Source organism: Diplotaxodon limnothrissa, linkage group LG4 (genome assembly GCF_057381915.1).
Source record: "Diplotaxodon limnothrissa isolate DT_005_m linkage group LG4, D_limnothrissa_male_GT1.1, whole genome shotgun sequence".
Lineage (NCBI taxonomy): Eukaryota > Metazoa > Chordata > Actinopteri > Cichliformes > Cichlidae > Diplotaxodon > Diplotaxodon limnothrissa.
The window spans coordinates 17,208,506-17,280,594 of NC_140599.1; the positions used below are offsets into that span (position 1 = coordinate 17,208,506).

General features: G+C 41.6%; 1 protein-coding gene across 1 annotated transcript; it reads right to left on the minus strand.

Moving 5' to 3' along the window:
• Positions 1-32,971: 32,971 nt before the first annotated feature.
• On the minus strand, positions 32,972-35,910 carry LOC146633547 (protein Tob1-like). Its single transcript, XM_085351532.1, has 2 exons — positions 35,631-35,910; positions 32,972-34,345 (listed from the first exon to the last, which is right to left on the minus strand). The coding sequence occupies exon 2, from the start codon at positions 34,113-34,115 to the stop codon at positions 33,096-33,098; it is 1,020 nt and encodes a 339-aa protein (XP_085207658.1). The 5' UTR covers positions 34,116-34,345; positions 35,631-35,910; the 3' UTR covers positions 32,972-33,095.
• Between the last annotated feature and the right edge of the window lie 36,179 nt (positions 35,911-72,089).

Genomic DNA, 72,089 nt, shown 5'->3' on the forward strand with positions numbered 1-72,089 from the left:
CAAAATCCGACAACACTCCTCGGTTTTGTAATGATTACAGGAAAGTTAACGCTGTTACCAAACCTGATTCATTTCCTCTTCCTAGAATGGAGGATTGTATTGATAGAGTGGGATCGGCATCGTTTGTAACCAAACTTGATTTGTTAAAAGGTTACTGGCAAGTACCTTTAACTCCCCGAGCCTCTGAAATATCTGCTTTTGTTACACCGGACCATTTTCTCCAGTATACGGTTATGCCGTTTGGGTTGCGTAATGCACCCGCTACTTTCCAGCGCCTTATGGCCAAAGTACTGGCGGGCGTGAATAACTGCGATGCCTACCTGGACGATGTTGTCATTTACTCATCCACCTGGTCTGACCACTTACAAACACTCTCTCTTGTTTTCAGCCGTTTTCAGGAGGCCTCGCTTACGTTGAACCTAGCCAAATGTGAATTTGGCAGAGCCACCGTCACATATCTGGGAAAACAGGTGGGTCAGGGACAGATACTGCCGGTGACCGCGAAAATACAGGCGATCGTTGAGTTTCCAGTCCCACAAACGAGAAGGGCGCTGCGCCGATTTCTAGGAATGTGTGGTTATTATAGAGGGTTTTGTAAGAACTTTGCCACTGTCGTCGTTCCTCTCACCGATTTGATCAGTCCGAAGAAGCCTTTTGTGTGGATGCCTGTTTGTCAGACTGCTTTCGAGTCTGCGAAAGCATTACTGTGCAGTTCCCCTGTTCTTACGGCTCCGAAGTTTATGTCCCCTTTCAAGCTCGAGGTTGACGCTAGTGCGGTTGGTGCAGGAGCTGTCCTTATGCAGGAAGACCATTGCGGCGTGGATCGCCCAATTTGTTACTTCTCAAAAAAATTCAACAAACATCAGATGAATTACAGTACCATTGAAAAGGAAGCCCTTGCCTTGTTGTTAGCCCTACAGCATTTCGAGGTGTATATCGGATCCAGCTCTATCCCTGTTCAAGTGTTCACTGACCATAACCCATTGGTTTTTCTCTCCCAGATGCAGAACTCAAATCAGAGACTTATGCGTTGGTCCCTTCTCTTGCAAGACTTCAACCTGCAGATTAGGCATAAGAAAGGGACGGAAAATGTCATCGCGGACGCCCTGTCGAGAGCAATTTTGTAGTCTAGGATTAAACACTAGAAGGATTGTTTAATTCTTATGGAACACTATTGACGGTGGAGAGGACTCCACGTCGAGTGTTACGAACTTGTATGTCCGTGTGTTTGTTTGTGCAGGTGCTGTGTTTTTGTCTATGTTAATTTAGCTGTGCCAGGGCCCTGTTCCGATTGGTGCGTGGACTTACTGCCCCGGTGTGATTGGATCCAGCTGGAGGACCTGCCCAATAAAAGGAGGCTGGAGTGCTACAGCGGGAGAGGTCCTCGCATTTCTCCTCATCACCCAGCAGTAGTCCTGTGGTAGCCGCTGGCTGCAGTATACGTGCGAAAATTGTGGAAGTGGAGTGGGTAGGGGTGAGCTGCCGTTTATTTTGATCACCCGTTTTCTCCTGTTTTTGAGTTGGTTAAGGAGGTCAGACTCTGTCTTTATTTTGACTTTATTTTGGTGAGGTCAGGGGTGCGGGATTTGTGTAGGTTTGTTTTGTTTATTGTTTTGGCCTTGGCTCACCCTGAAGTGTTGACACTCCCGTTTTGGTTCTCTTTATTCACCTTGTAAATAAATCACTTCACATCTAACGGATTTGTTGCGTGTGACTGCTTGGGTCTTGGGGGGGGAAGCGAGTGCCTCGCTCATGTTATGGCCTGGCCCTAGACGGGTCGTAACATGAATGAAAGGTTTGATAATAGTTGATGCAGAGAATGTAAATGTGTCTTTTCTGATCTCCCAAAGCAAACCCAGGCTGCGCTGCATGGGTGCTGTCTCCCCACTCAAATCCAGATCCTTGATGAGCGGGACACAATCTTCTGGCGGGAAAGCTCCAGTGACTGCTGGACTGTTCGACACAAACTTGTGCAAGCGGAGGTTTGATTCAGCAAGTGAAGCCTGAGTCTGTTGGAGAAGGTTGATTGCTTCTGCTTCAGATGGGAGAGACACCAAGCCATCATCCACGTAAAAGTGCCTTTCCACAAATTTCATTGTGTCGGCACTGTACTTCTGGGCACCTTCAGCAATGGCTCTTCGCAGACCATAGATGGCCACAGCCGGAGATGGTGAGTTGCCAAAGACATGAACCCTCATGCGGTAGTCGATAACTGCCTTGGTGAGGTCGTTGTCCTCATACCACAAAAACCGGAGGTAGTTGCGGTGCCTTTCATGAACCAAAAAGCAGTGAAACATTTGTTGGATGTCGGCGAGGATAGCTACTCTCTCCCTTCGAAAGCGTAGAAGGACGCCCAAGAGAGAATTGTTGAGGTCGGGACCAGTCAGAAGCACGTCATTGAGGGAGACCCCGCAGTACTGAGCGCTGGAATCGAAAACCACCCTGATTTGGTTGGGCTTTTGTGGGTGGTATACCCCGAATGATGGAAGAAACCAGCACTCTTCATCTTCCCTCAAGGGTGGTGCCACCTCTGTGTGACCGTTGGCAATGATCTTCTCCATGAATGCCACATATTGCTTCTGCATCTCAGGTTTCTTCCTGAATTGGCGTTGCAAGGATTCAAACCTCTTAACCGCATGCTCTTTATTATTTGGCAAACGTTGCCGTGGCTCCTTGAACGGCAATGGAGCAACCCAACTACCCGTGTCATCTCTGTGGACATTTGTATCCATGATCTCTAGGAAGAGGATGTCTTCTATTGATGGAGCAGGTTTGTTATCATGTTCAGATTGGTTAAACACTGTGTGTCCTAGCATCCTCTCTGGCATTTTGTTAGACTTGCTGAAGCTTGGCTGTGTTTCTTTGACATGCATGAAACTTGCACAGGGCTGAAATATGGAATGGCGACCGCTGTCTACCACATGGGTCTTGAATGTGTCCACCGTTGGCTTATGCACATTACCTAGGCACACCTCCCCTATCACCACCCAGCCTAGATCGAGACGTTGTGCAAAGGGAGCGTTGTGTGGCCCGTTAACTTGCTGCCTGACCTTGTGTGCTCTAAGCACGTCTCTCCCGAGCAGCAGGAGTATCTCTGCTTCTGGGTCTAGATCGGGGATGTGTTTGGCTATATGGTGGAGATGAGGATGATGCAAAACAGCACCTGGTGTTGGGATTTCAGCTCGATTGTTAGGGATTTCAGGGCACTCAAGGAGTGGTGGAAGAGGTATGAGCACGTTGCCGTTCAACGACTCTATCTGGAATCCTTCTGCCTTTCTGCCATACGTTTCGATGACACCGGAGCATGTTCTGAGATGGTATAAGAGTGGTTCGTTCTCCACACCAAACAGCTCAAAGAACTCTGGCCTGGCTAATGAGCGATTGCTCTGGTCGTCCAGAATTACATAAGCTTTAATGGCTTTGTGTTTTGAATGTTTGGGGTAGACCTTTGCAAGGCAGATCTTAGAGCAAGAATGACCCCACTGGCTGGGGCCACAAACCTCTGTGCAGCTGGTTCTAACATCAGTTACATTAGAGTCATCTTCTCCCTCCCCGCCGTTCTCTTGTGGTGGTGGAGGAGCCTTGGTGAGTTGAGGTTGTGGGCCAGGGTGCATGGCTGCATCATGATAGATGCTTTCACACTCTAAGCATTTCACGGAAAATTTGCAGTCTTTGGCAACATGTGAAGTTGAAGAACAACACTTGAAGCATATTCCTTTCTGTTTTAGAAAGGCCTTCCTGTCATCGATGGGCTTGTTTCTGAATGTCCTGCATTTTTTAAGTGAGTGAGGTTTATTGTGCAATGGGCAGTTCTTGTTAGGGTCGTTGTTGATTGTAGAGACATCTGTTTTGTGAACCGCGATAGACTTGTTGGTGTTAAAGCTCTTCATAGGTAATCTTTCTGGTTTTGTGGGGTTTGCGCCGTTGCTTTGACGAATAAAGCTGGGGTCATTTCGCTTCTTTGCCTCATGACAGACAAAGTTACAAAAGTAACTAAAGGGAGGGAAGCAGCCCTTATTCTCTTCTTTGTACCACGACCCAGATGACACCCACTTCTCCTGGAGCCCATATGGGAGCTTGTCTACTATGGGTCCAATACCTCTGGAAGTGTCTAGATATGACAGCCCAGTGAGGTATCCATCCTCCTTGGCGCCTTGTATCTCCATAAGCAAATCCCCAAGTTCACGTAATCTGATGTGATCTTTGGCTGCAATTTTTGGAAAACTGTCAAGTCTCTGAAACAGTGACTGCTCAATCATCTCAGGGGCACCATAGCAGTCATTCAGCCTCTCCCATGCCTTGCGCAGAGCCAAACCAGCATTATTCACATGCACTGAGCGTATGCATCTTATTTGCTGTCCAGACTCTTTTCCTAACCATTTGGTCATGAGGTCTAATTCTTGTGTTTCTGTAAGTTGAACCTCAGCCACAGCATTAGTGAATGAGGACCGCCATGCACGGAAATTCTCTGGCTTATCATCAAATTGGTACAGTCCTGACGTAACGAGATCACGTCGCGCCAAATATTGTGCCAGAGGGTCTGGTGGTTGTGACACGCTCACTGGAAGCATATGCCGGGGTGTTTGTGATTGAGCACCTATATACGTGCGAGGGTTTGTTCTTTCGACGTCGGTCTTCAATTCAGCTCTGGTCAGTTTAGACAGGTTTGTTGTGGGTGGATGCGTCCCATTATCCACTTCAGGCTTGGGCTTGCTATTGCTATGTTGGAATTCCGCTAAGCTTACAGGTGGATGCCATGTTCTGAAACTGTCTTGTGATTCTGCACGGTCTACAGATTTAACAGGTGGGACAGATACTGGTGCAAAGGTAGACCGATTCTGATCATTTTGAGAGCAAACATATTCACTAGTACGTTGCAATCTAAGCCTGTCTTCTGACTCAGATTTCACATTTTCTACATTTCCATGCATTTCTGCTACATCTTCTAACACCTGTGCTTCAGCGATGGCTGCGTCTGCTTCACGATTTAATGTTAGCACTTCCAGCTCTGTATCAATTCTAGCGGCTTCCAACTGATTTTGAGCTTCTCTAGTTTTCCTTTCTGCTTCTCTAGCAGCCTTTTCCAATTTTAATTTAGCCTCCTGGCTAGCATATGATGCTCGTACCTTAGCAGCTTCTGCTTTAGCTCTGGCGCGAGCCGCACTTACAGATGATGCTGATGTCACGTTGCTCCTGGTATTTGATACCGATGACTTGTTGCTTGCTGCCATCACGAACACGTAGGACCATCGAGTGCCGCCTTTTCACTGTAGTGTTCTGTTGCAGAGTGTAGCAACTCCGATAAAAAAACCAAGCTAAACCTCTGTCAATGAATACACGAGTCCGAGTAGAGTTGACCTTTTACTCAGAATCTTCATTTGACAAGCGGTGAAAAGGCGTTGCCTGAACAATGTTCCCAAGTGGATGGCTGTGGATAAGTCTCAGAGCAAGACCGCATGTCACTCTCCCTCTTAGAGATCCAGGAAGAGGAATTAAACAGGAAATGAAGCAATACAGGTAGCCCACCAGGAAGTGAGGTTATTAGCAAGTTCACCTTCAAAATTAAAGCTTCTTAACATTTTTAACTCTTTTTACTGTTCTTTCTAACTTAAATACATACAAAAGAATTACTTTAAGCAAACATTAAAGATAAATGAAATAAATGCCTTTGAGGCATTACACCTGTGTTTCTTTGTGTCAGTGTCGCGTCGTACTCTCAACTTGCTGTGTGTTTGTAATGTCCTGTCCTCCAGCACCTCGGTTTAGAGGTTTGTTTTTGTAAGTTTTATTTCGTGAATCTTTCCTCCAGCAATAAAGCTGCGTTTTCAGTTTATTCCCATCTCCAAGAGTTCTGCAATTTTGGGTCCACCACTTCTGCTTGCCACACAGCCAACCATGACAGTCTCTTCCATTCAATGGCTCTGATTAAAACCCAAATTAAAATATTTAATAAAAAACATGTGTTTTTTGTGAAATTCATAAACTTTAAACACCACTGCTACATCAGTGAAGAATTTTAGGTTAAAAGAGATTAGGTATGGAGAAAAACACTTTTTTTGCACTACCACACCCACCTGTGTGACTGGGCTTGTAGTGAGAAAGCTCTCTAAGTACTCAAATTAAATAGAAAAGCACTACATAATTGCCAGTCTGTTTACTAGCCTGCTGAAATCCTATCTTTGTTAGAGTAAGTACACAGGGTACATATTGTATTACATGGAAGCGTACTAATGAGAGCATCTGGATTAAGACCCAGTGCTATTTTAATGCTATATAGGTGATTACTAACAGATTACTGGCAGAGAGCTTTCTTATCTTTCTGCCAAATCTGGTTGGAGTCAGTGAAAGTGGGTCAAATAGATGTCATTTCTCTGTATACTTTACCCTGTAATAGCACACTATACGAATGTCGAGACATGGACAGTGAAGATCAAGAACGAGCTATAGTGGCAAAATTTAAAAAAAAAAATCACATAACTTACACAAACCTACATAAACAAGGACAGACGGGTAGAATGGTGAGACACATCTCCCGACCACCGAGACGTGACAGCGACGTGAAAAGTGAGGGTGAACACGGAGAGCCACAGAGTCTGCATGAAAAAAAATGCTATTATGAGCTGCTAACGGGAAAAGAGAGAAAATATCACTTAGGAGCGGTCTGTGGGTGGTTGTGTGTTTAAGAGCATTTTTGTGTGTGCCACCTCTATTTCCTTATTCACTGTGACTTTTCAAAAAATCAGAAGCAAGCCAAACCCTGTCCTGTGTCACTGCGGGTCAATGTTTCTCTCTCTCACAATAAGACAGTGATTTGTGTGTTACTATGAATAGGCCCTGCTGACCTGTCAGTGGCTGGAAACAGAGACCTGAACCAGGAGGGGAGGTTGAGCTACGAGAACGGGTGTGTGTGCATCCTCAGGGTGTGTGGTCTCAGATGAGCTTGACCTGCTTTTAAGAAGATCATTGTGCAATGCCTCATGAAATCTGCTCCAGACTCCAGTTGCTTTCTCAAAGATCAGCAGCAAGACTTTCAGTAAGACTTTAGGAAGAAGAGATCAGATAACAACTCGTATTACATGTTTCAACCAAGCAGAGAATTATCTTAACACTGCAACTTGTACAGCTGTTACAGTCTCCCCATACATGAACACTGCACTGGGGTCATTAACTAAAATTGTATTCAGACTTAGAGTTATACACGGTGACTATTATTGACAGATGGGTGCAGACAGAGGAAGCTGTAGCTGTTACTGTATGCTAAGGCATCATTATCGCTAATTCGCTGAATTTGACCTCTTGCAGTGCGGTTTGGAGCCTTTTTATTGGGTTTATTTGACTAACAGGCTTTCCCAGTCTGTGTCTGGAGTCTGTGCTCCAGTTCCGGTGAGTAAAATTCTATTTCTATGTCACTTAGCACAAATTAGCTAATATCTATGTCCGTTTGATACACTTAAATGGTTTCTAGAGACGGATTGGTAACCAAGCTTGATAGTGTTAACTTAGCACCCCACCATCTTGTCCAAATATGGTCACATCTAGCTCAAAAAACAAAGACGCATTGGCCATGATGCCAAAGTGCAGCCGCATAACGGGACAAACCTTTGAGTAACGTTACGTTAGCTAAGTCCACCTCTTATATAAAGTACATAAAGGTTTAGACACATAGACCGTCCGGCCCTCAAACGCATCATAATAATTAAATAAATATCTCAGCTTGGGGAATTTGTTACTGGAACATCTGAAAATACTGTAAATTCAAATGTTATGGGGGAAAAAATGTAAAACACTAACCAACAGTGACCAACTTCTGTCTCTTCTCCAGCAAAATGTGTCACTGTCAGATGCCTGCCCCTTCATATTGGGAACAGCACTGTTGACTCATGTCCTTATTCTTAGCACTCTGCATCAGATGTCCTCTTTGTATAGTTTGGCTGGGGTACTATCTATTTCAGCCTTCCTCTACAGACAAACATAGTGTTAGTGGTGAGAACGTGAGGCCACCGAGCTGTGGCTTTCTCATGGTCTCGCATTTGTGAGCGTATTCTACTTCTACCAATGGCAGAAAAAAACTGCTTGACTGGAGTTTCCCCGCTCATTTTATATTCAATAAAGGAATAATTTGTCATTTTGAGGAAACATGTATTCAGTGAGAAGATTTAAAGTATCATAACTTACCACAAAGCTCCAACCAGCATCTGGTTACCTTTAGAATAAATACCGGAAAGGGGGTGTTACTCTAGTTCTGTTATCTTGTTAGTTAAATTAGTGCACATGAATGGTAACAGCATATTGTGCCTATGTGACCAGTTATTGGCCAGAAAAAGGGATTTTTAAAAAAGCATAGAAAAAAATATGTTATACCAATGTGCATATCAATGGGTGGATGACACTTGCAAAGTATTTGACTGTTCAAATAGCATAATGGCATTAAAGTAGTCTTCAGGAATAGTTCTTCTTGCTTCTTGAAGGATATTCAAAGCTGTTCTGTTGATGTTGGCTGCCTTTTGCTCTGTTCTCTGTCAAGATGATCCCAGACTGCTTCAATAATGCTGAGGTCTGGGCTCTGGGGAGGCCAATCCATGACTGGTAGTTTCCCAGTATGTATTTTTCTATATAGGTATGCTTTGAGTGCATTGGTAGTGTATTTGTGTTCATTGTCCTGCTGAGAAATGAAGCCGTTGCTAATGAGATGCTTTCTAGATGCAGCCCCAATGACAGAGCCTCCCAGCGTGTTTTACAGATAACTGTAGGCACTCATAGTTGTACCTCTCTCATGACCTGCTCTATACATATTGATAATGATTTGTTCTCCATATTTTGAATTTGGAGTCATCACTCCATAATTCTTAGGTTCTTGTGTAATTTGGCATAGCTCAGCCCTTTCTTCCTGTTTCACTTCCCCGAGAGAAGCTTGTTCACAGCCGCCACTCCTCTTAAACTATTTCTGATGAGGCTTCAGTGAACAGTTGATGGATCAACTGAAGGGCCAGATGCCACGTCTTCCTTTGTCCTCCACTTGTTCAATTTCCAGGTGATCACCTTATTGGTAAAAAAAAAAAAATACAATTTTGTGTTATCTTTGGCATTTTTCACAGATTCAACTAAAAAATGGGAACAAATCCAATGTTTTTGCAACTGTTTTCCAGCAAAAAGTGCCCAAAGATGCAAATTTCTTTGCTTTTTTGTTTGTTCTGTAGATTTTAAAAATTGACAAGAAAATCTGACTTCTTAAGTAAAATATAAAGAAACAACAGCACCACATTTCTGATATAACTATACTTTTTATTTTTATTTTTAATTCATACACAACATGAACCTGAACCCCAAAACAAAAAGAGGGAAAACTGGATACATCAGAAACAGCAGTCACTGAGCCGTAAGAGTGTAAACTCAAAGGATTGATAGTCTACTATAGTCAAACAGAAAATCCATCATCTATAACCAAGATTTATTTTCTCAGAGTGAAACTCTGTCACTCAATGCATCAATCTTCCTTTGTGAACGAAAGCACGAGGCTCTCATATCTGATTACACCAAATAGATCAGCATTTTATCAAGAAGCCTGTCATAGATAGCATTTGCCTGGACACTCCCATGTGGCAGACTTTTGCTGTTCGGGCTGCCGAGCTGACATAGCTGTGAAGATCTTCTGTCATCTTAACCCTTGAAGCATTTCAGTTTCTGTTCTGTTCTATTTGTGTCTCTATTATAGCATGTGGGAATTACTATAAAAATGATTCAAGTTTAATTGCAATAAATACTGCTGTGCTCATCAATCAATTAGGATTATGGCAACAAAAAAAGCTAAAATATTACGATACAGAAAAGTTTAAGCATCCCTGCTGCGCTATTGCAATAGCTGAAACTGTCAACAGCTTCATCAGATGTCAACTTTAAATATCAGTCTGTCAGTGAGAAACCCCATACTGGTGGAAATAAATGGTTCATGCTGAGTTTCAACCATGTGACAGCACTCTCCAGAGCTTCTATTACTGGAACAGGAACTGGATCTGAATGGTTGATGGTAATTTTTTCTCGTCTGGTACGTGTCTAATATAATTTTAGCTCTCAATGGGTTTTCGCTTTTTTCTTTCTTTTTCTTCTTTTTCTCCAGAAAAAGCTGATTTAAAAAACATATATGCTTATTATTGATATGTTTTTTAGTCCCTGAATCCTCTGTTTATCTGCAGAGCTTTCATTTTACATCTTTGGAAATATTTATGGCAAATAGCTATAATAGATAATAAAGCCTTTGAGTCTCAGAGTGCACCTGCATAAACTTTAAATCCATATATATATATGTATATGTATATATATATATATTGTAATTCTACAAAGGAGACTATACAGTTGTGAATAAATTAAAGGCTTTTATCCACAACTGTCCCCTCATCTTAGATGTGCATGCTTCTCTGCTGAAGAAGTGATTTTGTTTGTTTTGTAGAAAGGAAGGATCGCCCTCTGCTCAGTGGGTCTGCTAGTATATGGAAATGCATTAGAAATAAAAACCAGGCTCTTTGTCAAGTTATTTTATTTTTTGCTTATTCTTAAACCGTGTTCAGCCACCCAGATTAAACTCATGGATGTTCATTTTGTGGGTGCTAAGGGAATTGGTTGCAGACAAAATTTCAAAGTGTTCCAATTTTTTAACCTCACAAATTTGATCTTAAAATTGTTCTCTGGTCTCACCCATAAACACATATAAAAGCATATATGCAAACAAGCATCATATAATCAGTGTCTGAAGTTCCCCGTGAAAGGGAAGTCAGGAGTCTAAATGATGATCTTTATGTTGTGGTTCGCTGAAAGCCTGTGGTCTCAGTAAGCCTGTATATGTTTCTGTTTTGTGTGTGTGTGCGTGTGTGTGTGGCGCATGCTGGAATGCACCCACCCATTACTGTGTCTATTGTGTGAGACTGTCAAGCCACCATGAATACAACTGCCGTTTCAATTGCAGGGTGGGAGGAAGAAGCTTACGACCTAAGGATGACATTATATGTTCATCTCTGGCTTAACGACCCTGGTTACATTCTCAAAGGTTACAGTATGAAGGAGAGATGACAGAAAATCCAAATCCCATAATACTGCTCTGTGCTCACTGCAGCTAGAAATGTCTGAGGTTGTCCACTTTGAGTGAACAGGAGGCAATATGCTCTTCTTTACTTTCTTCATTTTCAATTATTTCCATTATATTTAAATTCACCTTGCATGCATCTTTCTTCTTTTACTTGTGTTTTTATCTAAAATGAATATAAATAAAAAGCAATACAGATAACACATTTCCCATCCACCGACTACAGGCTAGTTTGCTTAGGCTAAAGACTAGCTAGCAACCACCTGGCACCCACTGGCCACTAGGGAAAAGTGCATATTTGAAACCAGTTGTGTCTGCATGGTATTTGCTGTGAAATAGATTTCTAAAGCCCCTTCTCCTGGTAACCAATGGTCATTATGGGAAAGTGTGTATTCTGCAACTGGATGGCAAGTGGTTGCTATCGCTGTTGCTTGCATGAATTTGATTATTAGAGCTGGTATACAGTGCTGCAGCTGAAATCTCTCCACAACTGGTTTGGTTGTTTGGAGATAGCCTCAGCCACATGTTGTGCGAAAGAAAGGAGCTGTCAGCAAAAAGTACTCGCCAAGCAGTAATCAATAATTAACAATAGTAATAAGCAGTGTTGGGCAAGTTACTTTGAAAAAGTAATTAATTATAGCTACTAGTTACTTTTTCAAAAAGTAACTGAGTTAGTAACTGAGTTACAAGATTCTAAAAGTAATTCATTACTTGAAAAGTAACTATTGCGTTACTCCAGGGTCCAGGGTATAATTGGCCCTTTTTAACTACTTTTGATGTTTCCTCTACATTACACCTTTAAAAACTATTTACTTTGCCTTGTTTGGTATCATTGTTTTCAGCACAACCTCACGTGTCTGAATTTACAGTTATGTTTTCATTTTGATATACTGCATTAACACAAATGATCTAAAATCAAACAAAAATAAAATAAAATCAGAGTAGAACAAGTTGTATTTTTACTGTAACAACCACAAACCTTAATGAATCATATTTCATAACTTTAAATGCAAATATAAATTGTCAATTTGAAAATGATATGCACAAGTTTTGCAAACAACAAAGTTATTTGCAGCCATTTACCTTTTACCCCCTTTTAAAAAGAAAAAAACATTTCAGACTATTTACATAACAGTCAGCTGTTCTGCATTCAATAAGATGCCACACAAATTATTTGTGCCAGTCCAAATATTTCTGTCCACTATAAAGGAGAACATCACAGCCTGATACCTGCAGGTCTGACAGCAGCAGGTGTATCACTCCTATTTTCTACCTGGAGACAGCAGTCGCCTCATTGTTCTGACACACAACATAAAACTATCTACACACTACTAATGCCGTTAGTAATGCTGTTACTAGTGACACTGTTATTCCCATCACTGGTAATAAGTAATAATATTTGCTAGAATAGATACACTAGCATAAACTGAAAATCATATTTAGCCTAGAGCATATTAATGAATTTGCCAACCCCACTTTTAAGCAATCTTTTAAAGGTCCTCACTGTTATTTGTGATTTAAAAACAGATTTGCTATCTTTGGAATTACACTAGAATTCATATCATTAAGCTCTTTAAAACAAGCTGTGAGATGGAGCCATGTTAAGAAAACTTATGTGTGAGAATGATTTTGAGTTTAAATTTTGAGATGTGAAAAAATGTTTGCTTTTGTTTGTGTAGTATGCAGCAGAGGTGTGTAACATGGAGGAAATGAATGGGTTAGTCAGAATTTCTTGTGTGACGGAGTTGGCTGTCTTTTTAACTGCATAAATCACCACAGTAAAATGACCATGGTGACCTGAACACATAACCTGGTTATAAGGAGGTTATGTTTAGTGTTCCAGTCTAGGGTAGGAATGCAGACTGACCAGTACATCGACAAGTTTGCTTTATGCTCAGCTCTCTCTTCTCAACAACAGATCGGTGCAGCATCCGCATCACTGCGGATACCGCCCCAATCCATTTGTCAATCTCGTGTTCCCCTCACTATTAAACAAGACCCAGAGTAAACAAGACACCACACTTGAACTCTTCTACTTGGGACAGTAACTGCTCCCTGACATCGAGTGGGCACTCCACCCTTTTCCGGCTGACAACGGTTTCCAACTTGGAGTTGCAAATTCTCATTCCTGCTGCTTCACACTCAGCCGCAAACTGCTCCAGTGCGATTGGAGGTCACCACCTCTAAGCCAACATGAGATCATCTGCAAAAAGCAATGCTGAAATCCCGAATTTGCTTCCTGTTTTTTTCCCCTTAACTTGAGCTACCTGTAACAGAGACTTCTGTCCTGTGCTAATAACATCCTTTCTCCCCAGGCAGCCCAACTATTGGCTTCATTAAAGACTGTCTTCCTGCTGGGAACTGAGCTGGCTCATTGTTATCTCTGACTCCGCAGCCTGTCACATACTGTTACAGGGCTGTGCTTTCAGCCCACATCCACCTGTCTGCCTGTTGAGGACGTTCACGTCACTGATTAATTTCTGAAGATTGTGCAAGAGTGTTTGTATTTGACAGGGGTCACTTGGGACAGCACACTGTTACTAAGGTTGCTTGGTTCTTGTGCTTTGAAGTGAACTCTTATCTTAACACTAAGTGGTAGTTAAGTTTGTGCTTTGTGTCCATATAGTATTTTATCATGCCTGTATCTGGTATATGATCAGAGTCATACTTTTTCACCTTTTGTTCATCCCTCCTCTCCATATGCAGCTCCAGCCATCACTCTCTATTTCCCTCCCTCAGTTGCCTTATTTCTCCACCCATCCATGTCCCCGCTAAACTCTTTATCATGTCACCAGCCTATTCTTCATTTCCTACCTTTAGTTCCTCAACCTTTTCCCTCCATCTGCTAACTAACCCCTCACCACCCACACCCTCAAACCCTCATCCCTCTCAGCCGCTGGCCAGGCTGCTGACGTTTGCAGTAGCAGTGGAGCACAGCCAAGAACTGCCTTAAATCAAACTGATTTCCAATGAAATGCACACGCGCGCACATATGTGAACTGAGAAGTGTGCCAGGAATAGAAACAGAAGTATGACTGCCCTTACACACACATATTCACGATTTCACATTTATAAATCATTGATACATTTTCACATAAATTGCAATTGCAAACTGCAATTCAGTTGCTGATGGAATGAATTTCAAATTGGAAACATGTTTGAAAATGTAATGGTCCTTTTTTGATGACAGCATTAACATCAACAATATTCACATAATAATACAGTCCTGGGGAAAAAGTCTTCTTGTTTTATTATATTTTGGTCAGAACATGAAGAAAAGGCTGAAGTACAATCACATTTTTATTCACCATGCAATCCCATCTGGAAAGTCTGATTGACAACAGCTTCATTTTTCAGCATGACAATGATCACAAACACACTGCCTAGGCAATAAAAACCTGTATGGAAATATACACCATGGAAAACTATTTTTCGTGGATTGGCCTCCCCAGAGCCTGAACCTCGACATTTTTGAGTGTGGGATCATCAGTCAACAGAGAACACAAGAAAAGGCAATCAACATCCAAAGAAGAGTTTTAAATATCCTTCAAGAAGCCTGGAGAAATATTCCTGAGCACTACTTAAAGACATGACGAGTGGGTTCATTTACTCTTCTCAGTGTTGAAGAGTAAAGGTGATCCTCCAAAATGTTGACTTTCAAGCTTGTTAGAACTGTACAAGCTCTGTTTCATACGTTTACCTATGCAAGTATACATTTCCCATTATCTCCTTTCCTTTTTCCAAGCAAAACATGAAGAAATGAAGAATAACTCAAGACTGCACTACTTTACATGACCTGTTTTAACTTTAGTGACATAGTTAAAGTATTTCTTTAGGTGCTTTTACATCATCGTCGTCCTTCTTGAGAAAGTTATTTTCATTTTGCCGGTATGATGCATCTAATTAAGTTTCACGTTTTGGGGATTCCTAATTCTGTGTATACAGAATTATCCTCTGATGTCTCCATTTATAGACAACATTCACAACAAAAATCTGGAAAACTGCACACATTAGATAGAGCGTGTTAAATATTTTCATATTCCCCTGAGCTCAAAACCTGTGTTAACAGACCCACATGCTAATCACGGCCCAGTCGTTGTAGCTTAGTTGCAAACAGTTACTTAGGCAAACACTCCAGTGGGTCTGGAAACAATATGGATGTCATCATTTTTGTGTCTCTTGGCCAATATCACTTAGATTTTTTCTATTTTTCAAAAGAACACTTGATTTTTAGACATGGCACAGGGCGAACAACTAAAAAGGTCTGTCAGCTCCTGGCTGCGCTCCTTCATGTGGGACCTACAGATCACATTTCAGTGACATGGTGCGACATGACCTGCCAAAGCCCCTTCTCCAGCTTCTCCATTTACATTTCCTCCTTGTCCTCGTTTGGCTGTAACCAGCTGCCAGAGAACTCGTAACAGTTCTAGTAATCCTCCATGATGACTGACAGCACAGCAGGCACTGTATCAAAATATGAAAATGGTGTTTTATAGGCCTGCTGTGGATTGCTATCAGCCTGAGAAACAAAAAAGCATGAGTGAAAGATGAAGTATAAATTAGGGCTGAAATGTGACTGCTGTAAAACTCCACACAGAGAGGAGGCTGTCTGAGGCTTTCACCTTGCCAAACATTCCTCAGTATCATGGAGGATTGCGTTTGGGTACTGACTGCTCAAGTGTTCTGTCGAGACCACTAAAACAGTATCATTTCACTGCGCCGTGCAACGGTTTTCTGGAGTTAAACTAATTGAAACCATGCTTAAGATTTAGTCAGAGCACTTGTTTTCCTTCACCTCTTCTACCTCCTTAAGCATTTAATCCTGCTTAAGATAAAACAGTCTTTATTTCCTCCTTCCTCAAGCTGCAAGTGCAGTGGGCCACAAAAAGAGGCTCCAATTATTCCCTTAGAGCTCGGTTTCTACACACTGTCAGGACAGAAGCAATATGTTGAGTTCTCATTGTTGATAATGTAAAATGCTGGAGGATTGATGTGATGCTGTTCACTGATTCTGCACCTGTAAGCCTGTGTTAACATGTCCAAACAGCTAGCACGCAAACATACTGACATCTAAACTGAAGACAAATAGCTGACTGAACCAAAAGTTACAAAGTAGCAGGTCATCGAAAGCGGTAGTTGTGTCACTTAGTGAGAGATAAAAAATTTCACAACACTCGAGATGGAGAACTTCTGTATGAAAGCTAACTTAGGAGGAATGTGGCCTAAATGAGGGAACTCGCTTATTTTGAGACAAACCTTAAAGTCACAAGTACAAATATGTCTCTATTACAGTGTCCATATAGTGTAAAGCTTATAATGAGATCAAATATGATAACATGTTTATGTGCTAAACAGATGCACAAATAGCACGTTTCAAGATGTTTTTTCAACATTTTGAGTTCATGTCCTTTACCCAAAAGTAATCAGATTACAGTAACGCGTTACTTGTAATGTGTTGCTGCCCATCTCTGCTGAAGTGTACGCTGGCTCTGAGTGAATAAATGCACTGCAGCTGAGGAAAACACCAGCACACCGGAAAATACTACAAAAGCACACAAAACCCAACAAAAGCTGAATAAGACACAACAGAAATAGAAATAAATTCTGCAAAAGAAAATTTTTTAAATCACAAAACAAAACAATAAATGGCTAATAACAAACATGTTTCTACAGTATTATATGAATCACTGGATTTAAACAGGCATTATCTTTTCCCCTCACAGCACCGATGAACCCTTTGTTTCTTTTAAATGTCTCAGTGCAGGCCGTCACATGTTTTGGTTTCTGTAACTTCAGCACTTCAGCAGCTGGTTCGTCGTGTTGTTGTGTCCACATAAACAACTGCATTTTGTTTTATGACATTTGTTTTTTTTCTGCTTCTACTGGTTTTATATGCTTTTGCTGTGTTTTTCTATTTAGTGTTTTTTTTTTAATTGTAGTCCATTTGACCTTGCCGTGCCACCTTAAAAATGAACTGAAATCAGGTAAATAACATATATTATGGCATCTCGTTAATTATTCTTATAAACAATCCAAGAAGTGTACTTCTTGTAGGGTTATATTCTATTATTATTTTATCAATTTGTTAGTGCTAATTTGGAGTTGCAGCATCCCCACAGTAGTTTGTTTTCTTCCATCTTTTATATACAGTCTGTGGTTTTTAGTGAAACAAACAAATAGTTTTTGTTGTTGTTGTTCTGTTCTTTTGGTGACTTGTAAATCAGTTTTGGTAATGAAGACTTTCCAAAGATTATCACCCAGATCTTCATGTCCTCTTGGCTTTGCAGTGCTTCTTTTTTCAGCTCATCGCTTGGCCGCCCTGCTGTTCACACTCACCACATTCATACCATTGTTTTGTTTTTTGTTTTTTCTTGGCCTTTGTGGTAGCTGTTGTTTACTAAAGTTTCTCAACTTAAAAGGTTATTAAATGTCACTGACATGTTAACTTCTTCGCACACTGACAACAACGCCATTTATGGAGCCTTTTAAAATAAAGTTGCAATGCAATGCAGTTTGGTGTAATAACAAAAGAATGGCAATAATAAGATCCACATCACTGGGCTTGTACTTTGTCCACTTTATGGCATCATGAAATCAAACTGACCCTTCTGAGGTGCTTCTCATTCTCAAGCTGACAGAATATTTAGAAATATAAATAATTATGAGACATGTTTGGATGTTTAAATGCTGATGGAGAAGAGAGGGCAAACGCTATTGATATAAGTTGCACTGTCTTTAAACAGAGCAAGTTTTCCGTGTCCACTAGAGCCAGAGTACCTGCTTTTTTCTAGTTTACTTTTTGCTACGCGTCTGTGTCTTTTTCTGCTTGTCTGTTTGATCGGTGATGTTAGCCCGGTATAATCATGTGTTTACTTGTTGCAGTTGCTCAGTGGGCATATTTCTACAAACCATGATCCACGCAGCTGACTCAGACAGACACCAGTGCATGCTGGGCTTAGTCCATGTGTGTGTGTGCTGTCCTGTGTGAGACAGACACAGAGAGAATGGGTGGATAGGCGAGACAGAGAGACATCAAATGATGGTCCCTCCCTTCCCCCTCCTAATTTTCCATCAAACCTTGCTTCAGCACTAATGTTCTTATGCAACGCCACCCACCGAGGGCCCATCAACACCTCTCCCCCACACACACCGAGACACACACACACACATGTTATGAAGTGGGCCTACACATAAAGAGTACCCTCTAGCATCTTTGTTCTGTGTGGGAGAGAAGTGACATCATTTAGTCCACCTGTGTTGCTTGACCAAAACAAGCCGCGCAGCATTTATGCGGTGTGGCTTGTTTCAGGGTTGGGTAATCTATTGTTTGCTAATAAGACTTGGATTGCCATACCGGCTAAAGCTCAGGCAGATTTGACTGGTTAATGCAAGAGTTGGGAGAAGAGAAAGTCGGGGAGAGAGTTCAGTCAGCTGATTATTGTGCAGCTAGAGTGGAAATAAAGATTTAGATACTTAGATATATACATTTGTATTGATTTTTCGTGAAGATGAACATAAAACTTTTAATTTTCACCCCAGGGGCCTGGAGTTTCATGCCAATTATTGGTAAGAAACCGTGAACACAGCAATTCATTGGAGGAGAGGGCTTGCAGTAAAATACCTCGGAAATAGGGTAAGAAGCATATGTTTATCCAGGTTTCATGTGGCTCTTAATTGCAGAGAGAATATGAATTTGTAGTCACCCACACAGAGCGATTAATTAAGCCATTATTTCAGATATGCCCTCTGCCCAAAATGGATTGCAGAGTAAATGACTCCTCTCTATTTGTTTGTGTTATACACCGTTTTATCATGTGACAAATGATGAAGCCCCGGTAAATAGCCTTGGATGATACCTGACAGTTTGTATTAGTTTAATAAGCCTGCATGTCTTACACAACTACACAACATTACACAATGCAGTTAATTTCAGATGCCGATTAAAGGACTGGGAACAATATTTCTAAAGCAATTACAACAACAACAACAATCTTTATTTATAGAGCACATTTAAAAGCCTTGGGCATACCAAAGTGCTTTACATAAAACAATAAAAAATAAAACAGTTCACACATTAACATCAAATACATAAGAGTAACGGATTATGTTCACAGATAAAAGCCACCAATAAGAGTAAACTGCAGCACATAGGTTATAGCAAGGTAAGACTGTACCACCATGATAAAAGACACCAATAATGGAAAGATAGCAGAGAATTTAATACAATACAATACAATAGGTCAATAGGTCACTGCAAGCAAGCCAGCATTTAACTGGTAGAAAAGGCAAGTTTAAAAAGATATGTTTTTAGCCGTGATTTAAAAGAATGAATAGAATCAGACGCCCGGATGCCAATCGGGAGATTGTTCCACAGCTCCGGTGCAACTAGAGCAAACGATCGATCACCTCTAGATTTCAGTCGAGATCTGGGCTGAACCAACAGTAACTGTGAGGATGACCTTAAAGCCCTAGCAGGAGCATATGGGTTTAAAAGTTCCTTAAGATAGCTTGGTGCAGTGTTATTGGTAATTTTAAAAGTAAACAACAAAATTTAAATTAAAGAAACTGATCTCTGTTTTCTTTTTTAATTTAATATCACAACTTTAACTTTTCATCTTTTAGCCACCAGTTAAACATTGAAACAACATGACAACAATTTCTAACTCTGATTTCCGAGGATCGACATAATCCTTTGATTCCAATGCTGATGCTGGTATTGGATCAATGTGACCAAACTGCTTTAGAGACAGAAACATGTTGTCACAGGCTGGGTCTCTGACCCAGCGCTCTGAGTTCATGTTTGTATTTGTCTCATTTTGTTATGTGATTTAGTTTGTGTTATTTCCTATCTGCCTTTAGTTTAGGCAGTTATTGTTCCTGGGTTTTCTATGTTTTGGGGTTTTGTATTTATTCATCACATATTAGGTCTGTTAAGTTGTGTTGTCATGTTTTAGTTTTAGTATTTCCTGTTTTATTCTGACAATGTCATGTGTTCTTTGTTTATTGTATTTAGCTTTCCTCTCCTGGTCCTGTCATTAGGTTTATGTCTGTCAGCTGTTTCCCCCATGTGTCTCCACCTCCCCTGATCACCTCATGTATTTAAGCCCTTTGTTTTCTGCATGCCATTGTCAGGTCGTCTGCTCATCCATGTCTCATCCCCAAGTACCCATGTCAGTTCACTATGGTTAAGCTTTTTCATGTTTTGTTATTAGTTCACCCAGTTTAGGTTATTGTTTAGTTTTCACCGATGCCCGATTATTTTTACCCTCATTGCTAGCCTCAATAAACGGCTTGTTTTGTTTATCCACACTACGTTTTGGTCTGCGTTTGAGTCCTCCTCTGCAACACATACGGTCTGCCCCAGCCAGACCGTGACAGTACGACCTGACCACTATGGACTCAGCAGACCGCGAGCTTTACGAGCGTCGGGAGGCAGCCTTCGCCCAGCTGGAGGAGGAGCTCCGCTGGAAGCCGTGGCGCACCCCCGACTACGAGCGCATTTTCCACGGGACTCGGCTAGCTCTCGGAGGTCCCAAGAGCTGCCGAAAGTCCCCGCCTGTTGCGCTGCCTGCATCTAAGCCTCGCTCGCTTCAGGTGGGAGTCCTCCGTGTGGCTTCAGGCGCTCACGCTCCAGCCTCGGTGTCTCCGTTCTGTGCACCGGGGGCTCAGTCGCTCGCTCCGCCGGCTTCCTCCACTCGAAGGAAGCAGCGCGCCCGTCGCCATAAACTGGACAATGCCGAGCTCACGGTGGTGAGTAACAATGACTATTACCCTCACGACCCGTCTGATGCTAACAACAATCGGCTCACTTCCGATCCATGGGGAATTTCCCTTATGGATGACGACGTGGACTGGGAGGATCCGTTTTGTTTTACTCCCTCTACACAGGGAGGGATGAAAGACAATTCCCGCTCGCCTAAGCCTGCACATAGGGTTAAAGGACAGACTGTTAATTACGTTACCAGGACAAACACACTCAGTTCCACTTCCGTCTGTTCAGGTTCTGTCAGTTCAGGTTTTGTTAAGTCTGGTTCAGTCATCCCCAAGTCAGCTCACTCTACAACTGTTAACCCAAGGATTTCGAAAACTATTAACCCAAGGACTGCTAATACTAAGACTGCTAAACACGAAGTGGACGGCGGATTCATTTTTGCTAGGTCTGTTTTTGTCGACCCAATACATATTAACCCTAAGCCTGCCGTTTCTAAGACTGTTTTTTCTGAGCCTGCTCCTTTGCCTGTTCGTGTTTCTGCTGCCAGGGCAGCTCGGGCCCAGCGTACCCCTGCACCCGTACCAGTTCCTCGGGTGAGGGAGTCTGAGGCCCAGCTGGTCCCTGCTCTGGTTTCCAGGCCAGCTGAGGCTCTGTCCGTTTCTGCACCCGTACCAGCTCCTCGGGTGGGAAGGGCAGTTGCCCAGCCGTTGCCGGTGCCTGTCCCGGCTTCCGGGGTGAGGGGGGCTGTGAACCAGTCCACCCCTGCACCCATGCCGGTCCCCAGGGTGAGGTCAGCCAGGATACAGCCCGTCTCCGCACCCGTACCTACTCCTCGGGTGGGAGTGGCTAGTGTCCAGCAGGTGCCTGCACCCGTTCCTGTTTCTACTGAAGGCTCAGGAGAATTCAGTCCGCAACCAACACCACCATCACTACTGCATGCTTTTCAGTCTATAGCTCAGTCATTAGCTCTGTTAGCAGCCCAGTCAATAGTTCATTTTCCTGTGTTTCCGTTAGCTCAGCCCTTAGCCCACTGTGCAGCTCAGCCAGCTCCCCATTGTTCAGCTCAGTCATTCGCTCCATCACCTGCTCAGCCTTCTGTCCAGCCGGTGGTCTCTACACCTGCTGGTCATGCTTCGTCTGCTGGAGGTTCAGGAGAATCCACCCAGCTTCATGCCTCGTTTGCTGGAGGTTCAGGTGAACCCAGCCAGCTTCATGCTTCGTTTGCTGGAGGTTCAGGAGAACCCAGCCAGCTTCATGCTTCGTCTGCTGGGGGTTCAGGAGAATCCAGCCAGCTTCATGCTTCGTTTGCTGGAGGTTCAGGAGAACCCAGCCAGCTTCATGCTTCGTTTGCTGGAGGTTCAGGAGAACCCAGCCAGCTTCATGTTTTGTCTGCTGGAGGTTCAGGAGAACCCGGCCAGCTTCATGTTTTGTCTGCTGGAGGTTCAGGAGAACCCGGCCAGCTTCATGTTTTGTCTGCTGGAGGTTCAGGAGAACCCGGCCAGCTTCATGTTTTGTCTGCTGGAGGTTCAGGAGAACCCGGCCAGCTTCATGTTTTGTCTGCTGGAGGTTCAGGAGAACCCGGCCAGCTTCAAGTTTCGTCTGCTGGGGGTTCGGGTGAACCCAGCCGGCTTCAAGTTTCGTCTGCTGGAGGGCCCGAGGAGCCCATCCAGCCTCATGCCTCGTCAGCTGGAGGGCCCGAGGAGCCCATCCAGCCTCATGCCTCGTCAGCTGGAGGGCCCGAGGAGCCCGTCCAGCCTCATGCCTCGTCTGCTGGAGGGCCCGAGGAGCCCGTCCAGCCTCATGCCTCGTCTGCTGGAGGGCCCGAGGAGCCCGTCCAGCCTCATGCCTCGTCAGCTGGAGGGCCCGAGGAGCCCGTCCAGCCTCATGCCACGTCAGCTGGGGGTTCAGGAGAACCGCACCAGCCTCATGCCACGTCAGCTGGGGGTTCAGGAGAACCGCACCAGCCTCAAGCCACGTCAGCTGGGGGGCCCGAGGAGCCCGTCCAGCCACCTTCAGATTCTGCTTCTGTTTCGCCTGCTGCAGCTCCAGCCTGTGCTTCGCCTGCTGCAGCTCCAGCCTGTGCTTCGCCTGCTGCAGCTCCAGCCTGTGCTTCGCCTGGTGCGGCTTCGTCAGAGCCTTCGTCTTCGCCTGGTGCGGCTTCGTCAGAGCCTTCGTCTACGCCTGGTCCGGCTTCGGCCTCTGCTCCTGCTTCTGCCTCGCCTGGTTCGGCCTCTGCTACGCCTGGTCCAGCCTCTGCTTCAGCGTCGCCTGGTCCTACGGCTGTTATGCCGCCGCCCAAGCCTCGCTCTGCACCTGGGAATCTTCGGCCACCTGCTGGACGTCACCGCCGTCGAGGTCGGCCACCTGAACTGTTTCTACGCCGTTGCCGTCCACACGGTCGGCCACCTGAACTGTTTCTACGCCGTTGCCGTCCGCACGGTCGGCCCCCTGAACGGTTTCCATGTCGCCACCATTGCCGTCCGCACGGACGGCCCCCGGAACTGTTCGACCATGGACTTCTGTGCCGTCGGCCTCCGGGCCGGCCCCCTGATCACATGAACTATGATTTTCTGGACCGTCACCCTCCGGGTCGGCCCCCTGAGGAGTCATGAACTGTTCCCTGTGCTCCTGTGATTTTGATGGACATTTTGGGGGTTTTTTTTGGCCTTGTTTCTGCCCTCCGTCCTGGACCCCCACCGCCCGCCCTTGGTGGGTTGTTTTTGGTTTTGTTTTTCGAGGTTTTGGGCGTCTGGAATCCGCCCTTGAGGGGGGGGCTCTGTCACAGGCTGGGTCTCTGACCCAGCGCTCTGAGTTCATGTTTGTATTTGTCTCATTTTCTTATGTGATTTAGTTTGTGTTATTTCCTATCTGCCTTTAGTTTAGGCAGTTATTGTTCCTGGGTTTTCTATGTTTTGGGGTTTTGTATTTATTCATCACATATTAGGTCTGTTAAGTTGTGTTGTCATGTTTTAGTTTTAGTATTTCCTGTTTTATTCTGACAATGTCATGTGTTCTTTGTTTATTGTATTTAGCTTTCCTCTCCTGGTCCTGTCATTAGGTTTATGTCTGTCAGCTGTTTCCCCCATGTGTCTCCACCTCCCCTGATCACCTCATGTATTTAAGCCCTTTGTTTTCTGCATGCCATTGTCAGGTCGTCTGCTCATCCATGTCTCATCCCCAAGTATCCATGTCAGTTCACTATGGTTAAGCTTTTTCATGTTTTGTTATTAGTTCACCCAGTTTAGGTTATTGTTTAGTTTTCACCGATGCCCGATTATTTTTACCCTCATTGCTAGCCTCAATAAACGGCTTGTTTTGTTTATCCACACTACGTTTTGGTCTGCGTTTGAGTCCTCCTCTGCAACACATACGGTCTGCCCCAGCCAGACCGTGACACATGTAAATTCCAGGTATAAAAAAAAGGAAAGAAAGGGGAAATCACAGTGATTTAGTGATCATTAAAATATGTACAGAATATGCAAACTGATGATGATTCATCTCCTAAACCATGACACACTGTTATACCCCAAATAAACTTTATAGATTAAAACTATTGGTATCGATATTGGAAATACTGGCCCTGCATTAACTTGGTATTGGGTTTGCAATATCACATAGCACTAATAATCCTACATTCACAGGCTCTTCATATGGTCCAGTTTTACATGTTACAAAGTCTGTAATGTGACTTTGTCTTGATGAACTTTTAACTGAGAATGATAAATAAAATAGATGAAGCATTAATTTTATCTACTTATAAACTAACTTCTCAATTTAAGTCGTTTAAATAATAGGTAGGATCTAATCCGGTCGTTAAGTCTGACGTCACTAGCCGTGTCTGGGCCTAAACTCCGCTGCAGGTCCATATATCAAACGATCACTATGGCATTACTGAGAGTTGAAAAACTGTCTAAAGTCTTTCATCTGTAATAAAATGATCAGCGTTCTGCTCTACCAGGTGTAACAATTGAGTTTAACATCGAGGCATCCATGAAAACGGAATTTATGACATTTAACAGAGTTAGAAGTTAGCAGGAAGTTAGCTCGCTAGCTTCTATCTAAATACAATATAGCATGTCCTGACTGCGGGGTTTTGGAAACAAATTCAAACGTACAGCTCTGTTATCACTTCCAACATAAATGAAGACAGAAAACTAAACAGCAGTGACGTTTGTAGGGTTACTGAAGTTTGGCTAGCTGGTATATAAAGATGTGCTATGTGACCGCTAGCGACACAGCTATGTTAGCACAATATAAACAAGCTAACTTTTTTTCCACTGGATAAAAGTTAATGTAAGTGTTCATGGTGGTCAGAAACAAATGTAATCGCATGAATGCTGTAAAAGGACCAAACTTCAGCCAGGAGAACAACTGAGATAATCCATCCACAATACGAGGTTAGTCATTCATATACTGCTGCATGGGCTGGGCTGTAGTTACATCCTAAGGTTTTAAAAACTGAGCTTAAATAAATGATTAGCGGTAATAAAAGCCGAGGGAGGTCAACAGGGATCACTGACTGTTTTAGGAGCTTTTTGGGATTAAATAGAAGAAAATAGAAAACATTAAACACAACACAAAGCCCGGAAGTAGGATTCATCACGTCATCACTTAACGACCGGATCCCATATTATAAAGTAAATGCAAATTACAAAGTAGCAAAGTTTTCTCAGACTGGTATAAAGTATAACAAGCATATTTGGACTTAAGCAGGTGTTCACACCTGTTTTCTGACGTGTACACTTTTTTTGGATTATTTCAACATCTTGTGACCATCAACAGTGCAAAAGGAAGTAGGTTTAGTGCAGGAAACTCAAGTCTGCCTTCATTTCAGCGATACTGGGCTGTTGGTTAACAGGTGTGTGGTACATTCCTCAGACCATTGCCCAATCTGAGCAGTACCGCAGACACCACTGGGGGAGGTGATACCACATCTAAAATGCTAATAATAATTAAAATAATGATAATAATAAAAGGGATAACAATGTCTTTTCAATGGTGGTGAACTTTGAAACTAGCTGCCGTGAAAAGCCAGTATACAGTTTGGACATATGTGAGTCAATAGCACTATGATGGAGAGCTGGTCCAGTAACAAACCTTCTGCAACTCAGAAAGCACAGAAAGCATGGGAAAGCACACCCTCGGGAAAATCACAAGTGCAGTAATATCTGAGGAATGTTTCCAGCTCCTTGTTGAATCTGTGCCACGAAGTTTGGAAGGAAAAACATGGTTCAACCCAGTACTAGCAAGGTGTTCCTAATAAAATGGCCAACGATTGTATATGTGTAACTGAATGAGGTCACTGATTTAGAAATACTCTCGACCTGTACTACATGTACACCACATTTTATTTACTATTGTCTCACAGTTCCCACTTGTGGCTACAGTGTCCACTCCTGACAAAAATGTAAATATTCCTGTTATAAATGGCTAAAATGAGACTCAGTTTGACTCATTTAATCCACCATCTTTTCTTGCTATTCTCTTTTTGCATTTTTTAAATTTACTGGACTGCAGACGTTTGGCGTAGAAAGTGACGCAGGAAAGTTTGTGTTCGGGCCTGCACGTGAGTGTCCCTGGCAGCCGTATTAGAAGGATGGTTGAAATTCCTTAGCCGTGAGTCAGTAAGCGTTGATCCAGCTGTGGAGGCATTTCTTGGTGATGCCCAAACAGGTTCCCATAGTAATGGTGATCTCAGCTCCCGCCATCTCTTTGTAAACAACTGACAAAACCTTCCCCTTAGAAACTGCCCGTTTACAAATGGCAGACACACGGACTGATTGCTGGTTTAATGGTCTTGAAATACGTTTTAGAGGAAAGCAGTGCAACCCTCGCAGCCCTAAACACGATTTTGGTTTTAGTGGAAGCCCTTCTCGAAGGCATAAAACTGACATAGAAGGGTCCATTCACAATTACTGCTCTCTGCCACTGCCAGCAAATGCTACAGAGATGTCTTTTTCCTCTGCGTGTTTTGACTTTCTGTCCCACTGATCCACATGGGTGTAATCCCAGACTCACACATGAGGACAGGCAGGAGAGGGGAAAAAGGTTTCCTTTGAGAACTTGAGCCTACATTAAAGCTGTTGACAAAAACACTCTACTGCTGCACAAACATACGAAGGTAAGGGAACAAAGTGTGCATCTCATGACTTGAAGTCAAAAGCTGGCCAGCTGTTTCTTTCATTAATATGTGCAAATATTATTCATGAAAGTCTTCAAAGCACGAGCCAGATAAATCCAGCCTGACTTTAAGCAGACAGGAGAGCTGTTTAGAGCGCTATATTTTCTCAGCAGTGGGAAAGACACTATAGGTAGAGTGGATTAAACACACTTTGTATGAATGCAGAAATGAATGTGAGACATCACCAGACATGCAGTGTATTTATAAAGATCAAAAATGCTGGTGGCATGAGGAAAAACATCACAGGAATATTGTGGAAAAGACTTTCATTTCTATAGCTGACCTTTTTGGTAGCTCTCTATTCTTCACATTTCATAAAGAAGGTGTGTGTTTCTTTTGTATTTCTCTGGGTTGTTGTCATGCTTTGTTGCTACGAGTGTGATTTTCCTCTCCATCTCCCTTCCTTCCCCGCATGCCTTGGCATCTCTCCTGGCTACAAATCATCCTCTTCTGAGCCTCGGGCCTTGTAGAGACAGCAGAAGATTCCTTTGCTCCTCCCTCTCTGCGTCTTTCACTCCAGCACACAGACACACACACCAGGAAGTGACGGATAGCTGGTGTCCACCAGCCCCCCATACTACCTTTTCCTCACCATCACCACAAATTGCACCACGGCGATTAATCAGGTCGATGTTGAGTCGTGTTGCTTCGACACTGCAAAGCTGCCAAATTTCTAAAATCATCTTTTGGAGAGTTTAACCCAATAGCAGAAGTTTGTCTGGGGCAGGCGACGACCTGTTGACCTTACAAGTTGTTTACATATTTGCCAGAGATTAGTATGCGGGTAACTTAGTAACTTTGCAAATCAGAGTTCTGTTCCAAATTTTACTTCCAAAATATCGGTGTGACCCATTGGCAGGTACGGGAGTGTCGTGATAAACTACCAGGGAAACTGAAGTATGTCACCCGGAGAGGTGTGGAGAGGGAGGAGAGGCTGAGGCAGAGGACTGTGGTTTGTTTATGCTCTCCTTTTGCAGATAAGAGCAGTTGCAGTTTAAACGGCTGGGTGTGTGAGTGTGTGCTGAGGAGATCTGCAGCGTACAACACAAACCGGACAGCCCACTATGCATCAGAAAGTCTAAATATAGCTCACAGTGTGTGTATGTGGCAGCGTGTGCACAATGTATCTGTCACTCATGATGCCAGATGCAATGGAAACAGCTCATGCAATTCCTAAAAAGGCATGTATACTATATACAGTACATTAACCACGCTAAAACTGTGGCTGTTTGAAATAGCTAAAGGGCGTCAGTGCAGTGTGTTAGTGTAGCACAAGAATACATTAGAAAAAAAATGTAAACTGCTTTTGTCTGCCCACTAAAAACAGCCCAAATGTCTTTGAAGGCAATTGTGCTTCCAATACTTAGATGTCACCTGCTAAATGACTCAACAAATGTCCCTTTCTCTGTACTAAAATGAATTTGATTTCAGTTTTATTCATATCACAACACAGTAGTTGCCTCAAGGTGCTTTTTAATGAAATGTAAAGACCCGCACCTATAGTAATACAAAGAAAACCCTCACAATCAAACAACCCCCTCTGAGCAAGCACTTGGTGACAGTGGGAAGGAAAAACTCTCTTTTAACAGGAAGAAACCTCTCGCAGAATCACGTTTTGAGAAGTGGCCACCAGCCAAGACCGGTTTGGAGTGAGGTGGGGAAACCAGGCCAAAAACAAACTAGAGCCAGAGATTAATAATGACTAATGAATTAGATGCAGAGTGGTGTAAAAACACAAAGTGATTGCCGTTCTTCAGGGTCGGTAGAGATCAGAGAGTTAGAGGTGGCATCTGTCTCCAGAATCTAAACTGGGAGCTGGTTGTGCCTCCCTTTGTAAGTTTAAATATCCAGGGAACCACAAGAAAGCCAGCAGTTGGAGAGAAAAGTGCTCTACTGGGGTAAAATGAGGTCTTTCAGATAAGATGAGCCCTGATTACTCAAGGGGAAGGATTTTAAATTTCATTCTAGATTTGAACGTGAAGATATAAAAGAAGAATAACATTTCATACTTTTTTCTCACCTCTAAAACATTTTATTTCATTTTAAACTTAGCAACTGCTTGGTGAAGACAAAAACAACATCGTGCATTCTTCTGGTTACATTCTTCTATGTCGGGCTGATATGCTTTGTTTTCCTGAGATACAGATAAGGCGTAGTGAAGAGATGTTCAGGGGGGGAAGCGCAATTCCTTCCAGCTTATCATTGCTCAATCAGCTCTAGCATGCTTCCAGAAATAGACGGGGAGAGGAGTTGGACTGAAAAGCCATTAACTGCTCCCCCACATCACCGTCTCGTGGAGGGGACCACAAGCTGGGCTGAACTCCACCTGTTTTTATGACAAGCAGGTGGGGGGGTTCTGAGAGGTGAGCTTGGCACTGGGTTTGAATCAATAGCGGTGCTGGCAACATTTCACTGTCGCACTGCTTCCAGCACATAGCTCGTCTCTCTCTTTGTGTCTCTGTTATATTCTGATCCCAGTCTCACTCTCATTTGGATTTTCCCTTGGTTGGTAAAATATATTACACTCCCTCATGCTGTCTTTGGTCGGTCCTCCCTTCTGTTTTCCACCATCCTTGAGTTTAGCTTGTAGATCAGGTTAAGAACAACTAAATATCTGATGTTGCTTTACAAAACATAAATTTAAGTAAGCAAACTGAAGAGTTCGGATGTAAAAGCCGTCGTCAAAAATCTCATACGAGCTTCAAATATCCCTAAATCCCACAGTGAACCTCTTCCAAAACAAGAGTTTTTGGCAAATAAAACTCGAAATGGCACTACCTTTTGTCGGCAAAAGCCAAAGCACCACTAATCAGAAGACACAACTCACATCATGTGACGTTCAACCAGGTCAGCTTGGATTTATCAGTTTGCTCAGACTGCTATTGTAATGCTGTTTGCCAGCTTCATGCCCGACTTCGTATCTTAACTTACTTGACGTGACAACAGGTTTTATAGTTACTGATACACTGAAGTACATTGATCATAGTGTACTTATTATTTTTTTTGTCAGTTTATCATTTATTTTTTGTGCTGTCACTTAGCAATGAACTATGATGTCATCTTGTGGATTTTGCTCAACAGCTTTTTCAATGTTTCGCTTTAATTTCTGCTCTAATGATTTCCAGTGTTAACAGTTGCATCTTTTGCGGTAGAGGCATGGACTGCAAAAGAATATCCAATTTGTTAAAAGCCAATAAATTAATTTAAGTTACATTTACAGTTAACATAACATAGGAGCCTGATTAAAAGAAAAACAACGCTTATTAAAAACAAAACACGTCAGATGGACTTAGACTTTTCTGTCTGAGCTCTTCAATCAAATTAATCCATTTACAACTTGTAATCAAATGATAAGTAAGAAGCAACAAAAGTGCATCATGAAAGTCTAGGAAGTATGTTTGTCTTAGAAGGAATGACTTCGACATTGATTTTTAGAATCAAATGTGAGAAATAATTTAATCTAGAGCTGTAACATCAGTCAGTTCAGTGGTCCATCTATTTACTGACAACGGCCAATCGTGTGCATATTGTATAAGAGATATAACTGTGCTTTAAAATGATAAACTGACTGCCTTTGTGCATGTCAGCATTCATGATATGATTATTAGTAATCATTAACAAACTAAACATCACTTGTGAGATTGCATTTATGATTGCATGTATTTGCAGAAATAGCAAACCTAATTTAAACAAGTAGCAGAAAATAACTACTGACTGGCATTAGCGCACCTTTCCCTTTCATTCCAGCTACTGGACATCTCTGATCTCAACCACACACATTACAGTGACTCATGCTTTGTATACCATGACAAATCCTGGATAAAGAGGGAGCTGATATCACTAACGCCTCCTTTCTGCCTCTGTTGCAGGAGCTCCGACTCCCAGCCCCCACCCCAGTATTTTTGAGAATGACCCAACACTTGTGCACAAACACCGTGTCACGTACCAAGATAAGCACACTCCCACCAGAGCCTGTATCAGCGGCCGAGATAAACCAACACACACGCTGAACTTTGCACTGCCTATCAAGCCCCGAGTGTATCAGGGGACATGCAGACAGACAAGCAATGATGAGGCAGCCCCAAAGGGACAAAGATATGTCAGCAGGGTCGGTGCTGGCATGATACAGTTCAGCAACCTCTCATCAGAACAAACAGCAGTGACGCAGCTCTCAGTAATGGCAACCCAGGCACTGATCCTTAAATCTGATGCATTTTTTAGTCCTAGACATCAGGGGTTTTTTCTATAATTACACGTCCATCGTTGTAAATATTCTAATTTATGTGGGGGTATCATCCGATTGCCTTCCCTAGTTTGACATTACCAAACTAAATTCAAATTCAAAACTGCAAAATGAGCTGAGCATCCAAAGACTTGAGTTACCTTATATTTTTTAGTGGTTTCTGGGCTTCAGTCCACTTGTTCTGTCTTAATATGTCTATTTACATAAAATGTTTTTTCCCTGCACCAAAAGCACCCATTACCAGCCCACATCCTTGAAGACACTGAGTAAAACGTAAATAATGAACATATCTTTCACTCGGTTTTTCAGTTTACACAGTTAAAGTGATGACTGATGTCCGCCTCATCACACTGATTATGCAGTTCTGCTTTTTCACTTGAACCACAAAATATGCCACATCATTTCTCTAATCTACAAGTGGGCATTTTCATCGTATCCAAGGTTCTTCTGCCTTCTATACACGCTGTGCAGAGTACACCTCAGAATCCAGTTGACTGGTTTATCCTGCCTCGACTTAAATGTGAGCCTAAGCTAAGAGGTTATATGGGTAGACAGAGTCACACTCGCATTAAACGTGTGTGCAATGGCACTTGGCCCAAGTCTGCAGGGCGTGAAAAAAGAAAAAAGTGCCAAGAGCTAGCAGTGTTGCTTGTGTACTGGCATATCTGCGTTACAGGCAGAGGAAATAAAACAATGTGTTATGAAATGTCATGTGTAAGAGCAACTTTGTTCCTGAAACTATGTTGTAGACACGAAACCTGCAATCTCTAACTTAAAAGCACTATTCATGCTCGCTAATGACATGGCTACGCACCAGTGACTTCAGTGCACTCGCCTTCACCAACTGAACCACAAAGACCAACGACAAAGTGAACCAGGGCAATTATTTTCAAGCTTTTTAATACAAACTTAATAAACCATCAGTCTCTCTTAACATGTAAGACACTGACTCTGAATACTTTGTTATACCGTTTGTTTTTATCAAGTATTGCACAATGTAGGTACAAAATTAATATACGATTACATTTTGTCCATGATATAGCAAAAATCTTTTAAACTCTTAACAGAAAATACAACTCTCATGTATTTTTTTTGAAAAAAAGAAAGAAAGAAAGAAAGAAAGCAAATATTCTTATATCCCACCACTACGGAATATTCTGTACACAATCTTTAGGATAGTCAATTTTTTTACATTTTTTTTTTTTTAAATGATAAATTCATTTTTTATTTCAATAAAAAAGAAAACATAAAGTTGCTGCAGCCATCACAGATCACTGGAGTAGTAAAAAGATATAAATGCAATACCATGTCGTAGAAACAATAGATACTCTGATATTTTACAAACTCTGTACTAAATTAAATTATACAATTAGAAAAAGACCAGGAAATCCCACTTATTTATGCCAATCTCTTGAAAAAAACAAAACAAAAAATAATTGGCGATGTCCAGTTATGTTTAAATACTGAAAAGAGGCCATGACTTGTGTTGTTTTTTTCTCTTTTTTGTCTTTTCATATACAGTCACATAAAAAAAATATTTTGTGCTTGGTTGGCAAAAGAAATAACAATGATGCATGTTGAAGTTTAGGTAACCAAGCTTGGACATTTTGTACTACAAGCTTCATTAAGGAAAAGAAAAAGGTATAACTCAAGGGGGCAAAATAATTCACCCTCGGGCTCATGCTCTTAGACTCGTAACAAAGATCTTACAGGTGACAAGTCACTTTTTCCTTTTATACTTGACATTCTGTTCTTGTTTACTTTTTTTTAATTTTTTTTATTTTATTTCTGTTTTGAAATGTGCATTTGTGTTTGTTTCCCCCCATCACATTATCTCTGGTCGTTTCTGTATGAAGTAGTAGCTTAAGTAGTACCTTCACGTGTACTAGTTGGCCATAACTGGCTGGAATTGCTGGTTAGAATACTGCATGTTGCTCAAGCTGAAATTCAAGCCATCCATAAGCGACTTGTCATTAAGGCCACCGTAGGCCGCAAACATATCAAAGGCATTGCTGTACTGCAGCGGGCTGAGGCTGAGCGAGCTGTCGCTGGGGAAAAGAGCACTCTGGCTGCCCTGGCCCTGTAGGCTGGGGAACACAAATTCCTTGGCATTGGGTGAGAGTGCCGAGGGCTTCTGGTGCTGCTGCTGCGGCGCGCCGAGGCCTAACCCGTACAGAGAGTGCATGGAGGTGGAGATGGCTTTCTGTTTCAGGAGACTGTTCACATTCAGGCCCAGGTTGGTGGGAGAGGTACGTGCCACCTTGTTCCCAGCACCACTGCTGCCATTGTTGCGTCCACTGCTCTTCATCTTAGTGGAGCCAAACTTGGTGGCAGCAAAGGTGGCTGTTGTGAAGGTTAAAGGCTGCGTGGAGCGGGGCATAAAGGTGGGGCTTACTGCTGCCGAGTGGCCAAAGGGTGGGGAGGGCGAGCTGGAACCCGGGGAGGCACCATTCACAGGCTCATTGATGGGCATGAAGACCTGCGCGTCTGGATTGAAACTGTTCTTGATCTCTTTGTCCAAATCAAGTCCCACATTGCTACTTCCACTTTCGTTGCTGTCGTCGACGTACAACACTTTGACGGGCCCCTTCTCCCCAATCTGGTAGGACACCTCATAGGGGTCAATCCACACACTGAGGTCCTGGGGAAGGTTGTTGCGGACATCTTCAATGTCCAGCCCACTCTCTTTGGCTGCCTTCTCCACCACGGGGTCAACCTTCTCCCCAACGTGGATGCATCTGAATCCTGAACCTTTGTATGGCTTGTCCGGGTACCAGTGTCCTTCATATTTCTGCTTCAGCTGCCGCTCCAGCTCCTCGCCAAAAATGTTGACTCGCCGCCTGGGCAGCTTGTTATACAGGTATGAGATGATGAAGTTGAGGGCTACTTGGATTTCAAGCTGCATAGCTAACTGCTGAAGTTTACCCGATGCAACAAGATTATTTGTGTCTGACCTTGAACGTATCCACTGGGTCTGCTTTGTTTATCCGTGTTTGGCAGCACAGCTGCTCTCTCCAGTCGGGATGGCAAAAGTAACCAGAACTTGGATGAAACAGGTTGGGGAAAAAAAAATCAAAATCAGAAGTGCTGGTTTTGTGTAAGTGGTGTCCTTCCACAGGGTGTGATATTTTTTTCCTGCAAGAATTAAAAGTGGGGGAGGGACAAAACACATGTATAAGTACATGAAAATATATTTGGAATGATCATGCAGTATGGCTACACAGCTAAAACGAAGGGAGGAGGGTGCTTTAATTATTAAGCATTTGTTTTTAAAGCAGGTATGTTGTACTGTGACCATTTGAGCTCATAAATATGTAGGCTGTAAGCCATAAAATGGCCAACCAAAGCAGGATCTTAAAGGTAAAATAAACCAGAAAAGAGGAATATACAGAATATATTCTAATAATATGAATATATTGACATAAATAAACAGAAGAGGCACTACAGCTGGGCTATACTGTTGTCAACCCTGCATCTAAATGTCAAGAAGTAGGCATCGTGCACATTAACCTCACACTAGGACTGAGAATCCTATTACATAATAGGCTTCTAGATATCCTCCTTACAGCAGGAGACAGGAAAACTACTGCGGGGTTACCGCATTTCATTATCTAAAAAGGGTAAGCTTGACTTAGTGACTGCTTTGTAGATAATACCTAATGGTGGATAAGTTGGCAAAGAAACGATCCGGTTGGATTTCAGGCTTATAACCGTGCTACTGGGTTGGTATGGTATGCATACGGCACAGATTAGTCGAAGCAGTGTCGCCGAACAACCTGTCTGCGCCCATGTTTTGCGATTTTTGCGAAAGGATTTAGCCATTAAACATTTACTGAAACGAAGGCTGGATGCAGGCAGCACAGAAATAGCCCCCTTCTACCGAGAAGAGCTAGACAGAGAGGGTCTATAGGGAGTCAGCCTGTAGAGGCTGCTGAAATGCCCCAGAGTGGATTATTTTATTTCTCAGAGGGGGAAGCTAGCACACACTGGAAAATAAAACCCCAAAAATCTGCAGTGTCTACACCTCACTAATAAAGATTGGTCGCAGTTGTAGCTACAGGTCTTGGCTGGTGTTACAGTAAGAAAGGCATAATATTGCAGAAACTGCAGCGCACAGGAACAGACTGTACTGACACTAGAAAAAGGCGATACAATAAAAAAATAATAACGGGCTGCAGTGAAAATTCAACACCACATCGGACTCATTTCGAGTCTGTGGAGGTATCGCTATGTGCTTACATAAGAATAGAGAAAAAAAAAAGAGCACACACAGCCTATATACACCCCTCCCTAACTTCGTGAACTGACGCAGCAGATCAGCTTATAGTTAAGTACGAATAGAGCTACAGTACAACTAAAAGCAATAATAAAGACAGCGACACACACACATTAGCAGAAACAAGAGAGCTGGAGTACTTACTTTTTTGTAAAAAATAAAGATTCTCAGTAGTTCTGAAGTACCGTTAGTTAGTGCAAATAGGAAAAAAAAGTATAAATACTTTCTTCACATATAATAAATTATCAGCGTTACAAAAAAGTCTTCCAGTACACGTAGATTTTTGGAGGATTGGCGTTTACGGTTTTTTTAAGGTTATTTTTCGGTTTTTTGTTTTTTAGCTCTCCTCTTTCAGCAGGCTTGCAGAGTAGCTCCCTCCTTTCTCGGGAGTTTCGCAACTTCGTCCTCTTCTGATACGGCGTTGCTCGTATTTATAGCTTTCCTCCGCCATGGGCACGAGGTAGGCGGTGATGCGGTTCCAGAGGTCAAAACAATGCAAGCGCCTGCGATTGGTCCGCGGCGGGAGTCCCGCCCTCTTCGTGACGCCCGAGGCGAGCACTGATTGGCTGATCGGCGCTGTCAAACTCGGACAAACGGTCCTGTGAGACGAGAGACGCCTGTGATGAGGAGTTTGCGTCAGAGATAACCTAGGTCTGTGCTGACAGCAAAAGGCAAAAGTCCTAATTAATGTTATTCACTAGCAGTATTATGTAAAGAGATCGAGCTGACTTGAAACAAACATAAAGGTGAAACTGTGGCACTTCCGGGAAGTAAATATGTTATAATAACCCACCCAGCAGGTTTTAGTCGTCGCAATCAGATAATATTTAAGACTAACAGCTCTGTGCCATGTTGATACCAGAAAAAGGGGCCTTAAAATAATTTGCGCCTACATTTCGTCACAGAATAGTCACAAAGACCCCCCCCCCCCCCTTTTTTTTTTTTTTTTTTTTTTTACCTGCCACGAAAAGCTGCAGGATCTGTGATAAATGTATAACGCCTGAGAGGAGATTCCCCACAGCGGAACGATATAGCTGGCAAGCAGTGTGGGTTGTGCTGCATGCTATCTAGAAAACACAAGCGCTGATTGGCCTAAAATGGGGCAGGAACCATACTGTGAATGGTGTACCCGTATCCAAGGTGCTGATGTAGGCTGCGCACGTCATCGCTCGGCTGAACGCACGCTGTTGCCCAATTTAAAGTGAACCGGCACACACACAGGTATCTGCTCAAGAAAGGAAGAGTCGCTGGGGCTTTAAAAGCCTTTAAAACCACAATAAGGAAAACGTGCTTTCTCCTCATGATTAATGGTGTTATGTGAAACGGAAATAAAGTCGTTATCCTGATTAATTTACTTTGCTGACAACTTTGAGGTCGTATAGATAGATAGATAGATAGATAGATAGATAGATAGATAGATAGATAGGTCGCCTTATTTACCATGGCAGCAGTGCTTTTTATTTAAAAAAAAAAAAGTCTGACAGAGTGGACATTCTTATGTTTCCCAAGCAGAGTCATGTGCTTGATGTGAGCTGTAAATGCGAGCAAACAGGGCTCCTGTGGAAAGTGCTTTAGGGAACAAGACATGACAGATGAGGCAGGGGTGGCTGAAATAGAGGGGGATTATACGATTTGACATTGCCCAGCAGATTCAGATTCACCATCTATCTTAAAGTGGAAGTGGGCGGGTGAGTGAGTGGACTGCCAGCCAGCAGCACTGTGTTTTGCAGCATGCCTTGTGGGCTGTTTTCACTGTAAAGATCTCGGTGTCACATGTCCTCCAGAATCACTTCCATATAGCCATTCTGCTGGGGCTCCTTTTTATGGTATGGTGTTTATATTGTGTATGGCTCCTGTATTTTTCCCCCACTAATGTGTACACAATTTGTGCCCTTGTGATGTTTGGAGTGGCAATAAAAGGCATCAGCTGACAGAGCAAGGTCAGCAGCTATAATCAGGCACGTTAAGACTGCTATATTGTCTTAGAGCGTAATCCTCTAATCATTGGAGTCCAGTGTATCTGCCACTCACTGCTGCTTCTGTCACATGAAGATTTCTAATTCTCCCCTGAAAACAGTGTCCAGTCTAACTTTGTGCCACAGAAATGAGAATATAGGCAGTTACGTGAGTAATTTAGCAAACGCTGCAGCTCAGTTGCCTTGTTGTATGGAAATCCAGCTCATCAGGGCTTAAGCTGACCTTCCTGTGGAACTTTGCAACAAGAAAGGAGAAAAGGGTATTTTAAAGTTTACTAAGCCATTTCTCAGCAAACTGAAGGGCATCTTTTAAGTATTTACAACCAGGCCTTAACCTAACATTCCTCTAGCACCAGAAGACAACACGGTGTTGCCCATCCTTCACTGCTGTCCTTTAACAGAAAAACACAAGCCCCTGGTGTGAAGTGACTACAGACCATAATAATCCACTTCTGCTTTCCTCTGAATGGTTTGTTCAAAGTAATAATAATAATAATAATAATACATTTTATTTAAATAGCGCCTTTCAAAGCACCCAAGGACACTGTACAACAGATAAAAACTGGAAAGCGATAAGAAATGGGAAAAAAGACAGCCCAATAATGTGCAATAATGTAAAAGGCATTATCCTCTTAGCAACGAGGAACTTAAGGGCTGTGATTAAATAACCATTTGCTTTGTGTTTATTTAAGGTCTACTTTTATAGTGCAGTGACACAAACAAACAGACACACAAGTGGAGGAGGATTTCTCACACACTGCTGCTTCCCTGTCTGCCTCCCCGCCTTCCTTTCCTTTTATCCCTCTTTCTATCTTTTTAAGGTAGATACAATATAATAATACAGAGAAAACAACAACAGTCAAACAGCTGCCTATGAGCAAACACTTGGCAACAACGTGAAGGAAAAACTCCCTTTTAACAGGAAGAAACTGTTGGTAGAGCCAGGCTCAGCGAGGGGCAGTTATGTCTCTTATATGTCTGGTAAGATGATAGAACACAATAAGTACATCCACATTAAACAGGACAAGCTAAAGCTACACTTTTCATTCATTCGACATATTTAATTCACATAAATATAAATCTCACTGAGATCTGTTTCTGAGTGTTTACATCAGTGTTTCATGGCAGTATCAGCCAGTCTCTGTAGCAGCCTTTCAGCTGTGGCTGTCCATTAAACATCATGCATCAGTGGCTCGACTATGAGTCACGCTGTGTGCATACGCACTGAGGATTTACACGGCACGGTATGTGTAAATACAGGGGTTGTGTTATGAGTTGTCACGACATCGACGTAAACGCTTTTCTCTCCCGCACAGCCACCTTTAAAATCCACAGAGGCTGTTACATAATTCATCCAGGAGCGGACCACTGGGACAACATCAATAGATCTATGTGACATCTGCATAGAGTGGGGGGGTTAAAAAAAGCATCTTAATACAGCCAACTGTAAGCTCTGTAAAACGGCAGAAAAAAGGAAATAAAAGATACATATTTGTCTGGACTGTTATGTATATATTTTATGTTTTTATAGTTGAAGTTTGCTGTTGCTTCTCTGTTTCTCTGTTTTCGTGCCGAGCTGCTGCTTTACATTCTTTTATTTTACTTTGACCTTGTAGCGCTGCTCAGAAAAAAGAACGTGCTTCAGCTTTAACTTGGACTAAATAGAAAACAAACACACACACACACACACACACACACACACACACACACACACACACACACACACACACACACACACACACACACACAAATGAGCAGGTCAGTACCTTCAGCTGAACCGCTCCAGACTGATATTTCCTAGGAATGGTTCCTCGTGTGACGGCTTTTTAAAGCTAACTATCTTCACCCTGTATTTCTATTGATTTTGGCTGATTTACAAGGGGGAAAAGAGAAGGAGGAAGATAATCAATCAATGCGATAGCTCTGTGTCAACTCAACAGAACATGCATGCTGGGTCTCTTTGCACATAAATTCCCTCATATGATCAAGTGACACCCCGTTTGCCTCGTGGAGAATCAATTTAGTAATGAGACATGGATGGCTAATGGAAGATATGAAAAAAAAGTGCAGAGGAAATTCTGATTCATTTATACAGTGACAAGGTTCATCACTTTTTGTGGTAGATTATGTTGCTAGTTAATATATATTATTACTTTTCTGCACTCTTCTCTCTCACTAATCATCCATTTGGATGGCAACACAGTTGCTCACAGTGTGCACAGGATCTGAAAGGAGGGGTGGAAGGTCCCCTGTGTGGTCTTGTACATACTCCACATGAGTCAAACAGCAGGAAGTGGATGTGCTCCAAGTTGGCAATCTAAATAGTAAACAAATAGAGCTGGGTAGACGCTCTGCAGCTTGTTAGTTTAAAAAGAGAACAATGCGTTATCAATAATTTACAGTGGCTCAATGCCACAGCTTGGCAAAAAGTGCAAATGTGTAGCTGACAGGATGACAGACATAGCCTGTAGATCCTAAATTTGTAATATTTCTAAAATCAACGAATGATTTTACTGAGTTGTTAAATTCTCTGCACATGTTCTTCTTCAACGACAAGCCTGGATTAGATATAGACACTATCTTCAGCCCACCATATATTTTTAATGATTCTGTTTGCTTTTCATAACAATCATAAGTTATTCTAAACGTTCATCTTGTGACTGTTATTCTGTTAATGTTGTCACATCTTTTTTATGTTAACACCAGGGACCTTCCTGCATTCACGGTTCTAAAAGTGATAATGGGAAAATCTTTTCCTCGCCTCCCATCATTCTGCCTGTAATATTTTTATTACATTTTAATAGATCTAGTTTGGGATTCATTTTGGGAGATACTGCAGTGTGTCAGAGCACTCTTTAGTGTACCCCTGAATGGAGTTAATGTGCTTGCACAGTAAGCAGACTGTAAAAACAATGCATGAAAACTCACAAACCAGACTAACATCTACCCCCTATCTGCCTTTTGGTCTAAAAACTGTCTGGCATGTTTGGACTTTTCAGTCCTTCAGTTCGGACAGGGGCTCATTTGCATTGACATTATTATTATATTTGTGGCCCCATGTGTCACTGACCACCTCCAAATGTCCCTTCAGGAATGCGGTGGCAAAGCCTCTCCGAGTACGTTCGCACCTGTATATAGAGCTGTTATTTCCGATTGGGTTACTCAAGACGCATTTTAGTGCTCAGCGTGACTCTTGGGGTGTTGGGGAATAAATAGCGTCTAGGGTTAAAGGAGTGTGGAGGTGTGAGAGAGGAAAGAAAAGGGGAAATAGGGAGGTATAAAGGACAGCTGGGAGGATATGAAGAAAGATGCATAAAAGAGGAGACGGTTATGACCGTGTGGAGGAAGCATGAGTGTCACAGAAAGTGAGCAAGAAAGATGAGAGGACAGATAAGTTCAGAAAGCGGATACGTGAATAAGAGAACAAGAATGAATGGATGAAAGCCATTTAAAAGCTTCAGCTCAATTTTATTTTCAAAAACTCAAGTCATCAGCATTGAGGCCTCCGCAGACAATCCTGTAAGCCTATTCAAGGTAGATTCAGCGGCTGCAGACTCCGATGCACTTATCATAATTCCTATTAGAGCTGACCCTCCGTGACACGCCGCGCAATTAGGATTCATGGAGAGAAATTAAAAGTAAACAGCAGGAGCTGTCTCTGCAGACGTGGGCCTGATAGATGAGAGGAAAGATAGAGGCAGACAACAGAGGAAGAGGAATGAGGATGAATGAAAAACTGAGAGGGAATAACAATCCCACTGTTGTTTTTAACAAAGGGGGGGGGAGGCTCCACTGTGTTCGTGGCTGCGGAAAAATACTTTATTGAATCTGCGTCTCCATCAGAAATACGCACACACGTCAATACATTTCTCATCACACCAGCCGTGTGTGTGTGTCTGTGCGTGCATGTTGTAACTAATGATGAAGCCACACACCGGTAGCTATCTCATCTGCTTTTAAAATGAGATTGTGGTTTGACAGCTTAAGAAACACCCATATTATCTTGAAATTTTCTGGCTATTGTATTAAATTATTCAACATGTAATCATCCAGCCTGTCACAGGGGGCAAATTAGATTCTGCAGCTCATCTTATACAAACGAAACCATTCAATAAAAAAAGGACGCCCTGCGCTGTTTAGCCTGTGACGTTGCATCAGACCAGAGCAGCCTCGATGTGTTCCCCTTACTCAAAAGACAGTAAAATGTGCTTAAACTTTGCACTGCTTCCATGCGATTCCAGCAGTTCTTTGGTGATCTGAATGATTTCTTAGCTTAATCAAAGCCTGATCCGAGAATAACGGGACATTCCTTTGCGTTTACAGACTGCATTTTAGCGTGGCTGTTTATTCAGTAACGCTGAGGAAATGTTAACATCTGCTTAAGAAAAACGTGTGTGTTTTTCTGAACCAGTCATTCGAGGGCAAGTGAACTTCAAAATAAGAAAATATAAATGAGAAAGTGAGTTTGCGTGCATGTGTGCTGCTAGTGGTGGGATGGTGTTTGGAAGATGTGGCGTGTGTTTAATTAGGTGAAAATTTATTTATAAATTCAAGTCGCAAGTTAGATTCGATATAATTTTTATCCACAAAGATTAGAGATGTTGTTTTGGCTTTACATTCCAAACCAGTGGTGAACGTCACATCAGCACAATTGGAGTAATCACACGGACTTTGTACTAAGAAGCTGGCAGGTTAAAGACAGGCGAATGTCCTGAGTCAGACATGCAATTCTGCAGGGTAAGTCCCGGGCAATCACAACATCCAAATTTATTGTAATGATTATTTTATTCTCTTGAATATAATTGTATAAAAGTACATAAAAAACAGTTACGCTGTTATTTACAATAATTGGTATATAGTAACATATAGGTTTTAACACCATACTACCTTGTTAGAATTGTACAAAGTCAGTTTTTGCCTTCTCTTTCACTCTCCCTCAATATATGGGGAGGTGTGTGTAGTTGTGTGTGTTTATATATACACAAAATACAGTTTAAAGCAAAAACAGAGCAAATCTAACAAGCTTGGAAGTCAATATTTGGTATGATAACCTTTATTCTTAAACACAGCCTGAACTTTATAAAGGCAAGTTTTTTTCTTGTCATTTCTTTAAGTAGTCTTCAAGAATGGTCTCGAAGGACATTCAAAACTCTTCTTTGAAAGTCGGCTGCCTTTTGTTCAGTTTTCTGTCAAGATGATCCCACACTGTTTCAATAATACGGAGGTCTTGGCTCTGCAGAGGCCAATCCATGACTGATAGAGGTACAGTGCTCAGCATAAATGAGTACAACCCCTTTAAAAAGTAGAAATTTAATCAGTAGCTCAATGAACAAAAGAACAGTTTCCAACATTTTCACAAGGCTGAGTTTTATTGAACACTTGTTTAACTCCATAACATGAAATTAAGGTTAATAATATAACTTAGATCACAAAGTCTTCAGTTTTACTCAAATCGGTTGAAGCGAAAACGAATACACCCCGCAACAAAAACTACTACATCTAGTATTTTGTATTAACACTGTGATTTTCAAGGACAACACCAAGTCTTTTAGGCATGGAATGAACAAGTTGGCGACATATTGCAACATCTATCTTTATCCATTCTTCAAGAATAACCTCTTTTAGAGCCTGGATGCTGGATGGAGAGTGATGCTCAACTTGTCGCTTCAGAATTGCCCACAGGTGTTGGATTAGGGTTCAGATCAGGAGACAAACTTGGCATTTCAATCACCTTCACCCTGTTCTTCTTCAGAAATGAAACAGTAGCTTTAGATGTGTGTTTTAGATCATTGTGAATCCACTGCAAGGCAGGTGCTTTCTTCACGTTATTTTACGGTGGATCAAAATCTGACGGCACTGTGTAATCCCGTCAAACCATGACACAGCCTCCACCGTGTTTTACAGTTGGTCCTACACCTCGTCCATACATACTGACTATGATTTGAACCAAAAGTTTCAAAGTTGGATTTATGACTCCATACTTCAAGTTCTTGTGTAGGTTGGCATACCTCCACCTTTTCTCCCCATTTCCTGTCTTTAAGAACCCCTTCTTGATCCTTCCACTGAGAGCATTTTAATGAGGCTTCAATGGAGAGTCGATGAATCAACTGTAGGCCCAGATGCATCTCTGAGGTCCTGTTTCAGCTTTTTGCTTTGACTCAAGCCTTTGAACGCTACCATATCAAAATTATGTTGTATCAAATTCTCATAATGAGTAAAACTCATAAATTATTCACAATATTTTTTCTTTCCCAGAAGGATTATGACTTGAAGGAGATGTAACAGATAAGCACAGCTCTGGGTATATAACTCTTTACTTTATCTTCAGCTGATGACTTGCAAATACTTTGCCCCAGGGTACATCTGGCTGGAGCAGACACACACATTTTACTGCACATAATCTCTGCTGGTGTTCCTCGGCATTACCAGACATCTCTTGTCTCTTGGAACAGTGCAGTGTGTGTGTGTGTGTGTGTGTGTGTGTGTGTGTGTGTGTGTGTGGGTTTAAGATCTCCTGCCCCCTTATCAATGCGTCACACCTAAGCACAGTAACATGGAAACACAACTGTGGCAACAGCGTGTGACTCCCAGCAGCTATTGGTTGTACCTGTTTTGGGAACAGATACGGTATCACAGAGAGCCTGATGCATACTTAAAATGAGTACAGCACATTAACCTTTCCTTTATTTAGCTTCTGTCCTGTGGAGTCAACGAGGTGAACAAATATCAGATGGCAAACCGACTGGCCATGAATGCAAATCAGAAAGCAGGCAAACAGCATAGATAGTAATTGACAGCAGCTCCGATGAATCATCTAATGGATCTGTGTGTGTGCGTGTGCTTGTGTGTGTGGGTGGGTGGGTGGATGTTTATACATAATGGCGATAGAGTAGCAAAGAAACTGTGGATTTCAGTCGTTTCCACTGGGTGATGAATTTTCTCATATCTCCATTAGTAATTACAATTCATTGTTTTTATGATACACACCATTAACCTGAGTTAAAGGGACACTCCACAGCAAAATTAAGCAATGCAACTGTATGACATAATCACGCTCACAGCAAGGCAGCAGAACTGGGTCGTTTTTTTATGCCTCACATTGGTTTTTTGTGAAAGCCTGATTGATGCCTGTGTTGCCCACCTACAGTATAACAAAAGTTTGTTCAGAAAGCAGCTCAGGGTCACTTCTAACTCCACATCCAGCGCTCAGTCAAGTGACATCACTCCAGGCAGCTGTCAGACTCGGCGCAAAAGGCTTTATGTAACTTTTTTCAAATATGCTATAGGCCAGTAAACTCCTCAAATGCTGAAAACAGGCTTTCAGCTGTGAAACCACTTTCCATTTCCCCCACTTATCTTCAACTGCAGCTGCACTATTTTGTGAGCAAAAAAGAAAACAGTATCTGTATGTTGTGAACCAGTCGTATCCCATATTGTAGCTAATAAAGTTTCTAAAAACGCCACTACCCCTAAGGCACAGAATTCAGAAATAGCCCTCTATCTGTTTTATCCTCTCCTTTTTGTTTCCTCCCAATTCAAAGTGCTAACCAAACAATCCTTCTACAATACTCTGGCTATCATAAATCTTCCTGCGCCCACTAAAAGGAAGCACCCAGCTGCTACACTTCACACTCTGAAATTTGCACCAGTCATCTGAAATTTACTTCAGAGACCAGAGTATGTGCACGACTTGCCGTATCATTTACAAGCTCCCTTTGATCACCAGCGAAAGCATATGATGCATATGGCGTCCCTGCCTCCACCAGCCCCACTTCGAGTCAAGCATGTATGTAGCACAGCAAACTGTCCCCCTCGCCCTGACCTTTGGCTGACACACACATATGGAGTCACAAACACACGCGCGCAAATCTTTTTTGACATAATGGTGCCAGTTATGATATCTCTGGACAACTGTTGGCTTCTGTGGAGGTCGGTAAGCATCATCTGTCCATTCAAAGGCAAACAAAGACTCATTCACCAGCTGTGACTCTTTCCGACCTCCCCAGTCTGTAAGAGACCCCAAATGTCTCATCTTCACTTTTTTCAAAATGTTCCTTCCAAACACCACAAAAAACATACCTGTTAGTTTACACTTTTTTTTTTTTTTACAAGGTTCCCTGAACTCTACATCAAATGTTTTTTTCCCCATTTATCCTGAGGTGCTACAATTCTCTTGTTCCTGGACTTGTGAATGAACCATGCTGGGCAAAATCTTCAAAACAACAAATCAGGAGTCCTCTGGAAGGCTTATCATATAATTGTCAATTCCCATCATCCCCACTGATGTCAGACATTTAGAGGCAATTTCAAACTACCACCCGCAGATTCCCAGCAGCGACAGGAGAACAGCTACAATTACTGTCTGCAGGACATGAAGGAAAATGAATGGCATTCAGGAGTTACATCAACACAGCTATTGTGTTTAAAGGCTCGCTACAGGTGAGTCTGTATTAACACTAGCATGTGACAGGGCTGGTTTTAGCCTGCCATTCAAGGGTGGCCAACTTAAGTGCTAGTTGCAGATATGGGGGAAAGGTTAGTAGAGCAGAACAGAACGTTGGGCATAGCCACACGGTGACATTTCCTGAGATTAGTCTTGCAAATTTGTGTTTTTGAACACCATCCTTTATTGCGCATAATTTATCAAATCTAGGGCTCTCGCTTTCCTTACACTTGGATCACAAGGGAGAGCACACACAGCACACTTGGCCAGAATCCTAAACAGGAAATTAAAAGAAAATTCCTTAAAGACAATGATGGCTCCTTCACCAGAGAGCCGATCAGCAGCTGAAGCAGGAAACATCGATGACTCAGTGGTTTTGTTCCACTGAATCATGGAACAACAGCAGAGGTGCACAGCAGCTTCAACAGTGGGTGTTGTTGTTGTTGAAAAGATGCAGGTAGGGGTGCTTATTGGTAAGGAAACATATCCTTTGGATGGCTTATTGCTCTTGTTAATGTTAATTAGCGCAACGTCTTGTCCGAGTCCACTGGTGGGATGAGCCTGAGATGCTGATCATGTCTGCACTCTGGATTGACCAGTTATTGACGGTGTAATGCTGGGGAACCTGTGCATGCATTATGTTGTGTGCGGCAATAAAAAGTTGTTAAAACCTTTTTTTGTGGGGCAGCAAAGTCAGCAAACTCTTTTTATTATTTATTTATTTCAGACCAGGTTTGACAGTGACGTCTGTGAACTTGCAATTAAAGTTACGGCTCTATCATCCTGTGTGCTTGCCTTTTATTGGAATGCATTAGCTTTCATCAATCTATGCAAATGTCCGCCAATACATTGCTTCAATAAATCAAACTTTTAATAGAAGTTACAAAGGTGGTTTTTGTTGAAACTATTCTAGAGAAGTTGCAGAATTATGAACACCACAAACTATGTCTATTAAATCGACTATCTTTGACATCCATTTACCTGATGTTGTATTTGGAACACTTTCCAGTAACGTCTTGGGTCCACTTTTACTCTCAGAAATGTCTTTATTCAACATTATCCTCAGAGATCTTGGTCCATATTAACATGACAGCATCGCACAGTTGCTGCAGATTTGTCATCTGTCCATCAATGAAGTGAATATATTGTTCCACTACATCCTAGAGGTGCTCTTTGGCCCATATTGTACCAATTGGATATCACCCACACCTGAACCTTTGAAACGAGGAAGGAATGAGCCATGCTTTCATGCTGTGTATGGCAAATCCCTGCCATCTGAATTTTCCAGCAGAAATAGAGAGTCATCAAAGTATTTGCAGTCTTCTATTGTCCATTTTGGTGAACCTGTGTGGACTGTAGCCTCAGCTTCCCTTTCTTAGCTTCTTCTGCTGTAGTCCATCTGTTTCAAGGTCTGATATATTGTGTAATCAGAGATACTCTTCTGCATACCTTGTAATGGGTGGTTATTTGAGTTACTGTTACCTTCCTATGAGCTCAAAGCAGTTTAGCTGTTCTCCTTTGACCTTTGATACCAACAAGGCATTTTCATCCTGAGCTGCTGCTCATTGGACATTCTTCCTTATTTTCAGACCATCCTCTATAAACCCTAGAGATGGCTATGTGGGAAAACGTCAGTAGATCAGCATTTTTTAAAATTCTCAGACCAACCCACCTGACACGACAACCACGTCACACCTTCAGCTTCATTGTTCTGATGCTCGGTGTGAACTTCAGCAGGTCGTCTCAACCTTGGCTACATAGTTAAATACACTGGGTCTCTGCTGTGTGATTGGCTGATTATATATCTGCATTAAGGAGCACCTGAACAGGCGTCCTCAACAAAGCGACCGTTGAATGTAAGTCAGCTAGATAAAATTTCACATCAGTAATTAAATGTTGTAACAGTGACACCGTGCCCCGCGCTGTCTCTCTGCTGTCTTCTGTCTGTCAAAGCGATAACTCAATTAAAAATGACTGAGCTGGCTGGAACCTTAACTTCACCCCCGCACTACCAAACTGTGTTATTAGCGAGTTGACGTAACTCCCGATCTGTTACTGCAGCCACCCACGACACTGAGTGAAAGGAGGGAGAGAGAGAAAGAGAGCGGAGCAGGGAAACAAAACTCAATCTCCCTGATTGTCTTCAATATCCAAGAGCTCTGAGAGCCACGTTTCTGTCAATTAAATTTCACAAAGTGCCTCCTTCTGTCATCTCCAGACTGTTGTTTGCCTTCACCTCCACACAAACAAAGCTGCCATTAAGACACAAGACTCCGATGATGTCATGGTCACCATGGAAACTATTCTCACGGTCCACCCCTCCTCTTGTTTTTTTTCCACCCTCTTTGATCTTTTAAATCTCCTCAGAGAGAGAGAGAGACATACATATCTCTGTCTTTCTTTACATTCCATGTGACTCTAATGCTGCTAATACATCAGGGGACCAGCTGAAAGACTTTCCAGTAAAATGAAGGAAGAAGAAGGATGGTGCCGAAGCTGCAATGCTGAGAAAAATCATCATTAATTTCTAGTCTCATTGTGTCCATCCCTACATTCTGCACAAGCGGTTCACACAGGTGGCCACTGTGCATACTGACATTTGTTGATTCATGAAGGAGGGATGAGGTACATGACACCGGAGTTTGAGATGGATGAGAAAGATAGGCAGGAGTGATTGATGTGACTTAAAAAAAAGCAGGGAGAATATTCCACCTTTTGCAGACGGTTGCGGCACACTTGCAGAGTCCTGAATCATTCATGACATAAAAAGTTTGTTTTTCTCATCTACAGTCTCGTACTTCAGGCAGAATTGAAACTCATGACCATGACTTTTCTGTTGTGCGCAAACCAAGAACCTTGGAAACACTATTAAATCCAGTTAAGGGAATGGCGTGACATTTCTGGAAATATGCGGTCAGGTTTATTAAGAAGACCAATACCACTCTAATATCTGCCCATTGAATTAAAGCTGAAGCCAGCAGCTAGTTCCCAGAAATGAGTAAACAGACAGACTGGAAACAGGAAGAAAAATCAGGTTTAAACCATCCCCCTAAAATGTTCATTTTAGTGACGTCTATATTTTAATTTTAAGAAAGAAAAGGACGAGTTTCATAGAAATAAATAGAAAAAATCTATGCTTTTTACATATGATAAATAAATAAACATCTATGAGCATTTAGAGGAAACCTTAATGCCATAGTAGCCTAAAACAAAACAAAAAAACAACAACTTGTCTTTAGTTTTGAGGGTTTATTATTATTTTATTAGTCAGTCAGGGTTCTGAGGCTGCCTTAGCAAGTCATACTCGCTGTAGCTGATAGCAGTCAGGACGACCTGCTGGCACTGATCACTCTTGCTCTCGCTCAGACTTGGTTGTTATGTAAGGGTGCGGGTTTATTTTTAGAGAGCACAATCCAAGGAAACACCCACTGCTATAAATCCAGGGCTTGTGCGCTTCCATCTTGGGAGCATATGGATAAGACGGCATGTTGGCTCACGCGGAGCAAGGTGTGAAAAATGTTATTTCATGTTATATTTTCCTTGTGATTTATGGTGTTCACGTGGAGCGCCTGAATTCTCTCGTCCCTCTAAGTGCAGCAGCTGCTTCGGTGATACTGAAACAAAGCTGAGCAACATAAGAAAACCAAATTAACAGGTGGTGACCAATCATGCTTGTTATGTTGGTTTTCTTTGTGTGGGCCAGTTAGTGAGGCCTTGTGGGCGGGGTTGATTTGGTTTGTTTTTCTTTTCCTGGAGCCCGGGTCACTGTGCACAGTGGTCACTGAGCAGTGCCATCCCATTTGCTCTGGTCAAACCGTGCTCATGTGTTATGTAATGGGGACATACTGTACGGTGACCTAGTTAAGCACAGCCCTTATAATTCCTCATGTTTCCACCCTGCCTGTGGAGTGGCAGAGGTAAAATGATTACAGGGAGATCAGATGCATATCGAATACAGATTTAACATGAGCAATTAGCAAACTGGGGTCACCTGAACAGCATTTTGGATTATTTACATCCAAAAAGTTACTAAAAACATGTATTCAGATTATAAGAAAGTTGCTGCTTTAACTCTTTACCCCTTAAAAGCCTTGAAGGTGGTTTCTGTCATATTTCAGGCCTGCTTATAGAACTTAATGAGTGGATTTCCATCTCTGCCTATGCAGCCTTGGAAAAACCCTAAAACGAATCTAACGGCTGTCAAACCAGTTTTACGGAAATATACTGAGGTATCAAGACTCATCGTTAAGATAAATCATAGTTGTTAATTCCCCTGTAATTAAATGGAATTTTGAAAAAACAAATAAATATATTTAATTATATTTACCTACTAATACTTACAAGTAGGTACACTAGAATAAGGTGCTAACAAGTTAGACTTTTACAGAAAACAAGTCAATAATATAATGTAAGTACTGTGTACGTAATTTGAAGTAGTGTGTGATTTAATGGTAATTTTGGAGAAAATAAACTATATTTGACATCTTATATTGGATTTGTGGCACAATAATGACTGAGCTACAATGATGGAAGTCCAACTTTTACTGTTCAAACAGATCTTTGAAAAGGAGGGTGGAGGAAAGGAGTTTGTCCTCTACTATAAAACAGCTGGAAGTTAGGAAAGGTTAAGCTGCTTCATAATACGATCCATGCCCCGCAGAGTGTTCTTACAATGTAAAAAAGAGAAATACGGAGGACTTAAAATTATTATAAAGAATCATTTCCGTCTCCTTTCCTGTCTTGAAATCATGTTTTTTCTTTATTTCTTCACAGTAAAATATTACTAACACTTGTAACCTGCTTTTTCTAGTGTACCTACCCTTAAGTACATTGTAATTTCAAATAAAATACATTGAATTTCCATTAAATTAAAGGTGAACTGTGCCTTTAATCATGGGCCGTATTCTAAAGTCTTTCTGGAACATTAAATGCTTGTCACAGAGATTCCTGTGGATCCATGTACAGCTCACCTGCATGCAAACGCGATAAAGATAAAGCATCCACTAGTTAGTCACTTTAAACTAGTAATGAAAAATACTTTTTCTCAATACCCAAAACAATCCTGACATTACCCATGCCCAGCTGAGTTCAGCCATTAGCTTGTGTCTCGCAGGCTTTGATCAGCCCCCTGTCAGATGCCAGGACTTCCCAACTGCCCCTCCTCCTGCCACCGTTCTCAATGTTCCCCTTGTTCGCAACTCCCAAACTAAAAGTGTGGATTTGTGGAAGCAGCGTTTAAAAATTGCCCCATGCACACATAACCTGGATGGATGGGTGCAGATGGATGACAGAGCAATGAAAAGTAGCAGGCAGACAAGAAGATGGAGGGGAGGTCGCTGGCAGATAGGTCCCCCTGTGAATAATCAGCATGCATGGAAACAGTGAAAAGCACAAGCAGCAGAGCCACCACCGGAGAAGGGGATGAGGAACAAGAGATGGGAGAGCAAGTGGAAAAATCATTGTCTGAGCTCTGAAGGCTGTTGCAGGTCAAATTACTGGCAGCAAAAACTGAAAAGGCGGCCTGAGAAGGGAAGGGGTGAGAAAAGAAAAGGGTCAAGAAAGGGTCGTTATTTTTTTTTTTTCATTTTAGAAAGCTGGGTTAAAGCGTGTCATACTGCCCTGTGTCAGTTTAGATTAACATTTTGTGTGTCGCAGTCTCTGGCACAGCTGCCAGCATGAGGACATAAAAGAAGACGGGAAGACGAAGGAAATATATTAGAGCTCAGGATGCAAAAGATATGACAAAATGAGGGGGGAGAGGAGTAGAGAGGAAAAAGCAGACATGGGAGGAGGGACATTGTTTTAGCGTCTGTGGTGCTGATGTGCCTTTTGGGAATCAGTAGGGAACATAATGCTGTTTCTATTCTTGCATATCTTCATCCTGAGTACATGCTGCTGGAGCCTATCCTCATCCCGTGTGTTTGCCTGCTTCTCCATCTTATTGCAGAATTCCTTTAGAAGTTTGCATACTCAAAAAAACACATCCACATGAATATATTAATGTCATAGTTTGGCAAAACATCCATGCATTGCATCCTAATACTTCAAGCAGACTAATAAAAATGAGGGTTCAGGCTCTGAAATCCGTAGATTGGAACACGAAGGGGACAAAATGATACGGCACCCTCAAGGACAAAAGAGGACCAGAAGAATGTGGCTCACCTCCAAGTTGCACACACAAAAACACACGAGCAGATGCAGTCGATACAAAATGGAGCTTGAAGCTAAAAATATGAGGGTCCAAGCAGCTACGAAGTGAAATAGGAGCACTAGAAACTGGAAATGGGACCAACAATAAAGTTAGCATTTAGCGATCTGACAGCAGAAGCTCAAATTACCGATCGCCCAGAGCTTGATTTCCATTTTGACATTCACACACATGCTCCACTTTAATGAGGAACCCAAATTTCCTGACATCAGATGAAGTGGTGTATAGACTGTCAGTATGTCGATAGATAATAATTAGGAAGTTCTTTTTTTTCCTGCAGCAAATGTGCCAGGAGCAAAACACCCAAGATCCAGAGCTTCAGTTGGAGAAATACATTAAAATCTTGCTCTTTTATTGTAATTGGAGCAGTAAATCTATCTCAGGTTTACCAGAATTTAATAATAATAATAAAAAATGGCTGTTTCATTTATGTGGAACCATATTGGATGTTTCACGTATTACACCCTATCGCACATTTATCACTGGAATGATCTCAGTCACCCCTTACTGCTGATGAAGAAAGTATTACATTTGAGGAAGCAGATTAAATTTCGATCGTGCATTACACTTCCTGTGATACATTGTGCCGTAACATAAACGATACCAGCTGTTCCCTTGTTTGCAGTACAGTACAATTTTTAACGATATGGTTGTTTTCCACTATTTTCATTATTTTCTTTTTCTGTGTTGTTAATCTTGCTTAAATTACTTTTTAAAAAATGGATGTGTTTTGTAGTAACAGGGATCCAGTCATCAACGCAAATGTGAAATGTGAAATAATATGTTCCGAACTGCAGAAGAAAATTGTAGGAAAAGATTCCTGTGTATTGGGAGGTATGTATGGAGGTCCATAAGTGCCAAAATGGATTAAATAAATACGTCATTAAAGAATTCAATAAATGTGCCATTAATTAGTTAAAATTGGAATATAATTTTTTAAAAATTACTAAATGTTTTCTATGAAATCATTGGTATTTATTTAATTATTTATCTAGGATTTAATTCATTATTTCCCATTTTAATTAATTAATGATGCATTTAATTAACTGTTTAAAGATGTAGTTGTTTAATTTTGGCACTCATGACCTCCCATAGTATTGAATTTGATAGTTTGTAATGTTTTTCTGAGACTAAATGGGAAGCTAAAAGACACAACACTTCACTTTTTCCTGACAGCTCTTTTTTTTTATTATCATAAATTGAATTGTGTTCAGCCCTCACAGCATATAGAGGAGGCTGCAGCTGGATTTAGGTGCTATTGCCGTCCATCCGTTGAGCACCTGCTTTTTGCTCATCTTAGATATCCAGTGTCAGTGCATGGATAAGGTGAGGGAACTATATGCCTCCATAGTGAAACCCAGCACTTGAGCCAATACTGTATGAGCACTAATGGCACACATTTTACTGGACTTTCTTTGTGCAATAATTTGCTCATTTGTTCATTTGTAATGATTAAAAACTTGTCACCAGTCATCAGTTTGAGCTGATGAAAGTTTTTCTGTCTCACATACAAGTCCAAAAGTTCAAGGTGCAACATTCTGATTCAATTAGTTTACTCAAATAAGTGTCCTTTCTTTTGGTAGTCATGTTCTATATACAGGAGCTGTGAAACACACACACAAAACACACACATGGAAAAAATCAAAGCTTAAAAAACGCATAGCTGAAGAATACGTGCTGTGAGAGAAATGTCACGGTCCAATGAAGTACTTTTATTTTATTCTGATGAAAGGAAGAGATTATTCAGAGTGTTTAGGGCCAACCTTGGTTATAGTGACAGGGTCTCATCAAATAAAAATGTTTTTTTCCACATCAGGCTTACACATTCAGAAGCTGAATGGCTGAGATGGAACTCAGATATAAAATGGTTCGGGGTTTACTTCAGTCTTTCAGCAGCTGCCAGAGAAAGCAAAAGACTCACATATTTGTTTGCGTTTTTAATGTCTGTGGAAATATTCTGTAGAAAGAAAGCTCATAATAAAACACAAAAATGGCTAAAAATCTGTGAGCTGATGATGATAGATTATTAATTATTTGACTCATCATTTTGTCCTTACATGAGGAATATTTGAGCATCCTTAGACAGCCATCCCAAAATGTCAGCTTCACATCTTATTACACCCACTGAGATGTGAAGCATTTTTTGTTTTAATGAAAGAATCAACTGCATACCCCTCTGTCTGGTAGATACACCTGTGGTATCAGTTTGAGCATCCAAGTTCCTAACATCCTAAGACTTCCTTCTTGAGTTACTGCATTCACAAGATTTTCTTATCCTCTGATCTTGACCCTGAGGTTGACATTACTAAGATTCAAACTCCTTCAAGAATTTTAGCAGATGCACATTATCAATTTGAAAATCCTATGTTGCTTCATTGTCATGTTATCGTGTTCACAAAGTTGGGTTGCCTGTGCATCCGCCCCCCATCCTGCCTGCCAGGGAGACAACAATAGCCCATCAGCCTTTTACAGGTGAGAGGTAAAATGGTTTATTGATAGCCACCCTTCCACTCAGACCATTTCTAATAAAGATTGGGGGCAAAAATATGATGAAATGAAGAAATGAGGGGTACCTTGAGACTTTTGAACAGTACTTTTCAGGTTTTCCAACAATAAGAATGGGAGCTCTTTGTGAGGGACAGCTGCTGCTGTAGCTGCACAGACAAAGAGACACTTCTGTTGCAGACATTTCGAAAGAAAAATGGTTTTCAAAGTGGTTGCTACACTAAACAAGAGGTTCAACAAGCATTTCTTTAAATGCTTTTGCACATAGGAAAAAAAGCATGCCTTTCTCTAGTCTGAATAATGAAGCTGTGCAGGAACCTGATAAAAATGTGACCAATGTCTGAATGACTGAATGCCATCACTTTACCGCAGCGATGCAGCCGGCAGTATTACGTATCTCATGTCAGAAAAAGGCTTTAGAGTCCGCGTAATCTGGCCTGTGGTGCAGCATCGTGGGTTCACATTGTCATTTATCCTGGAGATTATTTCATTTATCGCTTCGGCCCCTCCAGATCACTTATTACATCACAGTCCACCTTGTCTCCAAGGACACACTAACAACCCCATTAAATAAGGATGAGAAATCCTTTTCTGTGTCACTGCCAGTTCCCAAGCGTGTTTCATTACTCCCTGTGTACGTCAGCAGCTGCATGAGTGTTCGCACGCACCACTAGAGAGCCAATGTGGCTCTTATAGAAGCTCTAAAGTCTTTAAACAGATCACACTTTCCTATCATCCCATCACGGAAAAAGTATCTTCTATTTACCTTGTTCCTGCAGTGAGCAGCAGCAGTGTCAACATCATTTGCATCCTTTGAGTGATGATGATCCCTGCTGAGGGATAATGTGCTGCAAATAGGCCTGTAAAAAAATGTGAAAAACACATCTACAGTACAGTATCAATGATTGCAGTCTCTTGTCAGATTAACCTCAGAGAAAAGTAATCCACCAATCAAAAACGCTGCATTGATACAGAATCTTTATATTTTCCCCACATGCTATATAAAGGCTGTGTGACAGGTCAGCAGAAAAGGAGATGGCCCAACATGACCAGCGGACATGAGATAACTGCTGAGTCATTGTTGTCCTCCAGTAACTTTAAACATAAAATCAATACCTCGGGGCACTTGAAGCATCAGAAAGAAGACTGCAACTGGACACCATTTTCTTGCTTTGTTAAAGTGCCAACAGGGCGCCAGACAAGTGGCTTCACATCTGACCCACCTATTCCAGGGTTTCTCAAGCAGTCATGGCACCGCGCTTTCGATTGACTTTAAAGATGAAATAAGCAAGAAAAAGAGGAAAATAGTTCAATTTAACCGAAATATAAACTAACACAGTTTCATTTGGTTATATTCCTCTAATGCTGCACCAGGTTTCCACAGAGGTAGATGAATGGCACATGTAGAAGGTGGTCACAGATGCTGCAAATCAGAAAGATACAAGTAATACAGGAATGCAGCATCATGTAAAATAGCAGAGTTCCTTTATCTCCATCCTCCAGACATGCTGCAGTTATTGGTACAAATAATATCCTTTAGCTATTTCTGACCTACAACAGTACAGCCGCTCCTTTATACAACTTATACAACCAACTCTGGATAATCAGCCCTGATGAGATGGGAGATTAAATAGTGTGCCAACATTTTGAGGGTTTTTTTTTTTTTGCCTTCTTTCTTTATTCATATAAACATAGATTAAAGGTCCAAAGTAAATAAACTGCAATCTTTATGCAAAAAAACATGTTGAGGGAACCAAAATTACAAAAGGGGGGGGGGGGGGGGGGGGATCCAAAAACATCTTATTTTTCAAAGTGAAAATAATCTCTGCGTCCTTTCTAAGAGCACAGTTCTAGCCTTGAACTAACACAGACACAAATCAAAAACACATCTGTATGTACACTGGGAGGCGTTTCAGAAAGTGACCCTCTGCCACACATCCTGTCGGGTCTATGCCGTGTTTGGATTAGGAGGAAGAACCCGCTGGCCTCCACACTCAAACACAATAGAGTCTTTGGACTCACACAACACCTTAGACAGGGCGGGACGTGTTTTCCTTACCAAAGCCATCCAGATTCGATTTCCATCCTCACGATTCGGAGCATGATGAACTGTAGCGAGAGCTGGACTGTATATATTTAGGTGACAGAGTCACACCTTTTTTTTTTCCAATTCTAAGAAGACTTTCCACCACTCAGCCACCACTGGAGCATTTTAAAGCAAGCAGTGGTGTGTCCACTTGTTGTTGGGCTTCACACAATGCCGCTGCTGTTATTTCCTAATCTCTCCTCATTCAGACACAGTGTGTGCGTGTGCGTATGTGTGTGTCTTTGTGTGTTACATCCTGCAGCTACTTTTGGTACAAGATATTTCAGTGGTCCATCAAGGCAGTCACAGGTCTCTGGGATTTCTGAAGGTCTTTCAAAGTTTTCATCTTTGGATATCGGACGCTTTTTCACTCATATTCAGTGCATTCCTTTTAAGTAAGTAAGTAAAATGTATTTATATAGCACATTTCACAGATAAAAATCACAAAGTGCTTCACAATAAGATCAGACATACAAGTTAAAATTAATTAAAAGCCTGTTTGTATAAAAAGGTCTTCAGCTGCTTTTTAAAGGAGTCAGTAGAGTCTAGACAGCGTAAAGACAACGGAAGAGAGTTCCACAGCCTCGGTGCCAGTGCCTGAAAAGCCCGATCCCCACGTGTTTTACCTGGTCATTTACTTTTTGTTTTATTCCTTTACATCTACATAAAACAGACAATTTAGTACAGACACAATTTTCAAGTAAGAAATAGTTGAAATTAGTCAAAAAATTGGCATATCTCAGCGTGGCATGCAGTGTGTCCTTAAAAACTTTTAGGAAACTGGAAAAAAGCCTAAAAAAGCCTAAAAAACAAAAACAAAACTGTCACAGCAGATGAACAACATCTGAAAGTCATACAGTTAAGAAACAGAAAAACTATCCATCAAAGACCTGAAACAAGACAAAAGATGTATCTTTTTTTTTAGAAAATATAATCCAATGTGTCATCCTACTGTTGCCTCAGAGCTCAAAACAAGCTAATATCAAGCATTATTCTCCATTTTTTAGGCTTTAATTACACATTTTGCTAATGCTACAACCCCCACCCCACCCATCTTGTTTTGGGACCTAGTATAGCCTCCCAGGATTTTGAAAAGTTGTACAATCAATTACAATTTGCTAATTTGTTTCTCTAAAACAGCCAGCTGTTGTTTTCCACCATTTAAGAGGTATTTTACTAATACTTGGTCAGACAGTTATAATATAATTAAATGCTATAAATCAAACTTTTGACTGGAATTTAAAAGTAAACATGACCAATTGGGGCAATGTTGTATGCACCTCGTGCATCTGCCAAAGTTCAGGTTCTTTTTTAAACAGCATCTCCTGCAGCCTCCTGCAGCCTCACGCTCCTGTCTGTATCTGCTCCAGCAGAGTGTGTCTAACTATCATTGATTGATGTAGTAGTTACCGTGTGAGGGTACTGACGTTTTTGCTGAGACAACAAAGTGGAAGGCATTCATTTTGTGGCTACATTAAAACAAATCTAAGTACTGCCTCGCTGCAAATGTGCATTTTCTATTTAGACTAATGATACTTCCCTAAAAATAAATAAATAAGTAAATAATAAAGCCCAGTCCTGATAGAGTGTGATTGCATTGCTTGGAATTATGCAACAGACTCAAAGGTAGAAAAAAAACATAATTTGCAAAATGTATAATATGTAGATTGTATATTCTTCATGAGCTCAGCAATCTCCTTTATTGCATGGATTGGTAATGTCACGGCTGTCTCCCTCGCTCAGTGATTTACAGTTTCAGCATTAAAAGAGGTGTCAACACCCAAAATAAATGGTCCAGGAGTTAATATGCTGCCGTATACAACATACAGGCCAAGGACAAAACGTTCTGCATGCATTAAAATCTTTTTAATGTGAGAATATCTTTCAAAAAGTGAACGCTGTGGTAAAGTTCAGAGTTGTAATTGAAACCCTGAAGCAGTGATAAGATTACACCAAAGGGTACTTTTGGTTTTGATAAGGGTTGTGAAGCACGACGGGGCGAGCTGGCAGTGAAAGCAAAAGGAAAGGTTGTTTCTCTGTTTCAACACCTTCATATATATATGTATGTATATTGTAGCTGGGCACCCAGAGATGCACACACACATACACCCACATTTTAAACTCACACATGCAGGAAGGCTGACTTTTGAAAACTCTCCATCCCTTGATCCCTGATGTAGCTCCTTTGGCAGTAACAAAGGCTGAGGAGTGTTAATGTTTCACTCACTCTGCCAGTCTTTCTGCCAACTTCCTAAAAACACACTGTGGGGCCTCGTGGAGACAAAACCTGCTTGTGCAAACAGCCTCTCTCTCTCTCTCCTTCCTGACATTTTGAGTTCTTCTTTTGCTGCTATATGTACATCTGTTGCCTCATTTCCTCCTTCACCTATTTGTTATGTCAACACGTCTCACCTAAAACACACACTGGCTTTATTGAAGCTGTGAAAGGCGGATTCATCAGCTACTATGGAGAGGTTATTTTGAAAGGGAGCTTTTTGTCATGAGGTCTAATGTCACAGCATTCAACACAGTAAGACAGTCCATAACAAGTTCCACTTAGGCCTGCAGTTGTTCCGTCAGCCCACCTGAGTCCATCTCAGCAATGGGGAATGTTCTAAATCTGTTGCCGGGTAGAAGCGCATCTCCACCCCTCGCCGCGATTGGTTGACGGGTCCTGGACAGCCCAACCTCTTGGAACAGTGGCGTCTATGTGTATGAGCGCAGCCATCTGTCACAAACAGGCAGCGGAAAGCAGCTCTGACAGCTGTTCTGGGGCCAGGTATTTGTGATGTGCTGGCTGCTAAAGTTAGAGAACCCAGGGTTAGGTAATCTGATCCAGCATCTGTCAGAGTACAGCTACTTCAGAGAGTTTTTTTTTAAAAGCAAAACAGCAAAAACAATGTTGTTCCTTTTCTTTTGTAAAAGTTGACACAATCCATCAGACAGTGTGACAACGTGTGAGCACATTGTGCTGTTAAAGGAGTTAATCATCCATGGAGTCTTGAATATATTAACTTTTAGTATGTAAGTTTTTTTTCTGTTGCTCCCAAAGTGGTCAACTAACAAATTTGACAAAAAAAAATGTTTTGATTTTTACTAGTAATTCAATTAAAAGAAAATTCAGAGAGACAAAGATGAGTTTAGTAGTAAAAAGCTTTTTGGAAGGTTAGTTACGATCAGTGTATGCAGAGGAGCATACATTGCATACAAGTCATCTATCCTTGATGTAGATGGGCCAAAGCAGCAGAGGACCACACTGGGCGCTACTAAGGAAGGGAAACAGTGTTGAGGCTACAGTTCTCATGGACTCAACCAAATTGGAAAAAAAAAGTTGGAAAAACGTTGCCTGCTCTGTTGAGTTTGGATTTTTGCTTTAACGTTTAAATTGCTTTAACGTTTAAAGGCACAGAGGCCTTAATTAATTTAACAAGCACCTCAAAGTAAATAAAGTGCTTCTTAAGGAAACACAGTTATTTCTTTCCATGAGTCTGTTTCAGCTGCTAACTTGTGCTACTTCCACAGTCTCATCTAACTCCTGCCACTATGAAGGCAGTTATAATCAATATTTATAAATTAGCAATATTTTACTTGTTTATCTCAAAGCGGCTGACTGTACTCTGAGCCCATAGAAAATTACATCCAATTTTCTTTCCCAGCAACTTTATAGCTTCTATTTTCCCACTGTTTAGGTTTTTGGACCTTAACTTTACTGTTTTAATTTAATCGAATCTATTCTCTTGCCACTCGCTGCTTTCAGCAGGTGTAGGCAACGACTTGTCAAATAAAATCTTTATTAAAAGAAAACATAAAGGAAGAAACTGATTACACTTTAAATAGCCAGTATCAAGTACTGTGTCACTTTCCCCTGCTTATGTTCCACTGAGAGACTCATTGCAGCTCTATCACACAGACAAACAGACACATGAAACGTGCCACTGCACTGCCACTACAGCACGCGGCATCGGGACACAAAAAGTGCACGCACGCTATCCACAGTTAATCTTACAGACATCATTATTTGCTCTTCTGGTTAGATATTTGTACCTAGCATAAACAAACTGTTACTTGAAAGTGCTGAAAAAAAAAACTACTGTGTGTACATTCATCTTGTGTCCCGTAAGAGCTTTGCTAACACTGATTCAGCAATTCAAACAACGAAAGAAAATGCAGAGAGACAGAGAAAGGCTGTTTGGAGCAAACGTGTCGAAAAAGTGTGGGGAATGAAACTGAACTGCAGAGCTGTTTGTGCATGTGTTTAGTTAATGAAAGGGGGAACTGACAGCCTGCTCCTGCCTTCGCAACTGATTGCATAAAAGTAGATTTCACTTATTATGTGAAGTTTATTGCAAAGCTTTTTACAACATATGCTTTTACTGACTAAAGAAATTAATGCAAACAGATGAGGTAGTCTGCTGTTTTTGCCTCTTCTCTCAGCCTCAACCAATCGAAATATAGATTTTAGATTGCTGCTTTTGTCCAGCCGTTAAAGTAAAATGCACAAAGTCATACCAGGACCCACAAGTGCTTATAGTCATGCACACAAAAAGAAGCTGCTAAGGCCTGAAGCTCGCATTTCAAGGTACAGTGCCAGTTTGTGGACTATCATTTGCCTTGAGACCCAAAGTAGTTCAATGGCCTTTTCTCACCTCGCTACGTGACAGCAGGGTAAATAGATGACCGGGAACGTGACCTTCTTTTTCCAGGCACAAAGAGGTCAGCTCAGTCTAACCACTGAGTTAAAGTATACTGGGTTAATTTGCAACAACTGTAAGCTGGAGGAGATGTTGTGCAACTGGGGTTAAAATGGTGCAAATGTTATTTGAAGTCCTTTCAGTGATTACAGCTGATTACAAAAAAAGAGAGAGAGAGAGAAAGAGAGAGAAGAGGGGGAGGTGCGAGGGAGGAGCACGGAGAGGACGTGGAGGCAGTGGAAAAGTTTCATTGCTGTGAAAGTCAAAGGTAGGCGTCTACACAAAACAATACTTAATCACGCTTTAAAGTGATAATAATGCATGTGATCTTTGGACAACAGCGAGATAAAGTAGTCAGCATAATCTGTAGCATCCTTATGATCTTTTATTCATCGTGGTACACGCTGTTGCTTCATATAACAAGACAAGAGTCAATCGTATTCATTCTTTTAAAGGTATCTGTGTGAGATTGTAAAAAGAAGCAGAAAAACACAAAGCTTAGCAAAAGGTGATTTTTCCAGGACAGAAAGAGTCGCCACTGTCTGATCACAGGTCAGAGATGACTGCTACACAAGGAGTGCACTTTGGCCTCTCCACTCTCGCTCTCTATCCAGCCCTCCTTCCCAAACTCCCTCTATCACTGACCACCTGGCATTCGGCAAAGCGCTCCCTTTCCATCTGCTCTCATTCTCAAGCCGAGGAAACACTGAGGGACAGATGGATGGATAAAGCGGTCGGAAAAATAGGAGCGGGAAGAGTAAACAGTAAGGTCAGCGATGAAGGCAGCTGAGTATCTTTTATCGGCTTTAGATTAACAGAAAGCCAGAGCGCTGCACGATAAAATCCAGCATTTATTAACTCTTGTTTTGCACTGCACTGTAGACCATTCCAACTCGTGTTTCCTGCATGCTGGAGAAATGTGAAAAGAACATTTTGAAGCATGTAGTCTGCCAACATTTTCATTAGCTGTGGCTTTTCTCATTGACTCGGATTTAAAAAATCACCTCTGAAGTCGTGGTCATCTGTTATTCTTTATGAGTCAATCTAAGAAAGCGGCTTTTCATTCTCACGAGGCCTTCACCTGTATGTTTGGACTGTGCGGTTTAACGACTAAATGCAAAACATGCGATCAATGCGTGCTTTATGTGTTCTCAGACTCACGCAGCATAATTGATATTTGCTGTTTGAATGAGTGAGGCAGCACGTAAGGTTGAAGTAAGTCCGATTTAATGGAGCAACCTGCACTGGCAGATGTTTGCTCTATCCACTCACTGGATGTTGACAGAGTTTGTGCACGCATGTGTGTATCACTAATAGGCAGAACAGAAATGAGAAGCTTCCTGCCTGTCTTTCAGATCACACACACAACTTGACAGTTTAATGTCTCCATTAATATGATTTGCACAAGTGATTTGTGCAGGAACGGCTCACCATGGTGTTTTCTTGCCCTTCACTGTTTTATAAAGTACATAGACGTGTCACACATTAAAAGGATACAGAATTCACATCCTTTAATGGACTGTAAGAGGACCAATTAGCCACATTTGTGCCACAAGAAGACTTTTTTCTGCTTGCATATTGAATGAGGTTTACTGCAGGTTTGTGTGGGTCTCAGTGTTGGCACAGAGTGCAGAGGGAAGAGGCTAGTTGGCCATTTGAAGAAAGAAGAAAAATAAGCTTCTATTCAGTGGCTCATACATTTCAAAGTTTCACAAATCCATGCTCTGAAGTTCCTCTAATATTCTCAAGACTTCAAGCCACAGACTGGCATATTCAGCCTCTCCTCTGCCAGACAGCATCATCACTTATTCACTAGGTTACTGTGAGATGCCTCAGCTATTTATAAAGGCACAAGGGACTTCAGTTTCAATTGTCAGTTTTATTTATTTCACAGCAGCCAACCCAAAGTGCATTATACTGCAGGGCGAAGAGCTTCCAAAGTTAGACAGGAAACCCCGATGATCACATTATGCTCTAGGAGAAGCACTTGGCAAGAGTGGGAAAGAAGAACTCCCTTTCAACAGGAAGAGACCTCTGGCAAACCCAGGCTAAGTAAGAGGCAGACATTTGTTGTGATTGATTTGTGTCAGGACCACATGCCCTGGGTCAGCGGCAGAGATGGGCGCGTTACTGTAATCTGATTACTTTTTTCAAGTAACGAGTAAAGTAAGGGATTACTATTGCAAAAACGGTAATTAGATTACTGTTACTTTTCCGTAGGAACGCTGTGTTACTGCGTTACTAAAACCGTGATTTTTTTGCGAGAATGTCTCATGACAGTGACGAAAGCGAGTGCGACGTTCGTGACAACAGCTGTGTGCAGATCAACAGTGGATCATATATCGAGTGCGGGAGAGAGTATGAGCGTGCAGCGTTTAAAGCGTGGAAGTACTTACCTTACTTTGAGTTTGATTCCATAAAAAGTGACAAAAACATTAGCGTCCGCTGCTCACTGCGTGGGAAGAAAACTTCTTTTTACACCGAAAAAACCCCCTAAACAAGCTCAGAGTGTGCAACGACGTAATGGGAAATTCACAGAGAAACTCGCGGATTCTTCAACTGACCGCTGCGGCACACCTGCACCAGGGTAAGCCTCCGCCTACCCAACTCCTGCTTTACAGGTGAAAATAGAGCAACAGGACTGCTAGTCTTTGACATTATTTATTTTCTGCCACGTTTTACTTGCATCTATTTGAAAGACCGAGTGTAAACACAAAAGAATATTTTATTTTATGTGCTGGAATGTGCAGAAATTAGGTTTAAATGTTAAATAAATTTCTTCCAGTCAGAGAATGTTGCATATAATTTAATGTTTGCTTGATGCATAAAGTTAAACGATTAAAACTGATAAAACAAGTTTAAAAAAAAGAGACTTTTCCATTTGATTACATTTTGTATGATGGATTATGCAGAAAAAGTAGAATTGGGCTGACAGATCTATCACTTTATCACCTATTCAGGTTGTAAATCGTGTTTTTAAAAAGTAACTAAGTAATTAATTACTTTCGAAAATAAGTAATCAGTAAAGTAACGGGATTACTTTTTGGGGGAAGTAATCAGTAATTAGTTACTGATTACTTTTTTCAAGTAACTTGACCAACACTGGTCAGCGGGAGCTAAGTGTTTTGTTTTTTTGGTTTGTTTGCGTAGTTTTGTAACATCTTTAGTAATGTTTACCTCAGCACAATTTCCCAGTGATAAGGTGGAAACAGTCTTAACAGGAACGCCACGACTATTACTCCCACTGAGCCTGGTAAGGCCACAAGAAACACTAAAACACTGCAAATGTTTTAGTAATAGGTTATCTTGAAGAAAAAGAAAGAAAGAAAGAAAGAAAAACTTCCGGCTACTGTCGGCTGCTCGCTTGTTAACAAGGGTTCACTATTGTAGGTCGCTCGGCATGTTTGATTGGACAGATTTTTGATACCAGATACTCTTGCTGACTCAACCCCGAAAGGATTTGTGTCTATTTCTGGCGATGAACCGCGGTTCTTTTTATACATTAGTCAAATGTGTAATATTCTAAAAAGATTTTGGCTGAATAATATTATTATCATAATAGCTAAACCATTATGACTAATGGAAAATGAACTTACAGCACTGATTTTTCTGTTGCTTTGTGCGTCTGCGTGTTTCGTTATTGCAAAGTGGAGTCCTGGGGCCCGTTCTTCGTACGTCGCTTACTACATCCAAGATCAAATGACACATCCAAGACCAAATCATCGCGCTAACTCTGAGCTTGCTATTCCGGTTCCCCGAACACACCTGCTGTTGACGATTAGTACAGCTGGATGAAGTAATGTGAGATCACTGGGTGTCGTAAAAGGGGCTACGCATCGATAGTAGAAACATTGATCGGCAACCCTCTGATTGGTCGGCGAAAATGTCGAAGGAGAGCGCTCGGTATTTTTCGGCAGCAGAGCAAGAACTCCTGAGTGAGGGATTTCAGGAGTTTCAGAGTTCAATCAGAACGCAAGGGAACACTGCAAAGGCTGCAAAAGCAAGGAGAGAGGGCTGGCAGAAAGTTGCTGACAAATTAAACTCGTAAGTAATTTAATAATAACAATAATAATGGAGTGGATTGATATAGCGCTTTTCAAGGCACCCAAAGCGCTTTACAATGCCACTATTCAGTCACTCTCACATTCACACACTGGTGGAGGCAGCTACAGTTGTAGCCACAGCTGCCCTGGGGCAGACTGACAGAAGCGAGGCTGCCATATCACGCCATCGGCCCCTCTGGCCAACACCAGTAGGCGGTAGGGTAGATTTATCATATCACACTATAATATCCAATATTATATTACATTATATTATATTATGTTATATTATATCCCCTTTCACATTAGAGCCACAACAGGACCCACTAGAACATGGGAACAAGTAAAAGTGAAATATAAGAATATTCTACAGAATGGTAATATTTATCACTTATATTGCTTTTAGTCTCTTGAAAAGAGACCCTGAAATAATCTGTTTGTTTGTTCATAACAGCAACCAAGAAAAGGACAGAGCAAAAAAAGACAGATGGTGGTCCTGCACCCCCTCGTCAACAAGTTGGTCAAGTAAATAATACCCTCACGGGAATATCGATATCTCTCTATGAGCACACTGTCGCGCTGAGCTAAAGGATCCTGTCTGTCCCGCAATATACGCTGAATTCTGAGGACTCTCCTTATCAATCTTGCACCTTCCGCAATGGGCTGCTCGCGTATACGGACAGGACATGGCTGCGACAGACTTCCCAAATCCACCTTCGCTTTTATAGCCGTGGTCTCCCATCTTGATTACACGAAGTAATTTACAATTACTACTCTGAAATATGAATTACATCTGTAATAATCACATACATGTAATAGAATGTTAATAGTACATTTCCCTTTTTTTAGGAAATGACCTGTATGTATCTGTGTGACATCAATAACAGGATCAAGTGCTGCATTGTCTTTAGTTACATTGATGTTATTTATTTATGGTGAAACAGTGGTGGAATATCGCTGTTGCTTTCGTATAAATGAAGCGGACATACCTGCGTGGGCGCGATCTAATCCTGTTTACATAAAGTGAACCTGCTCCCGAGCAGGTTTACGCTTACGGCTCTGTTGCTATGGCAGCAAGTCCCGGATGAGCTTCAGGGAACCGAACGATCCAGGATCACGCGAAATCGTCAACAATCAAATCCAGCTAACTTACTTAGCGAGGTACGAAGAACGGGCCCCAGGAAGCAGGAACTTTGGAAAGTAGTCAGTCATTGGAAAGACTTTGTCAAAGTTATAGCATCACAAAAATGGAAAACCAAAAACTCACAGGTTTATAGCTAATGATAAAAAGGTTGCTTTTATAGATAGATGTGCACTGATTAATCAATTTTCCGCTCATCTTTATGCACACATTGCACATGTGCACATTGCAAGTTTTAATGTATTTATTGCATTTTGTCTTCACAACAAACAAAAAATGTTACAAGTATCGATGCTGTTTAAGAATCCAAAGGTTCCCCGGCTTCCTGTAACGTGACTAAACTGCACTTTGGTTATGCAATGAGTCCAGAGTTCGTTTATGGCTTTTAAAAACTAGTGCAAAGGTAGACGACAAAGTCTGTGAAGATTTATTTATAAAAGATGTTATCGGAACTGGTGACGTTTTTATAAAGGCCACGCAGGAGTCTGACATCATCTGTGAGGTCGCAAATCAGCCAAGAGAAAACAGGTTTAACAGATAAAGATATCAGTGGTCAGAAGATTTAAAGCCATTGAACTGGAGGTTACAGAGGTGGTGGCCTTCCTTGATGAGCCGTTCTTTCACATGAAGAACTCATAGTTGACACAAATGAAGACATTCTCTATTAGTTTTAGGCCAACAGTAGCTTTGTGTAAAAACTGTTGAAAAATCTTTCTGTTGTCACTCCAAGTAACAGGTTTGTTAACAGTTCGTGTTAGCTCTTATAGGCATTATAGCTCATAATGGGTAGTACTGAGATATGATTTTTTACATCTCAGAGGTCTGTGGGGTCAAAAAGCAGGGTGGGGGCTTGTTTTACTGAAGACCAAAAACTCAAATCGACCTGTTTAACCTGTTTATCCCAACTTGATGGGGAGCAAGTGAATCTGCACTGTTTCCTACCTCTACTACTCTCTCTGATCTTCTGCACATCATCACTCCTTTCTGTATTCTCAGATCCTGCTGCTCTATTAATCCCATTATACCGCCTGCTCACCCAACCACTGAAGGTTTCAGAGATTTCAGCTGAGTGGCCCCTGATCTTTGAAACTCTCTCCTGCACCACATTTGCAATATTGATTCTTGCATTAAAATGCATGTTTTTAAACCTACTTTTTTATTTGGTTTTATTTTAGTTGACCTTTTAATTATACAATGCATTCACTAATTCTGTGGTGTTTTCTAATTGTCATTTTATGCACATTTGTATATAATCATTTGTAAAGTGCCTTTCAAGGTTATTTCGGTGACTGGATGACTGTCTTCCATGTCTGTTAACACAAAGTCACTGTCACATAATTTTATCACACCGACGTCACAGACTTGATATAAATGGCAAAAGTATTACAATAATAGTGTTTGAGATCCTCCAGGATCTTTGTTTTGTGGAACCATAGGTAACCATCTGTAAAGTGGTAAGTTATCAGTTAACCTGCTACAAAGAGCCCACCACTGATCTGACATGCAGCTCGGCAGAGTGCAAAAAGTGCTTCAAGAAGGTATGGGTGAATGTAGTTTGTAGTGCAGCCACAGTGCCCAGTTCGAATCTACGACTATGAGGTATAAATACCACCACATTTAGCCAAAACTTGATGGATGCATTGCAAAGACACAGCTAACTGCTAATTAGTTCAAAGAGTTATAACAGATTTCATTAGATATCAGATATAATTTATATATTTAAGAAACTCTCTCATGCAGGTCTTGCTGGGAGGAAATTATTTAAGCATATTTATTCACTATAAAGTCTAATGTGTTATAAAAATGTCTCTGTGGAAACTGACAGGGTTTTTTTTCGGCGCTTTGCTTGAACTTGTTTGCACTAACTGCTTGGCTTATTACAGTCTGAGCAAAAAAGTAAATATTAGAGAGAAACATCGAGAAATCTTGATCTTTCTAAATCTAGACGATCCACATGTGGGAAGGTGTTAACATATCACATTAATGTAATTTACATGATTTTTTTGTATCAGAGAAGACGCCCTTTTATACTCCTGTTTCTCCTATTTTGTGTTATTTGCAGCACTGTCATATATTAGAGAACATCCTTGGAACATAGAAATACACTTTACAAACCTAAGTGTACAACATCTGAAAATTTACTTTATGTTCACTCGTGACAGAGCTCCAACAACAACCCACAGTGAAGGCAGAATGATTGGGCGCTCACTATGCTCTCTGCACCTCAGCTGAGCATGGGAACTCTGATTCATATCAGTGCCATAAAGAACAGGGCAAGGGCACTTTTAGACAGGGATGGCATAAATCCCACAGTACATAGCTGATGAATATAAAAAAATGCTGCTCACTCAAACACAATCCATTTCTACACACCCTCTTCATGACAGGGTCTTTTTATTGTGTTTGTTTTTTTCCTCCTCTCTTGAGCTGCGAAGTTTGAGGCTGCAGTACACTAATTTAGGTTGAGTCCGATGCCGGTTTCGCAGCAGCACAGAGCCAACAGGGTGACCTTCAAAATATTAAGGCATCTTTCAGTCTCCCCAGAGGCCATCATAAAGCACGCTCTGAGCTGATGCCACAGGGTGCAAGGTGTAGGGGCGAGAGTTATGGTGTGCTGTAAAACAGAAAGGAAGAAGACTAAGAAGCTAGGCCAAAGTGACTGTACGCTGATCAGAGTGAGCGTGATTACGTTCTGTTTCATGCAGGTTCCCTCCGTTTACTATAAACTCTGTAATATATGACTCCTTTTTGTGTGTGTGTGTCAAGAAAATTACCACTACAGTGGACGCACAAGGCACGTATAAGGGTTGCTGAATGAAACGTTGTGCTGTAGGATATCACAATTTCTCCAGTTATAGGGAGAATAGAGAAATCTAGAAAGAAAGAAATCTATTTATTTGGATAGTCCCTACTTTTTTGTTCATTTTAAATCCAGTCCTTGTACCTCACTGTTGTCATTAACACTGACCTATGAATCATTCAAGGATTAAAAAAATGCACTGAGGGATGAGCCAGTGCTGGGTCTACAGATAACAAAAAGCTTAGCAAAGAACCAATTTAAAATTGTGTCTTTGTTGTTACTAGCAGCCTTCCAGGTTTATGCCAGGTAAATGCCACAGTATGGTAATGGTATGTTCGAACCAATAAGCTGATTCCTAAAGACCTATTCCCTGATAACTTGGCACATCTTGGCATGATGTCCTTAGAAATTTGAATAAACTGAACAAGTGGAGGAGAAAGTGCCAAAAGATTTCTAACACACGGTGCAGTAAAAGAACTCCTGGATAGAAAAACACACAGTGGCTCACTGTCAGACATGGATTGGCCTCCCCAGAGCCCGAACCTTAACATTATAGAAGGATCATGTTGACAGAGAACAGAACAAAAGGCAGCCATGACCCAAAGAAGAGCTTTGAATGTCCTTCAAGCAGCCTGGAGAACTATTCCCAAAGACTCCTCACAGATATAAGAAGACAGCTTGCCTATGAGTGTTCAGACTGTGCTGAAGAATAGGTGCCAATACAAAATATCGAGCATCTTAGAGGCTCTGTTTTTGCCTTATATGTTGCATTTTAGTGTATTTTTGCACATTTTAATAAATTGCTGCAAAATTTGTGAGTAAAGCCTTAAAATTAAGAGGTATATCATGACTATTGCACAGTACTGTACCTCATTGTGTATTAGGACCTGGAAAAAACAGGCTGTCATCACTTGTGCCTCCTTTCAAAGCAGTAATTGAACCTCTAGCTGTGGGTTTTTATAAACATAAGAAAGCCATTAAGTCAATAGAGAGTAAGGTCGAGATGTTTGCCCAGTAAGGCCAGTCAAATTGTAATCCATTTTGCTAATGTTTGCATAGTGCTCAGCCCGAATACAAAAACATGCTATGAACAGCATTAGACTATGAATCCTTAAATAGCGCCTGTGTGGGAATCCATAAATACAGCGGCTCTGTTTCTCTTTCTGTTCAAACATAAACAATAGCAACATTTATGCTTCTGAGTTTCAACAGTGCACAGATATTTGTGCATTTTCCAAACTAGTGAGGTAACCTACTTACAGGCTGTTAAAAAGAAGTCATGCCCCCCCCAACATTCCTCTGCACCTTTATATTTCCTCTTGGCTATTTGTGGCATGAATTTAGCTGCAAGCAGAAAAACTTAGCACTGGCAGAGCAACCTGGTCATGACATTTACGGATGCGGTGACCAGCCTTCCCCTGCATGTTTACCCTGTCAACACCGCACACAACTGCAGACCGTCCACAGCAGAGAAAATAAGGAAATTGTTCTTTATGGTGATTAATGTGCAGTTATTTTGCTGAAAATGTCAAATGTGCATGGTAATTTTTTTTCTTTTTTCAGATGGATGGTTATGACTTCGCTGCCTTACATTTGCAGCATTTTTCTTTCAGGCTCGCGTGGCATTTTTACAAATGTGCTCCTTGCTGATAAAATGATCCTCGTAGTCTTGCTTAGTTTCTCGTCATCATTCAGAACTGCTGCCCACGATGACTGAAAAGATGTCCCTTACAGTAAGCATAGCTGTGAAAAAGAGGGAAAGAGTGCAAAAAGACACCTTTCTCCAAATCTCCGGGCAAACTGTTTAGCTGTTTAGGGTTTATAAGGAATGGAAAGGTGCTGACAGAGAGAGTAAAAGAAACACTAGAGTGTGGGAAGATGACAACAGAGAACACATTGGGAGGGGGAAAAAGCTAAATGATAATAAAAAAAATGGTGAAAATGATCTAAAAACAGAGGAGGGGGGTTTGAAAGAGGAAAAGGAGAGTGATACGCTCAGAGAAATGAAAACATGATGCATCTGCAGCCGCCACTCTCTCTGCTGTTGATCTGTTAATCTGAGCAAGCATAGAGCTAAGTTAGTCACTAGCTAACAGGCAATAGCTTTGGTGTTACCTCTCACCAAAGTGTCACGACCCGGCACATTCACAGGTCACACTGTCGACTATACAGCCCAAAAACAGAAACGCTGCCCTCATAAATTAGCAAGAGAGCTGTTACTACATTAGCAAATATGTTCAACCTCTGCAGCAGAGGGGAACATGCTCTGTAATCATTTGTAAGAAATAAGCTTGTAATGCTGCTTATTTTTCTCCTCTCCTGTTTTATTCTGCTCCTCTTCCACTTTATGTCATTTTAATTCAGGTCACTCCTCATATCCTCACAGCACTGCTTCACATGAAGAAGCAGATTGATTTTTGCCCAGAGGTGCTCCTTGTTAATGCTTTTACAAAATTCACTGGATATAAATTGATAAACTTAATCAGAGCCGATCTTGCGATGCTGCAAACAAATCATGTTTTGCATTTGATTTGAAAGAATTTCTCTAGAGTTTTTGTGCATGGATTTTATGCTCGCTGCGACCCGCGTACCCTTCATGAATTTTAACAGCTCCCTTTACGTATCAGAAATATCGACAGCCTGAGTCAATAAAGAATGAACAATTTATGGACAGTGACTGGGCAGAAGGGTTGAGATGTGGTGCCCTCGTATG

Excerpts from the sequence above, each read along its gene's own strand:
- LOC146633547 (XM_085351532.1), bottom strand. The coding sequence starts at position 34,115 with ATGCAGCTTGAAATCCAAGTAGCCCTCAACTTCATCATCTCATACCTG.